We start from the raw sequence: 64073 nt of genomic DNA, 5'->3' as shown, positions 1-64073 counted from the left end.
AAATTGGTGTAATACTAGGAAGTGGGTCGATGATGTACTTCACTTCACAATTTCGTGATATCCCAAGTAAAATTTTGGAATATGATGCCAAAGATGTACGTCCTCGAAACATATTATATTACTAACCAACTCTACGACACGAACTAAAAGGTCTTCACAATTTTCTTGAAACTCAAATCACTCTAACAGCAAGATATTATCTCGTACATCGATTCTACTGTCTACTTATGGAAGTGATCGAGAGGTGGCTAGTCGAAGAGGTTTTGTTTACCTAGGTAGGTGATAATGTAAAAACAACCATGAGTTTATTGTCCTAATACAAAGCTTGTTCCTAAGCTTCCATGATTCTAGTTTATTCGGCTCAACTAGCCACTGTAAATTAGTATATCAGTAGCGTCGCTAATTAATGCGCTTAAGATATTTTAATATTGTTCGTTACCCTGAAACTGTGAACCGACATTCTGGCATAAAGGCATCACTCCCAGATACTAGCACCTATGTCCGGTATCATAAATCATGCCACCGAATGTTGGTTAACAGTCTTTGGATATCGGACAACATCATCAATTAGTAACATCATCGTAAGCTGATTACCGGTTAGAGCCCGTTCGGGTAGAAAGCATCTAGTCACTAGAAAGGAACTGGTCAAGTGAAGTAGTTTGTTGATTCTAGGAGGATTTGATCACTACTTTTGGGATTCTTATAACTCCTGAGGTATGACAACTCATACCCATGAGCTTATACTCACCCAAAAGATGAGTACAATATCGAAAAGAAAATCTAGGAATTAGCGTTTGGTTAAAAAGTTCCAGGGCTGGAAAAGACCTTGCTAAAGATCTACTTTGAAAATGACTTTATCGGGAGTCGATCTTCCTTTTGAAGATCCAGCATGAACACCAATACATTTGAAGATGTTTATACCATACTTAGGGCCTCTGTATTTAGATCTCGTATAAATACTCGAGTGACTTAAATGTAATTATGTAATAAAGGAAGGGGCAAATATGTAATAAGCGAGGAGCCCTTATTCTATAAAAGGACCCCTCACCCTCACAATTAGGGAGAGCCTCACATCCCCTCTCATATTCAGATAAGCTCATCCTCACATAAGGAAGCTCTCTCCCCTTCTCTCCCACTTCAACATCTTAGAGAAATACAATAATCAGTGTGGACGTAGCCCAAACATTGGGGTGAACCACGATACATCTTGTGTTATTTACTTAGTTGCAGATTCACGGTCGGATTTACATTGTTCCAAGACCTCCGATTTTTTGCATCAACATTTGTCGCCGTCTGTAGGAAACAACACGAAAAGCTATGTCGGTTCTCTCTCAATTTTTCACCTCCGTCGTGAATCTGCAGAAACCCAGAACCTCCCTCCTTGGGCTTTTCCAGAAAACCCCCACAAACACAAAACCACCAAATCCCACGGTTTGCAATTTTCTGCTGGAAACGAAATTCCACACCCTACCTGTAAATCTCCCTCTGCTCTCCTCCTCCTTCTTCTGTGTTTATTTAAGGGCTTGGGCTGTTCTAAAAGTCATAGAAAACCATGACTAGGCCCAAGAATTTCCTCAATAATCTCTTTAAAACTTTTGGGTTTGCACCCAGCAAAGACGAATAGACCAACAAAGACCAAAAGGATGAGCAAATGGTGGGTTCAAGGCACGGTCTGCCCTCGTGGATGACCACGACGACAGCCAGCATAGTTGATTTCGAAGGAAATGTAGATACCATGTTCAGAGAAGCCAATGAGCAGTAGAAACTGTTTTATCCGCCGTCGGCGCCGTTTTCGTCTCTGCGATTCTCGTTAACCCTTTTGACGTTGCCAAGACAAGGTCGCAAGCACAGGCTGTTGAAGTTCCTTATCAGGGGCTATATGATGTGGCTTGTGCAGAATCAAACGCGATGCTTTCAGATTTGAGATCTTCCATGCCACGGACAAGCTCAATACTTGGATCCAAAACTGTCTGCCCTCCAGAATGTAACCAGTATAAAGGAACACTAAATGTGATGTACAAAGTCATACGCCAGCTGCCAGATGATCTGACTCAAGCTTATTCTCCATTTTTTCCTCTTGTCAAACAAGAAGACGATTAGGAGATGTCAGACTGTTTGACCTGTATAGTTATTATGAGCTCCGACAGATGCAAACCCAAGAAGTGCCCCCAGGAATGCGAGAGGAGTTGTCTCGTTGTCATCACTACTTCGTAGGGAGCAATCGTAGACGGGCGGTGATGGTAGTTCTTCAGATCCAATAGCTCCAACGGTCGACCCGGATCAGCAACCAGCACCTACCGTGGCAAAGCTCAAAAAACCCAAATCCGCCGTGGCAAAGCTCCGGGTCCCCCCAGCTCCGCTCCAGTAGACCAAGACCAGTAAACCAAACCAATACCAACAGTGGATAGCCCAAAACGACGATGCATTAGATCTTGAGTATACATTCGCTATTTGCTGGACTAGCTTCGCCTTTATCCCAATTCTCAGATCTCTGTTTCTCCGCTCTCACCTCACCAGTCTAATCGATGACGTCTTTGCATATGTGATCGTCTTCAACAGTCAATTCGAACAAGGCGTACTTTTTCGGAAATGGCGGACGGCACAGCTGGCGATTTTGTGACGAGAGCATTCGAGTTTATGCTCAAGGAGTGCTCTCCTAAGAAGCAAGCAGATCTTCAGAAGGCTATTCAAGCTTATTTAGATAGTACGAAAGAGGTCAACCAGACTCCATAAATAAAAGGTGAAGTTGCAAAAAACTAATACATAACCAAGTCAGTCTCAAACTGAGGAGGCAGAGTTTGTTGCCAAGCCGACGATCACCACCATAACTATTTCAACTATCCTAACAAAGGCTGGGAACACCTTAGAAGAAGCTCAGGCAGAGCTTGTTTTGAATCCCCTACGACTTGCTTTGGAAACAAAGAACTTGAAAGTCCTAAAACATGCTCTGGATTTCCTTCATCTGAAGCCTCGTCTTCGTCAGGTCGACCGGAAACGTTGTCATCAAAAGCTGTACAAAAACCTGTAGGGCCTATCAAGCACCACCCCACGCGGTGCCAAAGTAAGCAGTGAATATACTCATCACCATTGATACGAAGGTCCTCATGGTCGGGGCAGTTGCCGACCCAGATCCCATCTCCTGCGAATACCACGGGAAAAGCAAAAATGGAGTTAAGATTATTTTCTTATTATTAATTCTATTAATCTTTCTTGTCTGCCATCTGCAAAAGGGAAAAGAAAAAGAAAAAGCAGAAAGCAAAAGAAGATAAAAAGAAGCAGACATAATTGCGGTGGTGATGGCATGCAGAAAAGGGAATTATGGGCGTGACCCATTGAACAGAGGGTCGGATTTATTTTTGAATGATGTAATTTATTTTTCTTATCTTCCAGAGACATTTGTATAACCCCATCAGAAGGTAAAAAAAAAAACCAAAAAAAAAAAACAAACGTCAAGCCTAAAATAATGGGCTGGAATGTTATGTGGAAGGCCAAGGCCCATATGCCTAAAAGAGCCAGGCCCTATAGCTCCAAAATTATTCGGCAACCTGCCACTATTATCACCAACTAGGTGATCAAAAGTACGCCCAATACTCCAAAAATTATTCGGCAACCTGCTGCTATTATCACCAACCTGGTGATCAGAAGTACGCCCAGTACTCCAAAAATTATTCGACAACCTGCCGCTATTATCACCAACCAGGTGATCAAAAGTACGTCCAGTACTCCAAAATTATACATGAGCATCACTCATGTCAATCATACATAAACATTCATGAACATCACTCATGTATGATGCATAAACATTCATGAATATCACCATGTCAATCATACATAAACATTCATGAACATCACTCATGTTAATCGTACATAAACATTCATGACCATTATTCATGCCAACATTTATGACCATCATTCATGCCAACATTTATGAGCATCACTCATGTCAACACCCATAAGCATCACTCATGTCAATCAACATAAACATTCATGAGCATCACTCATGGCAATCAGCTTCAAAAGCTTCATTTACAGAGTTCTAGCTTCAAAAGATTCATTTACAGAGCTCTAGCTTCAAAAGCTTCATTTACATAGCTCTAGCTTCGAAAGCTTCATCTACAAAGTTCTAGCTTCGAAAGCTTCATTTATAGAGCTTCAGCTTCGAAAGCTTCATTTACAGAGCTCTAGCTTCGAAAGCTTCATTTACAAAGCTCCAGCTTCAAAAGTTTCACTTACAAAGCTTCACCTACACAGTTTCAGTGCAGGGTATACAAATACCGCCTCCGAACAACCACTACTTCGACTCATACATGGATTCAATTTGAATTCTCCAGCTAATAGACTCTATTGACCGAAGACTTGGGGGATTACATTAGGTACCATATATTGGACCTCAACTGGGCCTCATGAAAAATAATGGGGGGACTTAGCCCATTATTTATGTACTGAGGAGCGAGCCCTTATTTTATAAAAGGGACTTCCTCACTTTCATTTGAGATCACCCATTATTCATGTATTCAGGAGTGAGCCCTTATTTTATAAAAGGGACTCCCTCACCTTCATTAGAGAACATCGCTGCCAGTTAAGCAACCACCTCGTTGCGAGCATCACTCATAACCCATTATTCATGTACTAAAGAGTGAGCCCTTATTCTATAAAAATGACTCCCTCATCATCATTAAAGAGCATCGCCGCCTACTGAGCAACCGCCTCGCCGCGAGCATCAACTCTAGCCCATCATTTATGTATTAAGGAGTAAGCCCTTATTCTATAAAAAGGGCTTTATCACCTTCAACGCCACAAGCCGAGCCAATCAAGGCAACATAAGCCACGAGCATAACAGCCTCGCAACTTGTGCTACTTCTAGTTGAGCATCATTTCACTTTAAGCACCGTCTCATATCAAGTATCAGTTCAAGATGACATCTAGTTACTTCGGCCCACACATGTATTAAATTTCAAGTCTCCAGCCAAAAGACTCCCTTGACTGAAGACTTGGGGGACTACTGTTTATACCATACTTAGAGCCTCTGTATTTAGATCTCGTATAAATACTCGGGGAACTTAAATGTAATTATGTAATAAAGGAAGGGGCAAATATGTAATAAGTAAGGAGCCCTTATTCTATAAAATGATCCCTTACCCTCACAATTAGGGAGAGCCTCACATCCCCTATCATATTCAGAGAAGCTCATCCTCACATAAGGAAGCTCTCTCTCCTTCTCTCCCTTTTCAACATCTTAGAGAAATACAATAATCAGTGTGGACGTAGCCCAAACATTAGGGTGAACCACGATACATCTTGTGTTATTTACTTTCTTGCAGATTCACAGTCGGATTTACGTTGTTCCAAGACCTTCGGTTTTATGCATCAACAGAAGATATTAGTGCTAAAAAGGACCAAAATGATTGCCCTTCAGACTATCTTCTGTCAAATACTACCACTTTAGCACCAGGTTGTCGTTTCAAACATTTCTAGAATCTTGACAAAGTAACTTTTACAGGGATTCTAAGAGAGATTAAACTAATAAGTGTTACCAAAGAAACAAAACCATTTATTGTTTCCTAACTCGAAGGGTTGGTAAAAATAGTGGAAGAAAAGCAATAGGATTTATCGGTAAGTCCTTAGTTATACTCATCCCTTGATGCATTAGCCTGGCTGCGAGGCTAGCAACTCGTTCTCCAAAACAGAAATTCCTTGGTAGGAAGATTCGTCGTTTAAAGTCTAGGGGCGATTTTAAAAACGATTTTCTAAAATGACGATAAGTCATCCAAAGTACCCAAATTTAAGTTTAAATTTATTTACATCCTTTTTCCACTACACTACACTTTATGGCTTCGTCGCCCTCTAGGTGTCGGCCAGCACAACTCGATTCAAAGTCCAAGTGGACATTTCGGGTTGAGATGTGTCAGTTTGTTATCAGAGCCACTCCACAGCAGGAAGTGTGCCGATGAGGGCGTCGAGCCCCTAAAGGAGGTGGATTGTAAGATCCCACATCACCCGAGGGAGAGGAGGTGATATACCTTATGTACATGCCCACCTCCCTATAGTAAGACGTGTTTTGGGTGGAAACCCAAGAACAAATCCGTGAGGGCATGGCCCAAAGCGAACAATATCTTACTATGTGGACTGGGATGTGACACAAAGTCCCTAGCATTAATGTATTAATGAATTTACATGTCAGTTACATAATTTTTTTAAATAAAAATTAGTAAGTAATTTAGGGTTTTGATACTCATACCTTTATTAAATTCCTAATTAATTTTCAGTTCAAAATTTTCCATAATCAATAAAAAAAATTAAAATAAGTTTGCACCCATTAATGTTTTATAAAAAGATTTTCAATTTTTTAATCCTAAATATACCCATTCATATAATTTTTCAATTTTTTAAATCTTAAATGTACCCATTCTTAAATGTTAATGTTTTATAAAAAGATTTTCGATTTTTTAATCTTAAATATACCCATTCATATAATTTTTCAATTTTTTAAATCTTAAATGTACCCATTCTTAAATGTTAATGTTTTATAAAAAGATTTTCGATTTTTTTAATCTTAAATGTAGACATTCATATAATTTTTCAATTTTTTTTAATCTTAAATGTACCAATTCTTAAATGTACTAATTTGTTAAATGTAAAATTTACCCATATTTTCAAAATGTAAAATGTACACACTTTATATATATATATATATATATATATATATATATATATATATATATATATATATATATATATATATATATATATAATCCATTCAATTCCTTTCTAATCCATTTTTTAAACTTATATGGGTACATTATACACACACACACACATACATACATACATACATACATACATATAGGGATAGGATCAAGGGACAAAGATTTTGACAAATATTTTTACACTCCTTTATAGCCTTTAGATCTTATAACATCTAACGGTCTTGATTAAGAGGGATTTGGAGACTTTTAAATATTAAATGACTTGGATTATGATGTGGATTACAACTAATAAGGAAAACACTACTTTAAGTTAAAAATAAATATCAAATAACAATCAAACTTTGAAATATCCACGTTAAAAAAATATAAAAAAAATAGAAAAACAAAAGCATGAAAAATCCATCTCCTTCTTTGCCGATGAGATCTGCAACTTCCAGTTGAAAACTCTTCTTTCCTTTTATCAAACGATGAACCCTAATTATAACAAAAAAAAAATTAAGTAATACCAGGCAAAGAGAACATGAGAAGGGAGAGAAAAATCCAACAAATTTCAACACATGCTTCTTTGATTCGATTGAAACAAAACTATTATAAGCTACCATTTGATCTTTTTATTAAAGGAAAAGGATCATCTCCAGATCCTCTATGTGGGGATCCGGGGGATCAATTGACACACCCCAACCGAGATCAAGGCATGTTGGCCGTCACGTGAGAGTGACGTAGCCATTTGCACAGTGCGGAAGCAATAATGATAAGAAATATAAGAATAATTAAAAAAACCGAACTACTAGAGTGCAATACTAAATAGGAAGTGTTAGGAGTAATATACAGAAGTAAACACTCCTAATTAGAGTATAGAAAGTCTAGGTGCAGTCCAATAGGACAAGTACTAGTTATACAGTACCATAAGATGTCCTACAATTATTTAGATGTGTCAGAACCGCCGAAGTCCTCGCACTTAGCAACTGCAAACTTACCTAAAACCTGGAGGGACGCAAAACAGAAACCGTGAGTAGGAAAAAACAAATGTTTTACAAAACCGTTTCATTTATCAACATATCTAACCCCTCGCTGTAAAACATGTATAATTTTTCCTAGAATCAAAATATAAGCATATACATAAATATTATGTAAATATATCAATTCAAATCATGTTTCACATAATCATATTCATATGTATGCCATGCCAAGATATAACAAAGTAAGAAATTCAGGTAAGAATAATTTCATAGAAATATAACATGTTAGCCGGAACCCCTGTGGTAATCTGTACGGTTGAATTCATAGCTTAAAATCAATCTAGCCAGAGTCACTATAATGACCTATACAGCAATATACTGCACAAGAGTCAGAACCAAAGGAAAAGGTCTGCACGACAATAATGAGTGTAATATAATCATGCTCAATACTATTCTCACATAATAGCTGGGCGATAATTCGCTAGTCACCTACGAGTCGGAACCATAAATGAGGTCTGTACGACAAGACTTTGCACCTAAATTGGATCCAATATGAGCATATGGTGCGGGAGGTGACATAATAAACAAGCCTGTTCCATAACTCTGGCTAAATCACAAACACCCTAAGTGCAGTTTTATGAGCTCAACATTATTCAATTACATATCACATCATTGATGATTCACATTACCAAACATAACTTACTTGAGCTTACCTGAACGTCCACAGCACCACAATTATATATAACGTATCATATACCAATTCATGTACAATTTATAAACTTATATGCAAGGCGTTTATGGCATACTTTCATTTAAACACATATTTTTGGGAAAATACCAAGTATATAATATATACTGAAAACCAAAAGCCCACTCACTGGTATGTCGAAGGGTCGTAGCCCCCGAGTCGCCCTTGGATACGCTCGTCCTCGGGATAAGTCTCACCTATATGTGAATTAACTATAAAAACGGTATTTTAGAGCATATAGACAAAACTAGCTAATAACTTCTCATACATAGCTCAAAATGGGTATATAAATATACCACAGTGACCTACACAACCTCAAGATCATCCCTAAATTTTTAGATTAATTTTTCATCCACCCACGCACCGGCGAGTGCACGGCAAGACGCGCCGCCACGCGCAGGGAATCCTGACAGATTCTCTAACTGTCGTTAGGAATATTCCGTTAAAACCAACTGTAACTGTTAATTCTAACTGACGGCGTTAGCATATTCTGTTAACCTTAATAGAATATGCTCATTTCTTCTCCGGTGAGTCACCGGTCACCGGTGACTGATAGGAGCATATTTATGCGACTTAATAGGCTTGTTCTCGTGCGTTTACGTTGTGTTTCCTTAGTTATTTTAGTGTTTTAAGTCATTTTCGTTTGTTTGTAGGTCTTAATAACAACCTTGGCAAGAAAAGTGCATTTTGGTGCATGTTGGATCAATATTGGGCTCAAATGGATTGCATGCATGAGGATGGACGTTTTGGGCATATGTGTGTGCAAGTGTGTGTGTGTAATTGCAAGGATAAACACATGCAAAGAAGACCACATGCAAACTCAAGGCAAGAGAGGGAGAAAACACATGCAAAGAAGCCCACATGCAAAGTGAAGACAAAACTCATGGCAAAGGTGAAGGAATTGTGTGTGTTTTGTGATTGAAATGATGAAGCATGTGTGTGTAAATGTAAAGGGGAAAACATGGCAGCAAACACATGGCAAAGAAAGCAAACACATGGCAAAGAGAAGAACATTGAAGCATACACATACAAAACTCACGGCAAAGTGGAAGGAATTGTGTGTGTTTTGTGGTTGAAATGATGAAGCATGTGTGTGTAAATGTAAAGGGAAAAACATGGCAGAAAATGTGTGTGTTTTGTGGTTGAAATGATGAAGCATGTGTGTGTAAATGTAAAGGGGAAACATGCCAACACACACCCACACAAGCTCACATGCAAAGGAAATGGAGTGGTCCTATCTCAAGCCTATAAATACCACCTTCCATATTCATCAAAGTAATAACAGATTTTCTCCTTGCTTTGGCCGAAATTTCCCACCACCATTCTCTCTAATTTCAGCCAAAAACCACCCCTAGCCACACCACCCATCAATCCTAAACCTTTCCATACCATTCCCCATCCATTCTACACCATAAAAACCACCCAAAACCGTCCAAAACCTCTAGTGCCGCAGCTTGCAAGTAAGGAAAGAGAAGGAACATCTTGTGCCGTGCCTAAGCCCAAGCCTTGGGAGTGTTGGAGCGTTTCTAGGTGTTTTCTATCTTTGATTTCAATGTCTAATTTTATGTATCTTTGTTTTGCAAGTATGAGGAACTAAACCCCCCTTGGCTAGGGGGGATTCAAAACCATGTTTATGCTTGCTATATGATTTGATTACTTCTAATTGCGTTTCATAAGTTGTGAATTCAATTTACTTATCTATGTGAATTACATTGATTTGTGTGTGTTGGTTGAGAGTGCACGCTTAATTATCATGCATAAATTGAATGCTAGGATATAAGGAAATTTCACCTAATCGTTATGGACTTACATTCACAAGTAGTAAAGGTTGATGATCTCAATCGCGTTAAGTAAATTCTTGGCATAAGTTTCATGCAATCATAGTAACAAGTGCTTCGTCAATGCTTATGGTTTTCATAGAACTTAATGATTCTTGCTTGTATCTCTATTATGCAATCATGTAGGGGACTTGTGGGGAATGCTTTGGGTTGTCGTATGCAATCATCCAATTCAATAACGTTAGGAAAATCTGAAGGTTAATTTAAGCGGACCTAATTAACTTGTGGCGTTGAGAATTCATGGTTTATTGAAAAGCAATTGGAAATCGTTTTATATGCAAGTGTGACATGTATGGAGATGAACCCCTTAGCTAGCCTTCCATCCATTCAATTCATCCCAATTCGTTTTAAAATCTGTTTTAGTTTACAAAGTTTTGTTTTGTTTTCAAATTCGTCAAAACCAAACCCCCCTTTATTTTCAAGTGTCATATTAGTTAGAAATCAATTTAGTTTGTGTTTTTAAGTGTCTTGAGTCAAGTTAAAACCAATTTTCGTCCAAATTCTTCCTTAGTGTTCAAAACTACCTAGAAAGTGTTTTTAAGACAGTTTTGAGTGTTTGTTTGCTGTTTTGAGTCTTTTGGTTTGTTGTGGTGTTTTAAAGTTTAGTTTTGCATTCTTTGAGTCTAGTTTAGTGTTTTAAACTTGTTTTTACGTATTTGAGTCAGTTTTCAAGTGATTTAGCAATCCCTCCTAATCCCCGGCCTAGAACGATCCCTACTTACATACTTTACTACATTTGATAAAAAGAGGGTTTAATTTGTCTGCTTATATTTTACGCATCAGTGACTTCGCCGGTTTCTGGGTAAAACTTCAAAACCACTATTCTTCTTCGTTTCTTCACCATTTTCTGTGAAATTTACACCAATGGAAAGCTAGAGATGAGTAGAACAACGTTATACCTGTTTTAGGAACTGTAACCCATGAATTCTTGCTAGAGAAATTTGAGAAAACCGGCCAACTTCGAAACTAGCTATCCCGATATCCAATTTCTTTAAACGAAGTACTTCAAGCTTCGTAAGGACCTTCTTAAGCTCCCTATGAGCTTGAAATTTCCTGAAACCAACATATTTACGTATGCATGAACAGTGACAAAATCGGAGCTAGGGTTTCCACATGAAATCGAAGGTTCCCTTACCTAAAAATGGTATCTTTGAACTCGTATGGTCCTCACGAACATAATGGTGATCTCAAAACCTTCGATATGTTACGTTTCAAATGGTTTTGGGTGATGTCCGTACAAAAGAGAAGAGAGAGAGAGAGTTTGCGAGAGAGAGACAGAGAGTACGGGAAGGAGAGAGAGAAAAAGTGGGTGTGTGTGTGTATGTGGTCCAAAAGTCACCAATCAAAACTAAGAGAAACACTTAGTTCTAATTGGGTCTAACAATAGAGGAATTATGCAAGTTTGAACCCCCTTAACATGCATAACACACACCACAATTCTCACGTCTAAGGGTATAACTAACATTTCACATTGTCAAAAATTAAATATTTGTAACTGGCTATGACAATCTCCCCTCCTTATAAAATTTCGTCCTCGAAATTACATACAACCAATACATCCACTAATAATCATAAAACAAGCATGAATACATCTCTCTCATCCGATCCTCTGTCTCCCAATTAGCTTTTTCCACTGAATGATTTCTCCATAATACTTTCACCAAGCGCACGGTCTTATTCCTTAGTTCTTTATCCTTCCAATTCAAAAGAGTCACAGGTTCCTCATCATAGTCAAATCCAGATTAATTTCCAAAGATTGAGGAGGAATCACATGTGAAGGATCTGAAACAGGGATGTGATCCTTAAATGTATATTCCTATCCCTACCTAACACGAGACCTTTTGGGAGCTCACTAGCTACGGGCTCTGCAGGAACTCTGAAGTTAAGCGAGAAGGAGGCCAGAACACTCCCAAGATGGGTGACCCACTGGGAAGTTGCTCGTGAGTTCCCAAAAACAAAACCGTGAGGGAATGATAAGCCCAAAACAGACAATATCATGCTACGGTGGTGGAACGGGCCCAGGATGTAGTGGCCCCAGGCTGGGATGTGACATCAATCAATCATGTCCGTTCATCGTACATCATGTAGTCAGTTTTTTTTAGGTACTATTTATATTCAATTTTAAATTTTAAATGATTTTTAACCACACGATATACGATGAACAAACATGATTGATTGATCCCCCAGATCCCTACAAAAAGGATCCTTTTCCTTTATTAAAATCAAACCTTAAATGCTAATCAACATTAGAATTTATCAAGAACTCAAAAGATTAGAAAAAGGACTAAAAGCAGTTAGCACTAGCATAGGCAAGCATTTAGCAGCATCATTAGTTTCAACCCTACATGATTTATATTTGATTGAATTTTCATCTGGATCTAGAGTTAGAGTTTGATGCAAACACAGAATGTCATTTTCCCCTTATTTGCAATCCCAAATCATTCTTCTTGAACCTAAAATTGCTACCCGCTGCTTTAACATCGCTGAGTTTGACGGTGTGAATGATAGAAAGTTGAAATGTTAAGGTTGGATAAAGCAATTACGATGGTCGTTCTTCTACACTTGCATCGAAACATGCCATTTTCATTCCTTCTTGGGGCTTTTTTTTTCAAATTAAAAAAATCCTCTTAGTTTTTGTTGATGCACAAAATCAGTGAGGACTTTGGTACAACAGAAAGTGTTAAGTTTGTGACCTTCGCTAGATTGCTCCGGTCACTAGTATGGATAAGTATGTAAATGGATAGGGATAGGGAAGCAAACACAAGGTGTACACGGTTCACCCAATTAGCTACATCCACGGAGTAGAGGAGTTCTCATTAATTGTGAAGGGTTTACATAAGTACATAGGTTCAAGCTCTCCTTTAGTGAGTACAAGTGAATGATTTAGTACAAATGACATTAGGAAATCAGTGAGGACTTTGGTACAACAGAAAGTGTTAAGTTTGTGACCTTCGCTAGATTGCTCCGGTCACTAGTATGGATAAGTATGTAAATGGATAGGGATAGGGAAGCAAACACAAGGTGTACATGGTTCACCTAGATTGGCTATGTCCACGAAGTAGAGGAGTTCTCATTAATTGTGAAGGGTTTACACAAGACATAGGTTCAAGTTCTCCTTTAGTGAGTACAAGTGAATGATTTAGTACAAATGACATTAGGAAATATTGTGAGAGAATGATCTCTATTTATAGAAGAGAGTTTCTAGTTTCATTCTGACATTGACACGTGTCGTGTTGTGATTGGCTTCTGATGTTGACACGTGTCGCGCTATGATTGGCTTCTGATGTCGACATGTGTCGCACTGTGATTGGCCTCCTGGTTGGAGGGAAACTCTTATGGGTCCTTGACGATATAACTTTGACCGGTGCTCAGTAGTTTCAAGATTGGTCAAGTATGGTACAAATAGTGCTTCCCCTAAGTTCCTGAGTGAGGGAAACTCCTCGGTTGGGGACTTGCAAGATCCAAGCCATTGAATAATCACGAAACTTCTAAGTACCGAAGTGTGGTATCATTTTCACTTGCCTTATCTGTCTCATACGTAGATGTGGCATCTTCTTTGGAAGTACTTTTCCTTCATCCAGGGGTGGTATCTTTAATCGATGAAGATGCACAATGTCATGTATCAATTTCATTTGAAGCTTACTTGTAGTTTTGAGTTTGGTCAAGTGCGATACAAAACCCTATAGTAAGAGTCCCCCAAGTCGCCGAGCTAGGAGATTTACCGAAAGAGGTAACAGACAAGGTAAGCAATCAGACTTCCAAGCAAGCAACCTGGATCGGAGGTTCAACTTCGGCTTCCGGTTGATTGTTCTCCTTCTCCTTGTGTCGTAAACAGCAACAAGGATACGGAGAAGCAAATGGAGAAGAGATGATATGAGATACTTTTGCCTTTGAAGAAGTAACTTTCCACAGGCTTATTCTTGAACTGGGCTGAAGGGTTTTCTGGTTTCCTCCAAAGTATAAGGCCGACTTAAGAATTTGAGGGTCAAAACAAGTCCATCAAATCAAGAGTGCGTTCGACCTTGATGATATGGGATACTTTTGTTGTTAACAAAGTAGTGGATGAATCGGCACGTGTTCTGTTGCGCTTGTCTCCATATGCTTCCTTGTATCATTCTCACTTGCCCTAGTTGTTCCTTAAGCAGATGTGGTATCTTTTCTGGAAGCATAAGATGTTGAAGATGAGTACTCGAGAGCAATGCCAGGTAAGTAGTAAGGCAAGGGGTTCCAGGCAGTCAGTTCCTGACTGGAAGCTTGATTCTAAGTGCTGACTGATTGTTCTCTTTCTCATTGTCTTGCAGGTAAGAACAAGGGCAAAGGAAAAGATAGGGAAAAAGCATGATATGGGATACTCTTGCTTTTGACCCTGATGATATGAGATACTCTTGCTCTGCTGTGGCTAGTTTGCATAGGTATTATTGGGGGGGAAGAAAGCTGAGTATTTCGAAAGGCTTCGTTGGGAGTGCCTTCTCAGATATGAGGAAGGGTTGAGCATTTTTGCAGGTCTGCCTGTCCGTGGAGGATGGAGGTCGACATATATAGGAGTCTCCCTAACAACAAGTAGTAATGTTATTCCTTTACCCTTCTTGGTTGTAGCAATGTAGTGGAAGTTGCAAGTTTCACGTGTTTTAACTTTGTCAGAGCACTTTGAAAAAGTGGTATACAGTATCTGGAAAGCTGATGTTGCGTGTGAAGATTGCAGACAAGCTTTATCCAAGGAAATCTGATTCTCGAAGTTCGGAGAGCGATGCCTCTTTGGTTTTCGAACAAGCAATCAAGTCGAGGATCTGGCTCTCGAGATTCAGAGAACGGTGCCTCTTCAATTTTTGAGAAAGCAATCTTGTTGGAAGTCTGGCTCTTGAGATTCGAAGAGGGGTGCCTCTTCGATTTTTTAGAAAGTAATCCTATTGGGAGTCTGGCTCTCAAGATTCGGAGGGCGGTGCCTCTTCGATTTTTGAGCAAGTAAGAATGTTATTCCTTTACCTTTCTTGGTCATAGCAATGTAGTGGGAGCTGCAAGCTTTACATGTTTTAACTTTGTCAGAGCGCTTTGAAAAAATGGTCTGTGGTATCTGGAAAGCTGATGTTACGTGTGAAGATTGTAGACAAGCTTTATCTAAGGAAATCTGGTTCTCGAAGTTCAAATTTTATTTATTGCTAGTTCTATTCCATATCATCATCCAAGTCATTTAATGTACAAAAGTTTCCACATCTCTCTTAATCAAGACCGTTGAAATTATAAAATCTAAAGGCTACAAAGAAGTGTAGAAATATTTGTCAACATGTTTGTCCCTTGATCATATCCCATATATATTGTGTGTGGTTTTGAAGAATGTACCAATGTTTTGGTACAAAATTTTTTGATTTTGATGAATTGTCATTCTTCAAAATAGCCAGCACAAACTGTGTAAGTTTATCTTAAATTGCCAATCCTAAGGTCGAATAAAGGAGGAAGGGGAGGGCGTCAAGTAGTCGATAGTCGGCACTCATAGGTTACGTCGAATCCTTATGATAATGAATTATGAACGAAATTGCGCTAAAGCTAGGGCGTCACCCTTATGTGATGCGTTGTGTGGCTCGAGTACAGTGATAAGTGAGTAAGGGTCGCTGTATCTCCATCGGTGCCCAGATGCAGTGTTAAATGAGCAAGAGGGCAATAGAAACTTATTTTTGAATGACTTCGCTCAAAGTTGTTTGGAAGCATCTGCTCCTATCAACTTTACACATGACATGCAAAAGAAGTACTTTGATCTTATTAGACGAGGGAGGGTGAAGAAGCTAGGACGGGAGGGTAAAGTTCAATTAAGAGAGTACAATGCGTTTAGGAACGTGGAATATAGGAACCTTAACGGGAAAATCTATGGAAGTAGTGGAAGTTATGGTGAGAAGAAGGATAAATATTATGTGCCTACAAGAAACTAAGTGGGTTGGTCTTAAGGCAAATGATCTAGAAAACTCAGGTTTTAAACTTTGGTATTCCGGCACAAATAGAACGAGAAATGGTGTTGGCATCATCGTGGACAAGACCTTGACACAAGATGTTGTAGGTGTCAAAAGGTTAGGAGATAGAATTATGGCAATCAAGATTGTAATAAGACAAGAACTCATCAATGTGATTAGTGCGTACACACCTCAAGTAGGGTTTGAAGGAGAAATTTTGGGAAGATATTGGAGACTTGGTGTAAGGAATCGCTTAGACGGAGAAGTTATTTATAGGAGGATATTTAAATGGACACGTGGGCAAAGAGACAGGCAACTATGGAGGTTTTCATGATGGCCATGGTTTTGGGGAGAGAAACGAGGATGGGGAAGCCATCTTGGATTTTGCAATGGCATATGAAGAGAGAATAACATGTGATCACCTACAAGAGTGGGTCGTCAAAAACACAAATAGATTTTCTTCTAATGAGGAAGGTGGATCGAATAACTTGTAAGTATTGCAAAGTTATACCGGGAGAGAGATTGGCTAATCAACATCGCTTGTTGGTGATGGATGTACATATCAAAAGAGAGAAACAAAGAACAAGACCTTGAAGTGCTCAAAGACTAGATGGTGGAATCTAAAAGGAGAAAAACAAGTCATTTTCAAAGAGAAAGTAATCACCCAATTCATGTGGGATAGAGAGGGGAAAGATAGCCAAATGTGGGATTCCATGGCTAGTTGTATCCGAAAAGTAGCAAAAGGGGTATTAGGAGAGTCCAAGGGCTTTGCTCCACACCAAAAGGAATCTTGGTGGTGGAATGAGGAGGTACAAACGAAGGTTAAGGCTAAGAAGGAATGTTGTAAAACCTTATACAAGGATAGGACCGATGAAAATGGTGAAAGATATAGAATAGTGAAGCAGGAGACAAAGAAAGCTGTGGGAGAAGCTAAGCTAGCGGCTTTTGATGATATGTATAAGCGACTAGATACCAAATAAGGAGAGTCGAATATCTATAAACTAGCTATAACAAGGGAAAAGATGGCAAGGGACCTAAACCAAATGAGGTGCATCAAGGATAAGAATGCAAAGGTTCTTGCTACAGAGAACGTGGTCAAAGACAGATGGAGAGGTTATTTTCATAATATTTTCAATGAAGGACAAGAAAGGAGGACTTCTTTGGGGGAATTGAGTAACTTAGAAGAGTGTAGAAACTACTCATTTTATCGTCGAATTAGGAAGGAAGAAGTGGTTATAGCTTTGAAAAAGATGAAGCATAGAAAAGCAGTGGGCCCATATGATATACTGATCAAAATGTGGAAAGTCTTGGGAGAGACGAGTATTGCATGGCTCACAAACCTTTTCAATAGGATTTTGAAAACGAAGAAGATGCTAAATGAGTGGCGAAAGAGCACTTTGGTGCCTATTTACAAGAATAAGGGCGACAAACAAAATTGCATGAACTATAGGGTATTAAGCTAATGAGTCATATAATGAAGCTCTATGAGAGAGTTATTGAGCATAGACTGAGGCAATAGACACGGGTCTCAGACAACCAATTTGGGTTCATGCCAGGGCGCTCAACCATGGAGGCAATCTATTTCTTACGAAGATTGATGGAAATATATAGGTATATGAAAAAGGATTTACACATGGTCTTTATAGATTTGGAAAAAGTATATGATAGGGTCCCAAGAGACATACTTTGGAGGATTTTAGAGAAGAAATGAGTACAAGTAGCATATATCCAAGCTATAAAGTATATGTATGATAAAGTAAAGACTGCCGTAAGAACTCATGAAGGACAAACCGAAAGCTTCCCCATAGCTGTAGGGTTACATCAAGGCTCATCTTTAAGCCCTTACCTTTTTGCATTGATAATGGATGAGTTAACGGGACATATTCAATATGATATTCCTTGGTGTATGCTTTTCGTAGATGATATAATGTTGATAGATGAAACTTAGGAATAGGTAAATGCAAAGCTTAACCTTTGGATAGAAATGTTGGAATCTAAAGGTCTTTGCCTAAGTCGGTCAATGACAGAATATATGGAGTGCAAGTTCAGTGCAAATGAAGGTTCAAATGAGTATGGGTGATGATCGAAGACCAGGAAGTACCAAAGAGCGACTGCTTTCGCTACCTAGGATTTGTTTTGCAAAAGAACGGAGAATTAGATGAAGACCTCAACCATATAATACAAGCTAGATTAATGAAGTGAAAGAGTGCATCCGGCGTGATGTGTGACTGTCGTATGCCACTGAAGCTTAAGGAAAAATTTTATAAGACGACAATAAGGCTAGCGATGCTATATGGCACGGAATGTTGGGCGGTAAAGCATCAACACGTACATAAAATGGGTGTAGCGGAGATGAGGGTGATTTGTTGGATGTGTAGGCATACGAGAAATGATAAGATTAAGAATGAGGATATCCGAGGTAAAGTAGGAGTAGCCGAAATTGAAGGAAATATGAGAGAAATCGGTTACAGTGCTTTAGACATGTGCAACGAAGGCCTACTGACGCTCCGGTTAGAAGATGCGACTACGAGACAGAGGTCCAGGGCCAAAGGGGTGGAGAAAGACCTAGGAAGACTTTGGAAGAAACTCTAAGAAAAGACTTAAAGTACTTAGATCTAACAGAAGACATGACACAAAACCGAGCGGAATGGCGTTCGAGGATTCATATAATCGACCCCACTTAGTGGGAAAAGGCTTTGTTGTTGTTGTTGTTGATGAAGTTTACATTCTATTAGAGAGTATAATTTATCTTTTAATATTTTTAATCCACAAGTTATAAGATTTTATCTAAAATCTCATTAATATAAACAACTACAAATTTCAATTTTAATTTAAAAATAAAATAACTTATGTAGAAATACATTATTACATTAATGTCGGAAACTTCGATAAAAAACTGAAAACCAACAAGGTTTCAGTCAAAGAACATTGAAAGTTAGTAACCTCATCCAAAGTCTTCCTTTTTCTTATGTTAAAAAATCTCATCAATCCGAATCTCGCCACTCCCATTTTATAAGAATAAATGTGCAAACATTTTAAGTTTCTAAATGAAGGACAAGAGTTTGAGTCTTGTCTTCTCTTTTTCAAACAAAAAAAAAAAAAAAAAAAAAAAAAAAAAAAGCAAACGGAAAAATTCTATACAATCTATCTGGCATTTACTAAAACTAAAGAAAAAGAAAATTTCACTAACTCAATGAGAGCTGCAAGGATTATTGTAATAGTTTGAATTTCATCATTTATTTATTTATATTTATTAAGCAAATTAATAACAAAAGATCATATGCGTGTTGTGTGGTAAGAAAGAGTTCCACGCAACTGCAATTATACGGTGGAGCGGCTACCAGTGGCAGTGCAGTGGTGGTGGAACACACTTACGCACACGCAGAAGAATCAGACCCTGCACACTGACTTTGTTCTTCCACTTGGTTGCTCAGTCGATCGTCGTTTTATTCGTCCAGTCGTTCTTTTAATTTCCAAAGGAACCCGTCGTTTACGCCTTCTTTTAATTATTAACTTGCATTGAGAAGCCTGCCCCTGCCATGCACGCAGTGATATATCGACATAGCAGCATGCAGCATGCTCATGCACGCCGAGTCTGCCTAGTATTTTATAGATTTATTCTACGGTAAGAGGTGGGGGAGTGAGCTGTGCCCCACAATGGACTAGTAATACTGTGGTTCAAATTCGTCTTTGGTGAGAATCGAACCTAAGACCTTTCACTTACAAATAAAGAGAAATACAACTAGACTATATAGTACTAAGTGACAAAACACTAAACTAATTAGCAAATGTATCAGTTAACGAGTATCTCAATTTGTGCATTATGGGGAGGTAGTTGTGATTGTAAGAAATGTAATTAGTTAGGCCTTCTTCAGTGGGAGAAGTAAATTCAACAACCTAAGATATGCATTTGACAACTTCACAATAAATTTCAATTTCAATAAATTTTGAAATAAAAACCCACATCTCACCGAAATTTGTAAAAAGAAATTATAGAGAGAGCATTTTAATTTTATTTATCGTTTTGGAAATCATCCCTAAAGTTTAGATTGGATTTGGTATACCCATGAAGCTATCGCACCATAAAAATCATCCTAATAAGAAAAGAGAAATCATAACATGATTGTACCACCCAATTCATCCAAATAAATACGACACCCATTTATCCAAATTAGAAAATCACCCTAGAGGACCTAAACCCTAATAAAAACACGCGCAATATAAAGCGTGTGGTCATTTTCACAAAAAAAAAAAAGAGACTGGTGAGCGACAAGGTCATATGACTGACCCATATCATCTCCACTTCCATTTCCCTTCCCTCCTACAGTGACAACTACTCGTACACTTTTAACAAACACTCTCGACATCCTAGTCACAAACCACGTCGTTTCGGGTTTAAAGAAGTGAAAGAATGGTTGTTGCTGATGTGGCTTAATCTTTACCTTTCAATTAGCTTGAAAATGTTTTGAATGGCAAGGAGGAAGACAGCCAACAGGATCCTCTCTGGATCCTTTTGGTGTGGATCTTTGAGATCAATTAATCGTGTTCGTTCATCGTACATTATGCAGTCAATTTTTATCAGGTACTATTTGTGTTTAATTTTAAATAAAAATATTTAAAATAATTTCTGATCGCACGATGTACAATAAACGAACACAATTTATAAATCTTCAGAATCCTCACAAAAATGATCCAGCGAGAATCCTGATTCGGAAAATAGTCAGGGAGAGAATACTGGTTTTGTACTGAAGTGCTTTTATAAAAAGTAGGTATAAAAAAAGCTAAGTTCAAAAACGTGTTTGCTAAATACTTAAAAACAATTTATTTTCATAATTTTGAACAACAAAAAGCTAAATACGTAAAGCAGTAAAAATAAACTTATTTTTAGAGTATTTTTTCAAAACACAGTAATACTAAATTAGCGTCCGAATAAGTCCGCTGATCCCACTGGTTGGAGTCCCTTCTCCTCTCTGCCGGGCGGACCCTACAGACTCTCTCTCTAGCACTCTTGTCTCTCTTTCTCTCACTCACTCATCAGCTTACTGCTAAAGTGCGCCCGGGCCGCATACAAAAAAGCAAATGCTGGGTAATTACAACCGCCATAATCACGGAGACCAGGGAGAGAGAGAGAGAGTCAGAGCTCTCTAGAGAGAGAAGCAGCTCTCTGGAGAGAGAAAAGTTAGAGAGAGAAAGCTCTTGTCGCGCTTTGGCTCTCCGAAATTGCAAAAAAGGAGAAAAGTGAAGGGAAAAACCTCGGCATGTCATTTATAGCTTTTGTTTTTGGGGAGAAAAGGAAGTGAGTGTGTGAGAGAGAGGGCTCTGTGAGAAAACCCTAAATTGGAAGCTAACCCTTACCGATTTTCGTTGTTGTTGGTCACAAGGACCTTCCGTCTTCCCCAGGCGTAAATGTTCGACTTCGTTTTGCTCTGGTGCGTTTGCCGTTTCGACTCTTCTGCGTTTGGAATTTTGAATTCTGTGTTTCAAGATCTTTCTCTATGGATTCCACATTCTCCTTCTCACTTTTTATTTTGTTTTTCTGAAAAATATTTGTTGGGTTTATTGGAAATTGATGTTTTGCTGTGTTGAACCTCTGGGTTTTTCTGTTTTTTTGGTATAATTTTCTTGTTTCTTTAATCTGTGTTTAATTTGATATTCTGGTTGAGTGAGAGTGAAGTTAGGAATTTGACAAGCCATTGATTGATTCTTGGTTTGCTTTGATCAGGTTGGGGGTTGTGGAAACTTTTGACAATTCGGGTTTCGTGGTTGAAGGGTTCTTGTGGTTTAATTCACATTCCCAAATTGTTTGCTCTATTCACATTTTATATATCAAGTTCTTTATTTTTGTGTTCATGTTGTGCTAGTTTATATCGTGTTTCGGCTTTATTGAATCTATATAAAAAGAAATTCAAACACCAGACACTTTGCGTTATTCTTTAAATGGATCTTTGTTTTTTCATTAAATATTGTCTGTATGAGTGCTTTCTGAAAAGAAGTTCACTTGCTGTTTGAATGTTGTTTCTGATAAAGATGGAATGGGATTGAAGTACTGTTTTGTGGACTGCTTACACATTAAGATCTGACTATATATGCGAAGGATTCGGGTAAGCTAAATCTTGATTTACTTTGTAGATTTTTGCTGGATGATTTTTCTATGAGATACACGGTTATTAGGCATGGAGAGGGTTTCAGAATCAAAGGTGCTTCCTAAGAAATATGATGTGGGACACGAGGTGATTTATTCATATTCGGCCTCAACGAGAGGAGTGGGTCACTTGTCAAACACACGTTCTGGTTTGGCGAGAGCAGCTGTTGCTTCTGCAAGAGACAGGGGTCAATTTTCCAATGGGCAATTGGGCTTGGTGAGAGAAGAAATTGCATTGGCAAGGCAAATGGCTGAATTGTCAAATGTGCATTCTGTTATGGTAAAAGATGGAAGATCTAATGCGCGCGAGTCTCAAGATTCAGACTCGCCTACACCTTTAAGAACAACAAAAGGAAAGATCTCTTTGCCAGAAGAGGAAGAACTTCTGTCTGACTCTCTCACATTCAAGGGAAGTATAGATTCATTTGATGAAGGGGCTCCTAGTTCTTTTGCCGGGGTTAGTCACCCTCCAGAACCTGTTGATATTGATTTAATGAAACCAGTGTATGTACCGATTGGTCAGAATAAGTCCGAGGCTGGATGCCTGATGAAGAGCCTATCTATGAAAGGCCCTTTTCTAGAAGATCTTTCCCTCCGTGTTCCTGCTAAGAAACCAAGTTCAACCGTTCTTTCCCCTGCGGAAAGCATGCTTGAAGAACCCAATGACATAGGTGCATTGTCTCCACCATTTGTGGTTCAGCGTGCGTCACAAAATACGGAAAGTTCACTCCTTCCTCCGGATTCTGAGGAGAAGGAGTGTGTTTGGGATGCTTCTTTGCCTCCAAGTGGCAATGTAAGTCCACTGAGTAGCATCGATAGTACTGGCGTTGTCACTGCTATGAGCATTGTCAATAGCTGTGGTAGTACATATAGGAGTGACGTAATCACTAGTGATGGCATGCTTAGTATCGAGAGAAACTGTGAAAGTGCCAAAGGGAGTGTTAGAAGGGAATCACTTGAGAGTCCAAAATCTAGCGTTAGTCGAGCAAGTGATAGCAGTGGCCTTAGTGATGACAGCAACTGGAGCAACCTTACTGGGAGTGCTAATAAGCCTCATAAAGGAAATGATCCTAGGTGGAAGGCTATTCTTGCTATTCGAGCTCGAGATGGGATTTTGGGTATGAGCCATTTTAGATTACTCAAACGGCTTGGTTGTGGTGATATTGGCAGTGTTTATCTTTCAGAACTAAGTGGAACCCGTTGTTATTTTGCAATGAAAGTAATGGACAAGGCATCCCTTGCAAGCAGGAAGAAGTTGACTAGGGCTCAGACAGAAAGGGAGATTTTGCAACTGCTGGACCATCCATTCCTTCCAACTTTATATACACATTTTGAGACCGACAGATTCTGCTGTTTGGTCATGGAATATTGTCCAGGTGGTGATCTGCACACTCTGAGGCAACGACAACCTGGAAAACATTTCTCAGAGTATGCTGCGAGGTATGGCTTTAATTTCTGAAGCATTTTTTCAGCTGTCTAAAGTATTTTACTGTTTCTTATTTTGATCAAGAAGGTAGCCTCTATGCATATCACTGTTAAATGGTGTATCTTTTTGTGTTTATAATGTCGCCTTTTTGAGAGTTTTCCAATATGGAAATTTTTAAATTGGCAAAGATCTAATTTTTCTGCCACGAATGTCTTTTTTGTTATGCATCTTAACGGCTTGTACATGTTTCTCATACTTTTAACAGTACTTTGCTGTATTTTTCATCAATCTCCATTCTCACCGACAGTAATAAATAAAAAATAGTTTAAGCTTCTATACCGCACAGTGACACCACTTCATTTTGCGATATGGTAGGGGTTAAGGAACTCTAGGACAGGTGTGTAATGAAATTATCTATACTTACTATCTATTAATAGAACTCTCTTTGCCAACCAACAATTCAACAAATATGGTGGTTAGTTAGAAAAGCTTTCTTTATGGGCTTCTGTCTTGAAAGAGCGCATCTCCTTTTTCTGATAAATGAATACTTCAATTTGCTGCTTTAGGACATTTTCATATTCACATGAAGGTACTTCGCACTTATTTGCTATCACCTTTGCCTATTTGGAAAACTTCACGATGTGACTTACCTCTATCACTATCACACTACTATTTGGATTCATTTCCCACTTATGGAAATGATAGAGTGCAAGTCATGTCTATTCCTAGATGTTAGTGACTTGCTATATTTATTCCCACGCTTCGTCTGTTGGCCCTCTATTGTATGCAAAGTCATATGATAGAATGCACAGTGATATGCTAGTCCTATGAGCGTCTTTTTGTGTCTTTGTTTGTCCTCTGTATTTTTACAGTTCTCTAGTTTCCCTTTTGTTGTCGACATCCTGTCCACCATTTTGTACTTGTTTCTCTTGTTAATGACGTTTTGTTTCCTATAAGTAAAAAGTATGTACTCCTCATCTACTTTGTATCTGAATCCAAATACTGTGTAAAACTTAACAAATTTTCTAGTATAAAAGCATGTAACTGGCTAAGAGGCTGAATAACATATTGAAGTATTAGTCGTTGGAGGTTTGGCTGTTTATGCTTGGATTGGAAGCCTTTTTGAAACTAAATAGTATGTAGTAGAATAATGATTAAAGCATCAACGTTTGTAATTGTAACGGAAGCAAGAAACTGAAGAAACCATCATTGAAAATATTGCTATTTATGCTTGGCTACATATTGTTGTACTACCTTGACCTATCCAATCTACAAATACATGAATGATTTGGAAGTTGGAGCTATTCATTCAATTACCTTGCCTTCCCCACCTTTGAAAGATTACTACTGTACTGGAGAAAGTCGTTCTTTGAAGCCAATGTAATCTTCTAAAACTTGTTCCCCACATTAAGAATTATATGCTTAAGAAAAGGGTGCAAGGATCCTGACCATGTATTTAAGAATTTTGTTCTGTTTTCATCTTATGCGGCACAGTGGCAAATTTGATAGAGTGTAGTTTATCATATTGCACGCAGATTGGATGCATTATAGTTTATCTTATTTGATTTTGTTCCGTTTTCATATTGTGTGACAGATTTGATGCATTCTGCTAAACTAGTTGTTCTACTAATGTGCTAAACTAAGCTGTCATTTTCTATATACAGAAAGTTGGCAGGCAGTAATATACAAGTCTATCTTTGTTCTTGTAGATTCTATGCTGCGGAGGTTCTGTTGGCACTGGAGTATCTACACATGCTTGGAGTAGTCTACAGGGACTTAAAACCTGAAAATGTGCTTGTCCGTGATGATGGCCACATAATGCTCTCAGACTTCGATCTTTCACTGAGATGTGCTGTTTCTCCGACCCTGATAAGAACTTCATATGATTCGGATCCGTCAAAACGAGCAGCAGGTGGTGCATTCTGTGTCCAGCCTGCATGTATTGAGCCCTCATCGGTATGCATTCAGCCTGCTTGTTTTATCCCAAGGTTCTTCCCTCAGAAAAGCAAGAAGAGCCGAAAGCCTCGAGCTGAGCCTGGGTTTGCCACCAATGCACTTCCAGAGCTTGTTGCAGAGCCTACTCAAGCTCGGTCTATGTCTTTTGTTGGAACGCATGAATACCTAGCCCCTGAAATTATTAAGGGAGAAGGCCATGGTAGTGCAGTTGATTGGTGGACGTTTGGTATATTCTTGCATGAATTACTGTATGGCAAAACCCCTTTTAAAGGTTCAGGAAACCGTGCTACACTGTTCAATGTGGTGGGGCAGCAACTTAGATTCCCAGATTCCCCCGCAACTAGTTATGCAAGCCGCGATCTAATTCGGGGGTTGCTGGTGAAAGAGCCACAGCACCGGCTTGGGGTGAAAAGGGGTGCAACTGAGATCAAACAGCATCCCTTCTTCGAAGGTGTAAATTGGGCTTTAATACGATGCAGCACACCACCAGAAGTACCAAGACCGATGGAAGCTGAGCTGCCAGTGAAATTTGGGGCAGTTGAGGCAGTTGGTGTCGGAAGCAACAGTAAAAGAATGGCTGGGGCAGACGTGAAGTCCGGGGGTAAATATCTAGACTTTGAGTTCTTTTAGTTCGGAGCACAAGGTTATTGTGCTATCTTGTACTCATACCCATCATTTAAATCCCAAACGAGTATGCCTGATTCACTGTGTTCTCTGCTAATGAACTTGAGATTATCTCATAGAAAGAAAATCCCCCTTTTAACGGGGAAAACTGTTTAGTAAAGTTATAGTAGTGATAGATTTTTCAAAAAATTATCGGGATCGTACCAGTTTTCGTGTTTAAACTACGTAGGGATGTCATTAGAGCTAATGCAATTGCTGTGTATTGAGATATTTTTCTGTTCCTGTTGCACACTGTTAATTAAAGTAGCACGAAATGCAAGTACAAGTGTTGCAAGGGTTGCTCCGTCTTCCTCTAACGTGTTTATGCAGCGGTAACATGCACATTAACAAAATATAAGGTTTTGTTTGGAAGTGGTTTTAAAATGATTGAAAGCACTTTTGGTGAAATTGATTAAAGTTTCTTTTGGGATAAGCACTATATATGTGCTTATTGTAGAAAGCATCTAAAATGCTTTTCTAGGATCCATTTGGATTTGTACTGAGGATTGGTTCTAAAAGCATTTTCACCAAAAGCATTTTCACTTATTTTAAAAGCATTTCCAAATCGAGCTCTTTAAGTAATCAAGTTCACCTGAAACGGAAATTAATCTGAAAGATGAAATGTTGTGACCGGTGATTCTTTATTGAATGATCGAGTTGTAAAGAATATCAGCAACTCAAGCTGCATGGGCATTTTGAAAAAAATAAAAAAAATAAACAGAATAAAAAGCAGACACGGTTGCCGTTAGCATCACGAGGCATAAATACAAGAGATACAAAAGTATCAACACTCTTAACTAATTACAAATCAACCGGAATAATTAGGCATTGTACACTAATTTTGCGGGCTTTGGTACAAAACCTTCCGAAGAAAATAACGTGAAGGAAAAAAAAGCGCCACACATTGCTACAATTTGAAACAAAATAGGAAAAAGCCAACAACATGAGACCACTTCAAAATTATCTCCCAATAAGGGTTCTCTAACAATCCCTGAATTGAACTACTTGGATACTATTATAAAAGAGCGTGAATGCCCACTGAAAAAACAGTTTGAATGAAGACTTTGAAAAAACAGTATGAATGCCCACTGGATAGATGTCTATGGAGATATGGCACTGTACCTGTTTGACAATTTGTCTGATTTGAATTATGATCTGCAAGTTCTAATTTATGTGGATCTCTTTTCGTTTCTGAGGTTACGTTTTCTGATTCAGTGGATCTTTTTTGTTTGAATGTCATAGAAACTTCGTAGAGATAGAATTGGGTCTCAAAGATTTGGATTTGGAAAGTGAGGGGCAGTGCGGTGGAGAAGATCTGGGGAAGAGAGGATTTAGTGTTTTTTTCTTTTACTTGTTATTTTATTTTAACTAATTTGGTTTAAATAAAGGATAATTTGGAAATGCAATTTCAGAGTTCAAACTGACAAACAAGATCTTGTTTTTTTATTTGATGCATTTGGTGGTTGTGAATTTTTAAATACCTGAAGAAAAAAAAAATTCCTTTTTTTTCATTTCATTAATCATTTATTTTTGGGAGACTTTGGATGCGGTCCCTAGTTATGAATAATCTTTGACTGAAACTTTGTTAGTTTTCAATTTTTGATCCAAGTCCCTAAAATTAATTGATAATTTATTTCTATGTACGTTACTATATTTTTTAAATTAAAAATTAAAATTTATAGTTGTTTATAGTAATGAGATTTTAAATAAAAAACATAATTTGTGGGATTAAAAATATTAAAATATAAATATACTATTGTGTGTGTGTGTGTGTAAACATGGGTACATTCATAAAAAATAACCAAAAAATTATTGTATCAAAACATGGGTACATTCTTCAAAATGGGTACATTTAGCAAAAATAAAAATGGGTACAAATAAATAAAAAAATATGGGTACAATACAAATAAAACTTTAAAAAATATGGGCACAAAAAGAAATTAATATATGGGTACAAATTAAAATTGAAAGGAAAATTGGTACAAATTAAAAAAGGGTTGCAAATTAAAAATGGGTACAAACTAAAAATAAAAATATATGATAAAAAATTTAGCCATAAATATAAATATACTAATTGTAACATTTTTAATATTAAATGAATATATTTAGAAATAAAAAATATTTTATTATTGAAATAATTAATGATATTATTAATACAAAGGACCTTGATCAAAAATTGAAAAGTAATAAGGTTTTAATCAATAGAGTAGTAAAAATAAGGATGAAAACCTAATTACTCCTTTATTTTTTCTTAAAAATAATAAATAATTCAAAATCCTCTTATCCGGTACAATATAAACACATTATAAATAATACAGTTATTAGTATGATGTTGCATTAAATGTCTGATTAATTTAGTCAGTATTATCCGATGATAAATTATTCTATCCAACTGAAATAATTAGTACAGTCCGGGTTGTGAAACGAAGCCCAACAATTTATATCAAAGGGTCAAAACAGTGAGTGTATTTTACAGCCGCTACCCGAACTCTTTTCCTCCTCCACCACGTTCTTGTCTTTCAGTTTAAACACCGTTAATATTACTCTCTCCAGTCTCCAGTCTCCAGTAGAAAACGTTTGTGCAAGGAAAACGCAATCACCACCAGAAACTGAAGGAAAACGCAACTTTGAATTCTGGGTATCGTACTAAAATAACTCTACTGTCTGTCTATTATATATTGCCTGATACATGTTTGATGAAATGCTTGAATGAGACTTTATCATCAATTTTGATTGTTTGAATGAGACTTCATCACCAACTGGGTTATTTAAGATAACACCAACTGGGTTAACCTAGATTTTGGAGTTATGTTAACCGTTTATTAGTTAGAGTGTGGTGGACTGGATTCATCAAAACAAATTTGGTAGCCAATTTATTTGTTTGTTATATTTGTATTGAGCATCAGAGGACTGAAATTCTAAGAGAGAGGAATGCGTTCCTCATAATTATGAGAGGGTTGGGGGGTGTGGCTGTTCTGGAGGATAATATTTGTTTTCTGCTTTGATTATTCGACATCTTTTTATTCAGTCTATGTTTCTTGCATTTCTATTAGTATTAGAAAAATGGGGATAAGAAAATCAAACGATGGTTTTCTTCCTTTGTTTATGTTGTGTCTAACATTGAGCTGTTTGATTTTCTCTTCAGAAATCAATGTGAGGTCTGTTGTTCTACAATGCTTCAATGGATTTCATGCAGTAAATACCTTTTTCATGCATGTGGTCCTTCTAGAAAAAGCCTCTCACACCCCTGGAAATGTGTGCGAAAAGACTAGTGAATGGATAGTCGCAGAGCTTAAATTACTGATGCCTGGGTAAAATGCTGAGAATATTCAATGTTATAAACCTAAATTTAAAAGGCACGAGAGCTGCCTATGGAAATGCTTCAATCAGATTAGAAAATGTAACCAGGAGCTACCGCGTAGATGCCAGGCACTATGAAGAGTTGTCTCTTCTGCTTCAAAGTTCCCAAAGTTCATTAGCATTCAAACCCAATTACCAAGTATTATGTGCCATTCTAAAATCCTGTGCTGCCCTCATAGCCATCAACTTTGGGAAGTCTCTTCATGGTTATGTTGTCAAACAGGGCCATCTTTCCTGCCAGTCTATCTCTAAAGCTCTGCTTAACATGTATGCCAAATGTGGTGTATTGGGTGACTGCAAAATGCTTTTTGGTCAAATAGGCTCCTCGGATCCTGTCATATGGAACATTATCTTATCTGGGTTTTCAGCATCCCGAAATTATGATGCTGAGGTAATAAGACTCTTTCATGAAATGTGTTTAGGTGGGAAGCCTAAGCCCACATCTGTTACCATTGCTACCATTCTTCCTGTGTGTGCTCGCATAGCAGATTTAGATGTGGGGAAGAGCGTGCACTCTTATGTGATAAAGTCTGGATTGATGACAGATGTCTTTGTTGGAAATGCTCTTATATCAATGTATTCAAAATGTGGGCTAGTTTCTGCTGATGCATACGCTGTGTTTAATAGCATTATTGACAAAGATGTTATTTCATGGAATGCAATGATTGCAGGGTTGGCTGAAAATGGATTCATACATGATGCATACAAGTTATTCAGTTGGATGCTCAAAGGACCAGTTGAACCAAATTATGCAACTATTGCAAATGTTCTGCCAATATGTTCTTCTTTAGATAAAAATACAGCGTACTGCGCTGGGAGAGAGATCCATTGTTATGTTCTGCGTCGGAATGAATTGGCAGCAGATGTTACTGTGTTCAATGCTTTGGTAAGTTTTCATTTACAACTTGGACGAATGGAACAAGCGGAATCCTTGTTCCACCGAATGAAATCAAGAGATTTGGTTTCATGGAATGCAATTATTGCAGGGTATGCTTCAAATGGTGAGTGGTCAAAAGCATTGGATCTGTTTCACAAATTACTCTCACTGCAGACAATTGGGCCAGATTCTGTTACCATTGTGAGCATTCTTCCTGCTTGTGCACAGTTACAGAACTTGGAGGTGGGGAAAAAGATCCATGGGTACATTCTTCGACATTGTAGCCTATTTGAAGCTACAACGGTTGGAAATGCCATGGTTAGTTTTTATGCAAAATGCGATAAGCTTGAAGCAGCTTTTGAGACTTTTTTGATGATTTCTAGGAGAGATTTGATATCATGGAATACCATACTTGTTGCCTTTGCAGAGATTGGGTATAGTAACAACTTTTTGAACCTATTAGACGGGATGCTAAGGGAAGGTATGAGGCCTGACCATATAACCATTTTAAGCATAATAAAATTTTGTGTTGCAATTTTGAGAGTAGATAAGGTTAAAGAAATTCATAGCTATTCAATTAGATCTGGCCTTTTGGTGGGCGATTGTGAGCCTACTATTGCAAATACGATGCTTGATGCATATGCCAAATGTGGTAACATGATGTATGCTTTCAATATTTTTCAGAGTTTATTGCAGAAAAGGAATTTGGTTACTTGCAATTCTATGATTTCAGCTTATGTGAGTTGCGGATCACTGGATGAGGCATATATGATATTTAACAGAATGTCTGAAACAGATCTCACCACTTGGAATCTAATGGTTCGAGCTTATGCTGAAAATGGTTTTTCTGCTGAAGCCCTCAGTCTGTTCCTTGAGTTACAAACTCAAGGAATGAAGCCTGATGCGATGACCATTATGAGCCTCCTTCCCGTGTCTTCTCAAATGTACTCAGTCCACCTGCTGAGACAGTGTCATGGATATGTGATGAGAGCTTGTCTTAGTGATCTGTGCTTGAAAGGAGCTCTGTTGGATATGTACGCAAAATGTGGTGCCATAGTATGTGCTTATAAGCTATTTCAGTCAAGCTTGGATAAGGATCTGGTTATGTTTACAGCTATGGTTGGCGGGTTAGCCATGCATGGAATGGGAGAGGAAGCACTGAGGGTCTTCTCTCACATGCTTGACTTGGGTGTAAAGCCAGATAATGTTGTTATTACTGCTGTTTTATCTGCTTGTAGTCATGCTGGCCTGGTGAATGAAGGGTTGAAGATATTTAATTCGATAGAAGAGGTTCATGGGGTCAAACCAACAATGGAACAGTATGCTTGTGTGGTGGATCTCCTTGCGAGAGGTGGACAAATTGAGGATGCATTTTCTTTTGTGTCCAGGATGCCTATTGAAGCTAATGCTAGCATATGGGGAACACTGCTGGGTGCTTGCAGGACTCATCGTAAGGTGGAATTGGGCCGTGTTGCGGCAGATCATCTTTTTAAAAATGAAGCTAATAATACTGGGAACTACGTGGTGATGTCAAATCTATATGCAGCAGAAGCTAGATGGGATGGGGTCATGGAGATAAGAAAGCTGATGAAAACACGAGATCTAACGAAGCCAGCAGGATGCAGCTGGATAGAGGTGGAGAGGAGGAAGAATCTTTTTATAGCTGGAGACTGGTCTCATCCAGAAAGAAGTGTTATTTACAGCACATTAAGTGCATTGGACCAACAAATAAAAGAGCCAGTTTAAACATGAGTTTGTCAATGCCTAATTTTCTGAATGCAGAATCATTCTGTCACTTCGCATTTAGGTTTGGCATTCCAGTGAGCCGCTCCATACATACTCTTGTTAAGCAACCAAACCTAATTTTTTTTTAACGCCAAAGTTCATGATAGCACATGGGATGCTTAGCTGCTGCTTCAGAAAAATCTCGAATCTTGGATAAGTTTGTTACATGCCCCTTCATCAAGTTAACTGATGTAATGAAGATGTGAAGGAAGTTCAGTGGTTTGGTAACCTGGTGGAAATCTCTCTAAGAGTTTCCGGCAACTCTCATGTCTGGAACGTTGGAATGATTCTTACATGTTTCACCTGCGTACATTCTTCCCACGGTTCCACCATTTCCATTGGCAAAGCATAGGGTATACCTCTTGGAAGTCGCCAGTAATTCTCGTCGTGCCAAGAACATTACAGATAGCAGGCACACGTTTAAGGATTCTCAGACACGCAGTTAAGGGACTCGCACTGTGGGAGACTACACACTGCACACTAAGCAAGCTCAAGTTCCTACTACAGACATGCTACCTTGTACGGACCTATACCTTAGAGCGGAATGTCCTTACCATAGCAAATATGTTCCTTGGGAGACATTACTAAAGTCCGGTGCCACCATGGAAGTGCCAGGTGCTAGTACAGAGTAATGGACCTATACCTTAGAGCGGAAGGTCCTTACCATAGCAAATATGATCCTTGGGAGAAATTACTAAAGTCATGTGCCACCATGGAAGTGCCAGGTAGGGATGGGCAAATACCCATTGGTTATGGATAACCGCGGTTATGGGTAACCGCGGTTATCCAACCATTTAAATTTCACGGTTACGGTTATGGGTAACCGTTTAGATAAATAAACGACTATGGGTATAACCGTTTACTCGTGAAATTTAAATAGGTGGTTATGGGTATTAACCGTGGTTATAAACGGATAACTATTTACCTGTTTATTTTATATATGTAAAATTAACACAAATTGTGTTCCCACAAAACTTAAATCAATGCTATTGACTATAATGCATGGTTTCTATAGTTAATATAATATAGACTCAGCACAGTTTGAGGGACTTGTAGCCGTTTGATCAAATTTCAAGAGTTCGGATCTCCAGATCCTTAGGACTTGGTGGGGGAGATTCGGCTGGAATCTCTATCCCAGTTTGAGAATATATCATCTCACTGCATGTGTCCGGATATATGCTAGTGCAGTGCAATTCAGTTGTTCAAATTTTGGTGACAATTAATATATGATGCAGATGGGTATAATCCATTAGATCCATATGCCAACATAATAATCAGATAAGATTTTCTGCAGCAAAGTGGAACAAATATAAACATATTATATTTGTGTTTAAAAAATATGTAGACTCCTCGATTGTCAAATGACAAATTTTTCTTTTTTAATTTTCAAGTTGTTAAAAAACACATATAAACGGATGTGACAAGTGCATATTTTATCATCTATTGTACTCTGAAAACTACAATTTCTTAGATGCAATTTCAGATTTAAATGAAAGAAATGACATGTTTTGGTGTTTTTAAGATTAGATTAATGATATGGAAAATTATGCTATGTTTCTGTGATTTTCATGTTAGTTTGGTGGTCTCTAATCATGTTTGGTAAAATGGTGTTTAGACAACTATTTGTATTTATTATTTGTTAGTCTACTTTGACTTATCCAGTTGGGTCCCTGTGTAGACTCATTTCCTATTATTCAAATTTTAATTAGGTTCCTTATTGCACTATAGAAGGATGACCATCACGTGACTGCTTCAAGAAAACAAATGCCCTTATCCTCATATTTGCACCGACATAAGAAAGGATTGTTTTTCTCTCCCAATTTTCAGAAGCAAGCCGGTGCACTGCAGCTTATCAAAATTGAAGAGGGATGAAAATCCATATTTCTATTCCACTCTCCAGTTTGTTGGGTTTGCGGTGGAAGCATGAATTGGGCATTTTTTTATCTTTAATTCTCATCAATTGCAATGGAGATTTGGGTACTTTCAAACTTGGTTGATATATCACTTTGGAGATGAAATTCCCAGTTGGAATCTAGCAGGGTAGAAAAGGACAATATGGAGGCCTCGCTGCAACAAGTAGACCAACTTGATTGTGATTTAGGCATTCTGTTCTTTCAAGCTTTGATCAATTTTCACAAAGTGTCTGGCAAGGAGTTAAAAGGTTTCTTCCGTTTCTTTTCTTCTAATGTTTTCAATAAATGGGCTTTTAAGCCGTCGTCCGTTACGAAAAAAAAGGGAAATGAAAACAGAAGCAGCAGAGACAAACAGAGGTTAGGGATTTGGCAGGAAGAAAGGCTACAGCAGAGCAGAGGAGTTTACAGTGTTTTTCTAAACCCAATTTTCTTCTCATTTTTATTATGAATTCAATAATATTTTCGATTATGTTTATACCATACTTAGGGCCTTTGTATTTAGACCTCGTATAAATACTCGGGGAACTCAAATGTAATTATGTAATAAAGAAAAGGGCAAATATGTAAAAAGGGGAAGAGCCCTTATTCTATAAAAGGGCCTCCTCACCCTCACAAACCCTAAGCCTCAAAGGCCTCACATCCCCTCTCATATTCAGAGAAGCTCATCCTCACATAAGGAAGCTCTCCCTCTCTCTCCCTTTTCAACATCTCAGAGAAATCCAATATCAGTGTGGACGTAGCCCAAAACTTGGGGTGAACCACGATACATCTTGTGTTATTTACTTTCTTGCAGATTCACGGTCGGACTTACGTTGTTCCAAGACCACTCCAGTTTTGTGCATCAACATTTGGCGCCGTCTGTGGGAATCGACACAAAAAGCTATGTCGGTTCTCTTTCATTTTTTTCACCTCCACCGTGAATCTGCAGAAACCCAAGAACCAACAACCCAACACCCACACTCAGAGACACACCCATTCAATCTACGGAGAGAGAGAAAGATGGCCAGTTCAAGCTTGTATATTCAAATCTGTGCATTTACCTTGTTTACAAGCCTTCTGGATATCACAACCCAAGCTAGCCATGGCTAATGTGGCCTTCCAAATAAGGATACACATGCAGTACCCCTTTTTTGTATTTGGGGATTCCATATTTGATGCTGGAAACAACAACTACTTCAGCACTGTTTTTCAGGGAAACTACTGGCCATATGGTGAAATCTACAAAAAGGGTCATCCTACCAGAGCTAGTGCTTTGATTGAAACTCGCCAAGGCTTAGGGAGAGATCTTCATTGTCAACTATCATATTTCAAGAACGTTGGGAAGTCGTTGAGGCAGAAACTAGGGGATGAAGAAGCCAAATCTCTACTGTCTCGAGTTGTCTACTTGTCCAACATCGGAAGCAACGATTACCTTTTCCCATTCAATACAGATTCCAGCATGCTGAGATCCTCATCCCGTGAGGAATTTGTTGGCCTGATGATCGGCAACATAACTGCAGTTATTAAAGTATGCATCACCTGTGCTATGTAGGAGAGCTCCGAACCGACGCATCGGCGCTGGCGACATCAGCACCGTCTACCTCTGCACACTCTCGCTCTTTCTTCCTCTGCTTCATCTTCTTTATCTCGCGCCAAAGAAAAAACCCAGCACAACACAATGATGACAGCCTCGTCAACGTCGCTAATTCAGCGCGTTTGTGCCGTTCCTCTCGCACGCACTGCCTGCACTCCCGCTATGGCAGCGGCGATCATGAACTTGTCCACCACCACCACCGCCCCCAAAAGCACTGACCCCCAAGTCCTCCTCGGCTTGTCTGAACCGGAGCTCCAACAGCTAGCTATCGACTTCAGTCAGTAAGGTTACAGAGGGAAGCAACTCCATCATCTTATTTACAAAAGAAAGATTAAAGATATTCAGGATTTCAATCAGGTGCCTCTGGCATTCAGAAATGAGCTTGAGGAAGTTGGATGGATTATTGGTAGGTCACCTATTTACCAAAGTGTCACTGTTGCTGATGGTACCGTCAAGGTATTGATAAAGTTGGAGGATAACAGATTGATTGAAACTGTTGGCATACCAGTTAAAGACGAGAAAGGTATGATGCGCCTTACAGCATGTATCTCATCACAGGTGGGATGCCCTCTTCGTTGCTCATTTTTTACAGTTGGAATACACCAGTTTGTGTTCAAACAGCAGAAAAAGAAAAAGGATGAGGCATATATACCAAAGCTGCTTATGTCGGTGCAGATCTTGTCGACAAGGTTGAAAGAAATATTCCCGAGGATGACCCAAGAAACCCAACTATGATAGCTAATAATTGCCTGCGCACTTCCTCAACCAATACGGAAGTGTTGTCTGCCATCTGCCAAAAGGGAAAAGAGGCAGAAAGTAAAAGAGAAAGCAAAAGCAGAAAGCAAAAGAGAAAGCAAAAGCAAGGAATAAACACCCCACTAGAATGATGTGATTTACTTTTCTTAGCAAATGTATGATGTGATTTATTTTTCTTATCTTTCAGAGACATTTGTATAAACCCCATCAGAGGGTAATTAGAAAAAAAAACGGCAAAGCCCAAAATAAATGGGCTGGAATGTTGTGTGGAGGGCGAAGGCCCATAAGCCCAAAATAGCTTTAACCAGGCGATCAAAAGTACGCCCAGTACTCCAAAATTATTCAGCAACCCGTTGCTATTACCACCAACCAGGTGATCAAAAGTACGCCAGTACTCCAAAATTATTCGACAACTTGCCTCTATTATCACCAACCAGGTGACCAAAAGTACGCCCAGTACTCCAAAATTATTCGGCAACCTGCCGCTATTACCACCAACCAGGTGATGAAATGTACAACCCGTACTCTAATATCATTTGGTAACTAGCCATTCATGCCACCAACCAGGTGATGAAATGTACAACCCGTACTCTCCTTTATGCCACCAACCAGGTGATTAAAAGTACGCCCAGTACTCCAAATTATACATGAGCATTACTCATGTCATTCATACATAAACATTCATGAGCATCACTCATGACAATTATACATAAACATTCATGACCATCATTCATGTCAACATTCATGAGCAGCACTCATGTTAACATTCATGAGCATCACTTATGACAACATCCATGAGCATCACTCACGACAATCAACATAAACATTCATAAGCATCACTCATGTCAATCAGCTCCAAAAGCTTCATTTACAGAGCTCTAGCTTCAAAAGCTTCATTTACAAAAGCTCCAGCTTCGAAAGCTTCATTTACAAAAGCTCCAGCTTCGAAAGCTTGAAAAGCCTCATTTACAGAGCTCTAGCTTCAAAAGCTTCATTTACAAAGGCTCTAGCTTCAAAAGCCTCATTTACAGAGCTCTAGCTTCAAAAGCTTCATTTACAAAAGCTCTAGCTTCAAAAGCTTCATTTACAAAGCTCTAGCTTCAAAAAGCTTCATTTACAGAGCTCTAGCTTCAAAGCTTCACTTACAAAGCTTTACCTACAAAGCTTCAGTGCAGGGTATACAAATAATGCCTCCAAACAACCGCCACTTTGGCCCATACATGGATTCAATTTGAAGTCTCTAGCTAACATATTCTATTGACCGAAGACTTGGGGGACTACATTATGTACCATATATTGGGCCTCAACTGGGCCTCATGAAAAATACTTGGGGGACTTAGCCCATTATTCATGTACTGAGGAACGAGCCCTTATTCTATAAAAGGGACTCCCTCACCTTCATTAGAGAGCAACGCCGCCGACTAAGCAACCGCCTCGCCGCGAGCATCACTCCTAACCCATCACTTATGTATTGAGGAGCGAGCCCTTATTCTATAAAAGCGACTCCCTCACCACCATTAGAGAGCATCAAACTCTAGCCCATCATTTATGTATTGAGAAGCGAGCCCTTATTCTATAAAAGGGACCCCCTCACCTTCAAGCACCACAAGCCGAGCCAACCAAAGCAACATAAGCCACAAGCCGAGCAGTCTCGCAACATGTGCTACTTATAGTTGAGCATCATTTCACTTTGAGCACCGCCTCATATCAAGTATCAGTTCAAGACGACATCTAGTTACTTCGGCCCACACATGGACTGAATTTCAAGTTTTCAGCCAAAAGACTCTCTTGACTGAAGACTTGGGGGACTACTGTTTATACCATACTTAGGGCCTTCGTATTTATACTTCATATAAATACTCGGGGGACTCAAATGTAATTATGTAATAAAGGAATGGGCAAATATGTAAAAAGAGAAGGAGCCCTTATTCTATAAAAGGGCCTCCTCACCCTCACAAACCCTAAGCCTCAAAGGCCTCGCATCCCCTCTCATATTCAGAGAAGCTCATCCTCACATAAGGAAGCTCTCTTTCTCCCTCTTTAACATCTCAGAGAAATATAATATCAGTGTGGACGTAGCCCAAACCTTGAGGTGAACCACGATACATCTTGTGTTATTTACTTTCTTGCAGATTCACGGTCGGACTTACGTTGTTCCAAGACCCCTCCGGTTTTGTGCATCAACAGATTATGTTTCGGAACTAATTTTCCTTAGCTAGGGCTACGATGTAGCCATGACTATGAATGCTTATATTCTCAAGTGAATTATTTCAAGTTTTCAGTTTCATTGAGTATCGTTTGCTATGCTTATATGCTTGGTTTTAGTCTTTGTGATTAGCTACCATCTTGACTTTTACTTGGTAAATTTGATGCAAGTTGTGCAGATGCCATGTTTTCAACTTGAGTGATAGCTTTTTGCAAATAGATAGCATAAATTACCTATTAGTAGATGCCATACTCTGGGATTTGTGTAGTCTTTATATAAATTTCCACTGATCATAATGAGTTTCATGATGTTAAACTATTCCAGATGCCATGGATGGTTGCAAATTGCGATATACGTAATAGTTTAGATGCCATAGATATTACATTAATTAGGAAAATTTGACTATCAATGAGATTGAGTACTTGTTAATAATTTGTGGCAGGAAATAAGTAGGATTGGTTATGGTGAATCGGACGCTCTAGCATTTTACTCGATTGAATTACAACTTGTTTTTCTTGGCTGCCACTTTGTGCATTGTGATCAAACTTTCTTACTTTCATTTGTTTTTTATTATTAATTTCAATTCTCAAGTCCATCTTTCATCAATCTTTACTAATTTTACTTCGTGCAATTGGATTTAAGTTAGTTGATAAGAATTAAATCATTTTCTGAGGGACGATGTTAAGTGCTTGCTTTCTATACTATTGAACGATTTGTACACTTGCGAGCATAAAATTTGGAACTAAGTTGGACTAATTTTGGTTAGTTTAAATTTTGCAGCAGGATGAAAAATAGGTAAATGGTAAAAAAGAAAGGATAAATGGGTTAAAAAGAGTAAATGGGTAAGCGGATACTAAACAATTACGGTTAAATGGGTACGCGGTTATGGGTATGGTTAACCGTTTATAAACGGTACGGTTATGGGTATGAGTATAACCGTTTAGGCAAATACCCAACGGGTAAGTGGTTATGCGGGTATGAGCATAAATAGTTATAGATAAATAACCGCGATTACCCGCTCGCCATAACCATTGCTCATCCCTAGTGCCAGGTGCTAGTACAGAGTAATGGTAAAAGGACTCGTCCACAGCAGTTACCAAAGGGAGAGAATTAACATTTTGGGTAAAACTAACGTTAACATTCAGTTAAGTTCCACTACGTCAAGTCCAGTTCATATTCCTGATTTTCATTTACTGTTCCCTCCCTCTTTCTCAGCGTTGGAAGAACCTTAACTGAACAAAGCTGTCTTCCATTGAAGCTTTTTGGTGATCTGAAGTAGGAATGCAGCGGGGTGATTTCGTTTTTTCTACTAAGCCTTAGAAACTTTATGAGGTACTTCAAATTTGAAAATGTAGACTCCCCCCATTCATTTTGTAAGATTTCTTCTTTTAATCCTTCTTTGGCTTTTCTTTTTGCAGGTTTCAAATTTCTGGGCGTCGGCATTGGTTTAGCACCTTGCTGCTTCGGCATTATTATTTTTTTTTCTATTGATTTATTCCAGGTACTTTCGTTTCTTTCATTTTTTAGAGGAATCTGAATCTTACTACAATTTTTCGGTCGAATTTTCTTTCATCTGTTTGGCATGGAGTTTGCTTAAACTCTGGGGTTTGGTTTTGGTTTGATAGATGCTTACGCAAGCTAATGTGCAGCAACATGGTAAAGAAACAATAGGATTTTGGTGCCGGGAAAAATCCTCCACTGGGTGAACAAACCGGGGTTTGAGTTAGCTGATCAAGCTGTGAAAACCCATTAATCACAACCGAAAACTTGTACGGTTTTAGCTTGCTCAATCACCTAGCTCCTCTAAGTGGCAGCAATAGCTAGTATGAATATGGATCTTCCTCGACGATGGATAATCATTTCCGAGATCGTCAAGCTTCCTCAATCAATCCTGAACAAGACAGCAGAAATGATATGCAGTATGGATGAACTGGAAGCATGAACAGCTACCTGAGTTCACTCAAGGCATATGCAGTGTTCAAGCTCAACCGATTCGGTGAGGCATTGAATGAAGCAAACACTCCAGAAACTACTGTACGTCTGTCTAATTTGAGTAAGAAGCACTCATAATTCAAATAAAGATGAATCAGTCGATACAGATTAACCAAATGTATTCGATAAGAAAAAATAAGTATGGAAGGATTCAATCTCTTATATGTAAACAAGTAAGAAATGTGGAGATGTTGATGAAAAAGAAGGCTAATTGCAGTTTCAGTCAGCTACTCATGGTTTAATTGGCTTTATGCAATTCCACGAAAACCTTAACACAAGCCTTCGACCTTTGGTTGCAATATTTATTCTTCGGAAACCATTTGTGAACAAGTGATATTATTTACGTTAAGAGGAGGGGGTGGGTTAAGCCTCACAATGTGTTAACAATAATGTGGTAGGCTAAGCCACACAATAGGCTAGTAATAATGTGGTTCAAATTCGGCTTTAACGAGAATCGAACTTACAACCTTTCACTTATAAGTGAAGAGGAATACCACCCAGATCATAGTACTAAGTGGCTTCTCCAGAACCTTTTTTCCATCAAAAAATGATAAAAACCCCAATAAGGAAGGGATGAGGACCATCTTTGTGGGGATCTTAGGGACCAATTCATCTTAGTTGCTCATCGTATATCATGCAGTCACCTTTCATTAGGTATTGTTTGTTTATAATTTTAAATAAAAAATTGAAAATAATTTCTAGCTGACTAATGAACGGATAAAATGAACTAATCCCTAGGATCTTCACAAAGAGGATCCATATAGGATCCTGTTCCATAAGGAAGTAAGCCGAGTTGGAGTTTAGGCGTATTCCTTCTATGCTTCTAAATTTAATCATGTTGTTATTTAAGTTTAACATGAACTAAATCTCTTCTTTTTTATTTTTGGCTAGGTTTACGATGTAACTTAACTATGAACACTCGAATTTTTTTATTTATTCAATTAATCTTTGCTTGTTGAATTAGTGCTTGTTACCATCAAAATGCTTGCTACTAATTGTTTGATTAGAATGATTAGGCTGAGATAGGAAGGAGATATCTAATAGCTTCTTGTAACAAATGCCATAAATTACATAGTGGACTCATAAGATTAGATTATGTTTTGTGTAGTTTTGGTATTTTTCATTGAACGTAACTAAGGGGTTCCATAACTAGGAATAGAGTTGGTTGTTGTTGAGGAATACAACTCGTATAACTCGCAAGAGAGTAGTGGTGAAATTCTCTAATAAACAAAAAAATGTGGGAGGGCCTAGGTCAATACTTTGAGCTGGTGAGTCTGCTTAATCCTGGCCATAAGCAGGGTGAAAAGGCTTGGAAGGGATGGATAACCGCGATTTGCTACTACTTGTTCCCCTTTAAAAAAAAAAAAGAAAAAGAAAAGATTAAGGAAAATTACTGTCAACATGTTAGGTGAATGAGAGTTAATAAGCTAGGTGGGATTTAGTTAGGCTTAATCGGTGTCCTAGTGCTTTATCAAATTTTATAGTATTAATTGTTTATTTGTTGGAAATCAGTATTATTATTTTTTGTTATTTTAATTGTTTTGTTGTAGGCCAAGGATTAAGATTTTTTGCTCGTTAAATTTATGATTTCTTGTCTCTTAGGGATTAGGGTTGATTTAGTTTTCTCTATAAATAGAATGCTTTATAACTCATAGAATTTTAAGTTACTCATAATGTAGTCCTTTGGTTTGTAGCCATCATGTTCCGGGTAAGAAAATTATATATCAAGAATAACAACTTGGCTAACAAACTAAAGAACAAGCCGATAAGAAACGAATATAATTTTAATAACTAAAAAGAAAGTTTGCGATGAAGGCTACAAGCTAGAGGACTATTTTGTGAGTAACTTAAAATTCTAGAAGTTAAAAAGCATAATATTTATAGAGAAAACGAAACCAAAAATTGTGATTCTTTTCTAATAATTTTTTTATGTCTATTATATTTATGACTTTATATCAATCTATTTATATAAAGCTTGACATAAGAGACAAGCATTTTGAAACGAGTCAAATAACAACTAAGGTGTATTTCACTAAGTGGGGTTAATTGTATGAATTTTAAAATACCACCGCGCTCGGTTTTACATGAAATCTTTCGTGAGCTCCAAATACTCCATATCATGTCTTATGTCTCTTCCAAAGTCTTCATAGGTCTTCTCTTACTCCTTTTGTGATGAGCCTCATAATCGCATCTTCTAACCGGAGCATCTGTAGGTCTTCGTTTCACATGTGCAAACCATCTTAACCGATTTTCTCTCACCTTGTCTTCAATTGTGGACACTCCTACCTCGCATATCATTGTTCTTAATCCTGTCATTTCTTGTGTGCCCACACATCTAACGAAGCATTCTTATCTCTGCTATACTTATTTTTTTGCACATGTTGCTTTTTGACCGCCCAACATTCCCTGCATAAAGCATCGCTAGCTTTATTGTCATCCTATAAAAAATTTCTTTGAGCTTTAATGGCATATGACAATCACACAATACACTCGATGCACTCTTTCACTTCATCCATCTAACTTGTATTCCATGTTTGAGATCTCCATATAATTCTCCTTTATTTGCAAGATAGGTCCAAGATAACAAAAACTTTCAAGTTTTGGTACTTTCTGATCTCCAAACCTCACCTATATGATATCTCATTTGAGCCCATATTCTCACCGAAATTGCACCACATATAATATGTCTTTGACCTACTTAGGTAAAGATCTTTAAATTTCAACACTTCCCGCCAAAAATGAGAGAAATGGCATTTCAAGTATTAAAACTAAAAAATGAGAAGAAATTTCAAATATAAATATAATCGAGACTGCCCTTAATCATAAATGGATGATTTGGTGTAGTGGTTATGATTGTGCATGTTTACCTTGTGGATGAAGATTCAAATTTCCACTCGTCACATTATTCTATTTTTGGTGGTGGTTGGCCAGAGCTTGGCCGCCGGTGGTGGTCGTCGAAGGAGAATCTCACCGGAGTTGTTAGTTATTGCTTAATTGGCAAATGGGGAAATAAAATTTAATTTTAGTAGGAGTTATGATTGTATGCAAATACAACAGGGGAATGAGATCTTAAATTACAAAATATAATGATTGTGAACTGAGCTATATGATGAGAGATGATGTCAGGATCCTAATTTGCAGCCGGCGCTACTACTACGGTAAATTGGTAATTCCTCTTCACATATAAGTCGGACGATTTAAGTTCAACTCCTGCAGGGACGATCTCGGGTTACAACAATCTTAAGCGCATCCCTGTACATGCATATTTTTCCTCCCTCCAAAACAAAAGGATTTGCAAACCAAAAAATTCCACATATTTACATGTTGTAAACCCCCCAAAAGAATACTACCAACAATATGAGACCCCTGACAAAAAAATTCCAGCTCTACTAGACTCCGACTAACGGGAAACCCCACAAGCACCAAAATCACGTTCCCATCTATTTAATGGCGTAGGAACGGGTACAAACCGACTCTAGTGCCTCCGTAAATAGGCCAGAAAAACTGGTCAGTGCCTGAAAAACTCCTGGCAAGCCTGTTTGAAGATTGTTTAGTGTCATGGCTCTTGTCACCTCCACCGCCTTTGTATGCCTCATCATCTCATCTTCAACCCGCCTCTGGCAGGTTGTAAGTTCAGATTTCTTCTCAGCAAGCGGGTCTCGCGCATCCAAAACCTGCCCGTTTTCAGGCCCTGAGTCAGGAAGCCCGATGCCAACCATGGAGTAGGAGTTGTAGAATTTCTTTTCAATGTTTCGGAGAGAAGAAGCCTTTTTCTCAAGCTCCTTCGATGCAGCTTCAGTGCGTTTTTTTATCTTGAGCTCTTCGCTCTGTTTCACAGAGATTACGTGGACAACATTGATAAAGCTCTTGATAGCCTCGGAAGCTACTGTGTCAGGGACACGCTCAAGTGCAAGCTTCCACTCATCACAGAAGGAATCTACATCAGAAGATTCGTTGTGCACATTGAAGGTCATGTCGTTGTTTACAGGAAGGACGGTGAGCTTGAACCAACTATGAACAGACCGAATAAAGTCCCGTTTGAACTTTATTAAGCGGCAGAAACTGGAATGCCAGGCAGAGACAGCCGATTCAAGGTCACGAGTTGCCTGCCGGTGCAGTTCCGAAGTTGAGTCACCCTTTGCTGACCGGTTCACAAGTCCCTTAACCTGTTGTACAATGTTGTTCTGGACTTCATGGTACTGGTGCATTGATTTCCACATGTACATGAACCTGCACTCGGTATATCACACATAAATATTGACATTTTGAATTAAGGTCACCGTTAAGATAAACCCTACTCACACGACAATCAGATCTACGCATTATTCAATAAAGCAGGGTCATCAGAATAATTTAACTACCGTATTCTACAGTTCCGTGTATGACGGGCGATAAATCGACTTTTTTAATCAATATTACAGAAAATCCTATTCAAATCTGAGCTTTAACAGAGAACCTGACACACAAAAGTTACCCTCCATTTCATTCACTCCTTTCAGACCAATATATGTCCACCTCAAGAAAGAAAAGTTAATTGTCATAGGACCTTTTGGTAATCAATGTTAGTAATTATGCTTCTTAAAAATGGATCCCACAAACACGGTGATGAATAAGTTTTCACTTCTCATAACAACAAGAGATTCTCTCTTGCAACCAATTCATAATCCCAATGGCACCACCCGGCCAATCAATACTCACCAAATGTTAAAAAATTGAAGCACCCGCCAATAAGAGCTTGCGATGTGGTGAATTGGTGACGAGAGTCACTTCACAATAATGACACCGATTTATAAACCATACGAATTTGAAAAATCAATGATGTTACTGACTTGTTAGTTAATCAAACCTGGAAGTGGATCCAGAAACAGACAACGGTGGGACATATCATAGTTAAAGTCCAATCCACCTAACTTTCCATCTATAATAACTGTTACCAAAAGGGTTTGCAGACAAGAGGAAACATAGCCACCCCACCTGAGAAGCAGTTTTGGGATTACGGTCTAGTTTTAATAGGTGGCCAGAGATTGGATGGATTGGAGTGGATTGCATTGGACTGGACAATCCAGGACAAGAGGGAACATGTAGTTCCAGAGGAGGGAATAAGCAAGTGGCACATCAGAGGAGTAATTTCATAGTGCTTTCAACTACCAGCCACTCAGCCAGTGACCTACCCTTGTATTTTCCACATGTGCTAAATTTAAGTTACCAACCGAAATTTCATATCGAACGAAATACCCCAATATATTTTTCACCGTAAAGAAAATAAATCTTATTCAGTTAATGAAAAGAGATGAGACTTACCCATGGCACAGTTCAACAAGCTGAGGCACGAGATCAGAGTCTCTAAGATCAATGATTGCAGTGGAGGTGGTTGAGACAGCTTGAGATGTGACAATAATTAGTGATTGCAGCCTCTTTATGGACGCCTTGGTCTTGTCTACCTTGGTTTCATCCTCGCCCTTGTACTCCTGATGTTGCAGTGCCGACAGCTTCTTCTCGTGGTCAATCTTGACACCTTCTCTCGCCTGAAATTCAATAACAATATGTTGCCTGCATAAGCACTTTCCGGTTGGAACGACATGGCTTCCACATAAATACAACAATAGAAACTTATTTCCTGATACAGCCGAATTTGGGCACATGACCGTCAAGCCAATCATTTCTGCGACTCCGATCCTTGGTCTCATCTGGGAAATTTCTATGTTTCCACAATATGACAACTACGACATGATTCCCTTCTATTTGAAGTAAAAGGCATGAATAATTGAAACCATTCAAACGTACCAAAAAGAAAAAGTAAATCCATACGAAGTGAAGTTTAACAAATTTTGAACAAGAGAACAACAGAATGCGTGCATTTTTTTCCTGTGCAAACCCTCCTCTAACCAAGAAAGACGGGCGGAAAGAGTACTTGAGGAAAAGTAAAAGGCAATTTATATACGACTATGAATGTAGTAAAAACATTATACACAAACATGGAAAGAGACTCCACGAAGCTATGCTCGTTAAGATGTCGATATTTGCCAACCAAAAACGCAGTAAAGTTTCCTTTTAGGCGCTACAGGCTGCATCCACTTTATCAAAGTAGTCTGGTTAATAGGCTACAAACCCAGATTACAGGACAAAGGCAGGTTGTCCTTGTCAATTTCACAGGCTGTCAAGGGCATATCGGTCATTTTAACCAGCATTCCAAAAGACAGCTACTATTGGGGGGAAAATCAACCGTCCAAATCACAAAAAGAAGCCCTCGGGAAAAAAACACTTTTTGAAATTCAATCAAGATACTCATTTTTTCCTTATACTTTTCCTATATTACCCTTTGAATATCCCATACAGGACACCCGGTTTAATCTAGTAACGCCGCTTCAACAACAACAATCTACGATACGTTGATTTCCCATGAAAATTACAATTGGGTGAAAAACTATGAGTAAAAAGTTGATGGATGAACAATGGGAGGAAAAAGAATACCTTGACTTCCTCATAGAGCTTCTTCTCCCAGGCCAAGAGCCGTTCAAAGGTGGAGCAGAGGCTCTTTGAACCGCCCGGCTCGCTCATCAGCGAGCCGGCATCCAGCCGGTACTTGACTTCAAGCGGCGGTTTTGAACTCCAAGTGGAGCTCAAACTGCTCAGCAAACTGCTGGAGTGGTACAATGTCTCTGCAAGAAAGAATTGGGACAAAATATAAGTTAATTCCAATTGAAACCGAAAGATTTTATTTTATTTTCCCACACATTTTCCCGGGAACCAAACACCCCCAACTCCAAGTTAAAGAAAGACATACTCTTGAGTTCCCGGAAGCTCCGATCCAGCTGCGCCCGGCTGGTCTCGAGCATCTCGGAAACCTGGTCGCCGGCGGCGGCGGCCCTGTCGAAATTCTCCTCAATCGCCTCCACAATCTCCTTCAAATTCCTGTGCCGCACCACCATCTTCATATTGGAGATCTCACCGCTCCGGTAAGTACTCCCTCCCTCCGACCCCTCCGACCTCTCAGACTTGCTCGTGCTCGGCGCATACCTTGGCATCGCCTGAGCCGCCGGAACACCGCCCGAACCGGCCACCGACTCTGCCCGAACAGACTCCGGCTCGAAATTCGACCGGGTACCCATCTCGGATCTCGACTCCCTCTCGTCGTCCCCTTCTTCGTCGGAGCTCGTCGTGCTGTAGTGGTCGTGGTCGTCCCACTCACTGCACTCCACCTCCTCCCTCTCCGATGGAGCGTATTTCTCGGACTGGGCGTATTTCTGCGACGGCGCGTACTTCTCCGACTGAGCGTACTTTTCGGACTGAGCATACTCGTGTCTTTTCTGGTGATGGGCGTTCTGGGCATTTGGGTTTCGGTGGTTGAGGAAGAAATCGTACTTCGATCTCTCGGTTTCGGTCTCGGGCGGCTCCGTCTCTGTATCGTTTTCGTCCGAATGTTCGGGGTCGAGATGGTGGGGCGATTTTTGGTGTTGGCGGGATTGGGATTGAGTTTTTTGGCGTTGGTCGAAGAACTCGGAATCCGGCGGCGACGGAGGGTAGAAATTTTCCCAGTTCCACATGGAGGAGGCCTGCGACGGCGTGGTCGAGTAGTTCGACTCCGCCTGGAAAGCCGACGGAAACCCATAAGGATTGCCGAAATTCGACTTCTGACTTCCAGGAGAAGACGGAAGACTCGATTCCGACAGTATGTGTGGGAGCTTCGGGGGCGGCTGGCGGCGGCGACGGTGTTGGTGAGAGGCGGGGGCGGAGGAGGAAGAGAGGATGTGGGGAAGGTTGGAGCTGTTGATGGTGGGAGAGAGAGGCGGAGGAGGTGGGGGCGGGTGGAGGGAGGAGGGAGCTGGGGAAGGGGCACGTGGAGGGATGTGGTTGGTGGTGGGAGGGGGGACTTGGTGGAGGAAGACGGCGGGGGTTTGGTGGGAGATGGAGAGGGGTTCGAAGGCGGCGAAGGAGATGAGGGCGGAGCCAGTGAGGCGGAGGGAACGGCAGTAGTCGGCGTGGGCGGCGGCCAAGTGGTGGCGAGCGTAGACGGCGTCTTTCATGAGGCGGCGGCGCTCCTTGCACCGCCTGACAGTGTCCTCGTTGTCCAATTTCGACGCTGTGCACCCCATAAAGGTAAAATAATAATATAATAAGTACCAAAGTGGGAGTGAAGAAGCCTCTGGCTCGAGCTCAGAGCAAGGAAGGAGAAGGGAAGTTATAGTTGTTAGGCTTTGTACTGTTGCCTTGCCTGTTCGGGTAGTTTTTGTTTTCTTATTTTTTTTATTTTATTTTTTTTATTTGTTTACTTTCTATGGAAAGAGTAAAGTGAGTTTTTTTTGTTTTTTTTTATATTTATTTTTTTTAATTATTTTAAAATAGAAGTATAAAATAGATTGAAAAGGGTTGGCAATAAAATCTTTCGAAAATGTTTCTTTGTCGGGACTTATTAATTTACTTTCATCATGTATTGTTTGGGTTTGTTTCTCTATGTACAAAAGAGTAAGTGGCTAAGTAATGTCATGTTAAGAGGGGGAGGAAGATAACTAGTTTGGTGATTGTGGAGTGAAAAATAATACATAACATCTTGTAGCTAACGCGTGAAATTTACAGGAGGCGAGAATGTCCTTATTAAATAGGGGGATGTTCACATTCGTTCCACACACAATACGACTCTAGAGTTGCTAACAATTACTTCTCCAAGTTCTTATGTCCATGCCAAAGAAAAAAAGTTGAAAGCATTAAAGATACGATTAATAACCAAATTTTGTCTTTAAAGCTTTCCTTATTGAAGACCAACTCCATCAAGTAAAGAATCACCATCAAATCCAATTAGGAATTCCACGAGATAGTTACAAAGATATTATTAATTAAATAATATATTTGGGATTATTGCTCAAGTATCTTTATGATATCACAACATTTTAATGACATCTTACTGCATCCAATGGATGACGCATCTTGGCAAACTGGACGTTGACACAAGGCATGACAAACCCTTCACATGTGGCCAGGTATCTCCTTATAAATACATCATCCCATCCAATTTCTAATAAGCTTTTGCTACGTAATTAAGCCATAAACTCTCTTTTCAAAGAAACTGAATTTGGTATCAGGGATGCATTGGCCAAGCTTTCGCTAGTTCATAGGTGTGTAGATTTGGTCTTTAACTATTTGTAGGTCCACATTTATCAAAATTGAAGACGACGGATTTTTGCTACTATAGTGAAGTTATGGTATTAAAGTGTAAATTTGAAACATTTTTCATCTTATGTAGAATTTTGTTTAGATATTAGGCGTTGACATTAGGCACTAAATTAAAGTAGGGTAAATACCCATGACATAATTAAAATTAACGACTTTGGTTCAGTTTTAAGGTAAGAAAATAACGTATATACTGGCAAGCGTGCCACAACCTAATTCATTATTTAAACGTATTTAATTAAATCAAGTGTTTAGTTATAAGATGTGAATTTTTTTTCTTTCCCTTTTGTGTAAAACTCTAGCCTAAATCTAATCATGGGGTGTGATATCCACACACCTCATTTTACTTCTCACATACCTTTTTAATTTTCGGCCGTCAGATCGGATGAATTGAAGAATATCAACGACATAAATTATCAAGGGGTGTGTGAGAAGTAAAATGGGGTGTGTGGATAGCATACCCCTCTAATTATTTTGTTGTTGCAAGAAAAGTTAACTAGACTAAACCTTTTTTCTGTTCCTTTTTTTTATTTTTTTATTTCATGCATATAAAGTATAAATTAAAATTCTAGTTTGGTAATGTTTGCTTAGTTTAGTTGATTAATTAGAGACATATTCAATTAGGATTTTGAGGTATTTTAATAAATTTATAAATCTATTGATCTTAATGGAGTTTAATTGATTACTAAATATTACATATGAAATTTTGAGTTAATAACCTCACATTTTTCGAGAGGTGAAATTTGAGAATGCTTAAAATCACCATTCTAAAAATCCCTGCCTAGAGCCGCCTAGCCCTAAACTTCTAGGCGCTAGGCAGTTGGCCACCGCCCCTCTAAATGCCTAGACGTTTGAAAATTAAGAAAAGGCGCCTAGACCTACTGAGGCACCTGCCTAGACCGCCTAAGCACCTGCCTAGCCTGTACAGACCTGCCTAAACACCCGCCTAGGTTGTGACTCACTTAGACTGAAAATAGATAACTTTCATTTTGCATTTTACTTGTTTAATAAATTGTAAGAGACTTGTTGAATACTTAAAGGAACACACATTATATACTTGTTCCCCATGTTTTTATTATGTTCCAATAGATCAGAATATATATGTCATTCCATTTTGTAGTTTATGATGAAAATATATATTTTAAGTATAAACAGACACTTATTTACACGAAATATAATATATTTAATTAAATCCGCCTAATCCACCTAGACCCCGCCTAGGTGCCTAGGCACTTGGCCCCAACCCACCGCCCGACTAACGCCTAGCGTCTTTTAGAACCTTGCTTAAAATACACTACGATATATCTCCAATTCCCCAACTTTTTGAAATCCTTTAAAATCAATTTTTAATTAAATACACCTAAAATATTATAAACTCAAAGTCTTAATTAAATAAACCTAGACTTTCAGAAAATGACACACCCAGACCGAGATCGAGGCATGCTGGCCGTCACGTGAGGGTGACGTAGCCATGTGCATAGTGCAGAAGCGATAAGGATAAGAAATATACGAATAAATAAAAACCGAAAGCTACTAATGTGCACTAATAAACAGGAAGTGCTAGGAGTGAGATACAAGTGTAAATACTCCTAATCAAAGCATAGAAAGTCTAGGTGCAGTCCAGTAGGACAAGTACTAGTTATACAATACCAGAAGATGTCCTACAAATATTTTATTCTATCAGAACCGTCGAGATCCTCAATGCCATCAACAGCAAGTCTACCTAAAACCTGGAGGGGCGCAAAACAGAAAATGTGAGTGGGCAAAAACAAAGGTTTTGAAAACACATTTAACTTTCAAATGCTCTAATCCCTCACTGTAAAACAAGTATAATTTTTCCCAGATATAGTGTCACAGCCCGTCCCGAGATTTTATTCATCGAGGACATGAAAAGGCGAATTTACCCTTAGCGGGTATTAAGGTACGTGGGTGTGACGTTATTTGGATTAATTTTATAAGTTTGGATTAAATTTGGATTGTATTTTGTGTGGGTAGGGATTAAATTTGGCATGTATGGTTGTGGTTGGACCACACACTCGCTCAAGACCTCCCTCCTTCCCCCGTGCCTTCTCTCTCTCTCCTCCCTCACTACTCTCTCAGTTTCTCACTCTCTCCCTCTCAAATTGTACGGACCTCACCACAAAACCCTGAAACTTCACGGATCGAAGGTGCCAAGGGCACCATTGTGCTCGTGAAGACTCTACGAACTCAAAGACACCATTTTCAGGTAAGGAATCCTTCGTTTTCACGTTGAAAACTCGAGGTCCGAGTTTGGCACTATTCATGAACTTTTTGTTGGTTGATTTTTAGGACAATCCAAGCTCATAGTGAGCTTAGTGAGGTCCCAAGGAATCTCGGAGTGCTTCGTTGGAAGGATTTGGACGTCGGGATCACGAGGGTTAAGTTTGGCCGGTTTTGCTTGGATTTTTCCGATGAGCTTTAGTTGTTTTTGAAGCTTAAAAGTAGTATATTGTGATTCTACATGTTTAGGGCTTTAAATTGATATATTATACGAAAAAAATGGTTGAGAAACGAAGGAGAACGAAGCATTTGAAAATTCCCCAGTTTTCCGGCCACCGGAAAAACCAGTCCGGCGAACTCGCGAGGAAGAAGGTGCGCGTGGGCGAGCGTGGACCCGTGCCTTCCTGGGCGCGTGGGGGCTCGTGCCACAGTAAAAAATTATTTTAAAAATTTTTCGACGTCCGTGACGTCGAGTAGGTCAATGTGGTATATTCATATACCCAAATTGAGCACCGTATGAGAAGTTATTAAGGATTGTTGGTTAGGTGTTTAAATAACGTTTTATAGTTTTCGTATTTAGGTAAAAATGTGAATTGATGATCCGACCGTTGGATCATCACCAAACTTTGATACGTTGTAATACGTAATATTTGAGGATTATAGGAACTTACGGATTGGGAATCCGATTTACGGATCTTCCGAAATTGGAGTTGTAAGTCCATAATATAGAATGTTAACCGTCACTTAGTTTTGTTAATTGACGGAGATCCGACCGTTGGATGGTAATGAAATTTTAGGATGTTATCCTAGAGATATATTGTGGACTTCTGGAAGTTATGGATTTAAAATATGAGTGGCGGATCTTCCGGATCGAACTACGTAGTGACGTATTTTATACAAGTTATATATTCTCTCGATATGAATTCTGAGGTTGGATTTGATTATTGTTTTAGGCACCGATCGTCATGACGCCTTGGCGTATTGTGCTAGAGAGTTGTAGGGGGAACTCCAGGTGAGTGGGCAGTTTTGATTTCGTATTTACCTATATACAACTGTTTTTCCCAGAAAATACGTTTATGTGAAAATTATGAATCTAATTGCCATGCATGAAACTGTTGAGATATTTAGTTTGATAATTGATATATATATATATATATGTGAAATGACGCGGTGGACGCTCAGGTGAGTTTATTTATTTTCAGCTGAGTTATTTATCATGGATTGCATTGAAAGCTCATGACCTGCACCTAGGTGATAGTGCTTATATTGTTATTCACCACACCGCACGCTCGTCTTGGATCCAAGTAGGTGGATGTCGTACAGACCATGTGAGGGTTCCGACATGCTAGTCGTACAGATCACTAGATGTGATTCCGACTAGTGGGTGACCTTAGTTATGCCCGCTGATGATTGATGAGAAAAGCACTAGAGCGTATTTATACACCTATCATCGTACAGACTACTATATGTAGTTCCGAGTGACGTGCAGAGTTGAACCGTACAGGTCACCGAGGTGACTCCGGTTGGATTGGATGTTGAGCTTTAGAATCAACCGTACAGGACCACTTCAGGGTCTCCGGTTGATTTATTTTCACCTGATTTATATTGATGCATCTATATTATGTTTTTGGACACTTGGCATGACATATTTTTCTGAAAAGTGTTAAAGGATAGTGATTTGAGATATTTGCTTATATATATGTTTATATATACTATTTTCTGGGAAAGTATACAGGTTTTACGGAGAGGGGTTAGAATTATTTTTGGCGAAATGTTTTTGAAAAGCTTTGGTTTTACTGATCCACTCAATTTTGTTTTTTCGCCCCTCCAGGTTTAAGTTAGTAGAGCTTTGGTGGCCACGAGGAACCCAACGGCGTTCTGACAGAATTCACAAAAGTAGGACTCACCCTCGGGGGTTTCCATTTAGTAATTGTATTTTAAGAGCTTCCGAACTGTGTAAATGGTTACGTCACTCTCACGTGACGGCCAACACGCCCTCATTCGGGACGGGGTGTGTCATATAGAATATAAACATATGCATAAATATATATAAATATCTCAATTCAAATCATGCTTCACATAACCATATTCATAAGTATGCCATGCCAAAACATGAAAATAGAATATAACTCAGGTGAGAATAAATTCATGGAAACTAACATATTAGTCGGAACCCCTTCATAAGTCTGTACGGCTGAATTCATAGCTTATTAGTCAATCTAGTCAGAGTCACTGCAAGTGACCTATACGGCGCTACACTGCACACGAGTCGGAACCACTGGAAGGGTTTGTACGACAAGACTGGGTGTAATATAATTATGCTTAATACTACGCTCTCATGATATCTGAGTGATAAATCACTAGTCACCTACGAGTCGGAACCACCTATAATGGTCTGTACGACAAGATTGTGTACCTAAATTGGATCCAATGTGAGTATAGGGTGCGGGATGTGACATTATATACAGGCCTGTGCCAATCTCTGGCTAATCACTAACACCGGTGTGCAGGTTTATGAGCTCTATGTTTCTCAATTAGTCACAAACGTTATTCACATTCACAATTCATAACCTCACCTGGACTTACCTAAGTGTTCACAGCACCACAATTATATATTATGCATCATATACAAATTCATATGCAGAATATAAATTTATATGCATGGCATTTTAAAGCATACTTTCATTTAAACGCATTTTCTGGGAAAATATCAAGTATATAAGTATATACTAAAAATCAAAAGCCCACTCACTGGTATGTCGAAGGGTCGTAGCCCCCGAGTTGCCCTTGACTGTGCTCGTCCTTGGGATAAGTCTCTCCTATATGCGAAACAACTATAAAAAGGTTAATTTAAAGCACATAACCAATACTAGCTAATAACTTCTCATACAATGCTCAAATGGGGTGTTTAAATATACCAACGTGATCTACACAACCTCACGAACATCCCCATATTTTTAGAAAAAATTTCTAACCACCCACGTGCCGGCCAAGGCACGGCCAGACGAGCCGCCCACGCATGGGCACTTGCCAGGCACATTGACGGTGGCAGTTAACGCCATCAGGGATATTCCGTCAAAAAATAAGCATATACCGTTAATTATTAACGGCCTCATCTAACGCTGTTAGCATATTCCGTCAAAATTGACGGAATATGCCCTCATATTCTCCGACGAGTTGCCGGATTTTGGATTTTGTTTCAAAATCTTATATCTTCTTCATTTCTTAACCAAATTCTATGAAACTTGACCCATTTTGAAGATCTCACCAAGACGAACAAAACCAGACTTAAGTCGAGCCTTGAAACCATCAGAAACCCGTAGCAAAAAGCCTCGATATTCTGGTAAATCTTAAAACTCGTCGTTCTCGATAATCCGACGTCCAAATTCTTCCAACGAACCACTCCGAGCCTCGTGAGGACCTCCTTAAGCTACCTATAAACTTGAAATCCCCAAAACACACGATTTTACGATTGCATGAATAGTGACATAAATCAAGTTAAGGTTTTCACTAGTTTTCGAAGAAGTTCTTACCTAAAAATGGTACCATTCAACTCGTATGAACCTCAGGAACATGATGGTGTCCTTTAAACCCTCGATCTGCAAACTTTCCACTAGTTTTGTTGTTAATCCGTGATAGGAGCATATTTATGCGACTTAGTTAGCTTGTTTCTTGCATCTTCATAATTAGTTTGTGCTTATTTTAGTGTTTTAAGCTATTTTCGTGTGTTTGCAGGTCCAAATGACAAAGTTGGCAAGAAAGTGTAAATTTGGTCATTTTGAAGCAGTTTTGGGCACCAAATGGATAGCTTATGAATGGAGCAAGATGGATGGACGAATTTGAAGTTCAAGATGCTAGGAATGTGCTAAAAAGATGAAGAAAATAAATTCAAGACAAAGAAGATAAGGAATCAGCTCAAAAGAAGGAATATTATCCAAAACCTTATCCAACCTTATCTTAACCAAACAAACCTTATCTTATCTTATCCTAATCCTATCCTACCTTAATTCCAGTTGCAAACGGGGATTATTTTCAGATTTGGACACATAAAAATATGATTCTAGAGGCCTTATCTCATCTCCTAGGCCTATATACACACACATCTATGCGCCTATTTCATAACCACCACCCTCTACCACAATTCACATAACCATTCACCACAAATTCGTCCACACACAAGAGCCTTAAGTTAGAAAATCCCCATTGTGCCGCAGCTGTGCAAGGAAGGAGAAGAAGGAGCTACCTGGAGCCGTGCTTGCCATTCAAGACGTTGGATTGTTAGATTGTTTCTAGGTGTATTCTATCTTTATTTTCAATGTTTAAATTTAATTGTCTTTGTTTAATTGCGAACATGCGGAACTAATTTCTTCATAGTTGGAGGTGAATTCGAAGCCATGATGATTATATGTCTTATATGAATTGATTACATCCAGTTATTGTTTCTTGAGTCTTGAATGTGATTTGCTTATCTGAGTTATCAAAACTTATTTATGTATGTAGACTACGGGTCGACACTTAATTTGCATGCATAAATTTGATGCTAGAGTATAAGGGAGTTTCACCTAATCGTTATGACCTTATATTCACAAGTAGTAAAAGTCACTAGTCATGATTGTGTTAATTGAATCCTAGGCAGGAGTATCATGCTTTTCATAGTTACGAGTGCCTCGTCAACGCTTATGGTTTTCAAAGAACTTAATGACCTTTGATATGTTTTCTATCATGCTTTTCATAGTTAGGGAACTTGAGAAGGATAATTTGGTTATGATGCGTATCCCGTCCAATTCAACGAAATAGGGAAAATCTGATGGTTAATTTGTGTTGTCACGGTTAACTTGGGGAGTTGTCATTCATGGTTTAAAGGAACAATACTGGAACTTGGTTCGTATGCATATGTCATGTGTGGAGAAGGACCCTCTAACTAGCCTTTCACCCTTTTCAATTCACCAAATTCGTTTTCTTAAAGTGTTTTATGCAAAGTTTCTGTTTTAAGTTTTGAATTCGTCAAAAACATTCCCCCTTTCATTAAGTCTTGTTAGTTGTGTTGATGCACAAAACCGGATGGTCTTGGTACAACGTAAATCCGACCGTGAATCTGCATGAAATGTAAATGACACAAGATGTATCGTGGTTCACCCCAAGGTTTGGGCTACGTCCACACTGATTGTATTGTATTTCTCTGTTGAAGAAGGAGAGAGAGAGCTTAGAGCTTAGGGGTGTGAGGAAGCTTTGAGAGGGATGAGGAGAGACCCTAGGAATTGGCCTCTCAGAGTGAGAGTGAGGCCCTTCCCAATTGTGAGGGTGAGGGGTCATTTTATAGAATAAGGACTCCTCACCTATTACATATTTGCCCCTTCCTTTATCCCATAATTACATTTAAGTCCCCTGAGTATTTGTACGAGATCTAAATACGAGGCCCTAAATATGGTATAAACAGTAGTCCCCCAAGTCTTCAGTCAAGAGAGTCTTTTGGCTGGAGACTTGAAATTCAGTCCATGTGTGGGCCGAAGTAACTAGATGTCGTCTAGAACTAATGCTTGATATGAGGCGGTGCCCAATCTGAAATGATGCTCAACTAGAAGTAGCACATGTTGCGAGGCCGCTTTGCTTGTAGCTTGTGTTGCCTTGGTTGGCTCGGCTTGTGGCGTTTGAAGGTGAGGGAGTCCCTTTTATAGAATAAGGGCTCGCTCCTCAATACATAAGTGATGGGCTAAAAGTTGATGCTTGTGGTGAGGCGGTTACTCAGCTGGCGGCGATACTCTTCTAATGATGGTGAGGGGGTCCCTTTTATAGAATAAGGGCTCGCTCCTCAATACATGAATAATGTGTTAGAGTTGATGCTCGCGGCGAGATGGTTGCTCAGCTGGTGGAGTTGCTCTCTAATGAAGGTGAGGGAGTCTCTTTTATAAAATAAGGGCTCGCTCCTTAATACATAAATAATGGGCTAGAGTCCCCCAAGTATTTTTCATGAGGCCCAGTTGAGGCCCAATATATAGTACATAATGTAGTCCCCCAAGTCTTCGGTCAATAGAGTCTATTGGCTGGAGACTTCAAATTGAATTCATGTATGGGCCGAAGTGGCGGTTGTTCGGAGGCGGTATTTGTATACCCTGCACTGAAGCTTTGTAGGTGAAGCTTTGCAAGTGAAGCTTTTGAAGCTAGAGCTCTGTAAATGAAGCTTTCGAAGCTGGAGCTTTTGTAAATGAAGCTTTTGAAGCTGATTGACATGAGTGATGCTCATGAATGTTTATGTTGATTGACATGAGTGATGCTCATGGATGTTGTCATGAGTGATGCTCATGAATGTTAACATGAGTTATGCTCATGAATGTTGACATGAATGATGGTCATGAATGTTTATGCATGATTGTCATGAGTGATGCTCATGAATGTTTATGTATGAATGACATGAGTAGTGCTCATGTATAATTTGGAGTACTAGGTGTACTTTTGATCACCTGGTTGGTGGTAGTAGCGGCAGGTTGCCGAATAATTTTGGAGTACTGGGTGTACTTTTGATCACCTGGTTGGTGGTAGTAGCGGCAGGGTGCCGAATAATTTTTGTAGGACTGGATGTAATTTTAGTCACCGGGTTGGTGCTATTGTGGGCTTATTGGCCTTTGCCCTCCATGCAACATTCCAGTCCATTTATTTTGGGCTTTGCCTGTTTTTTTTTTTTTTTTTTTTTTTTTTTTTTTTTTTTTTTTTTACCCTCTGATGGGGTTTATACATATTTTCTCTGATGGGGTTTATACATATTTTCTCTGATGGGGTTTATACAAATGTCTCCGAAAGATAAAATAAATTACATCATTCTGGTGGGGTGTTTATTCCTTGCTTTTGCTTTCTTTTTGCTTTCTCTTTTCTGCTTTGTTCCCCATTGCTTTTCTGCTTTTCTTGATCTCCGCACCTTTGTTGATTTTGACTTGCTTGAACCGACAAATATGACTTATTGGTGACAGCTTGCACCTCTTTTGCTTTTGTCTTTCTTTTTTGCTTTTGTTTCATGGATCCTAGCTTGGATTTCTTTGGATTTCTTTGGTGTAGATCCATCATTGAGTTCACCAGGCTTGCAGGTCCACACACCACACTTTGTCCGCATTAAACATTATGTGGTTCCACACTTTTGGATTACTCCAACCATAGACAGATGATTGAGCACCGCAGCGAACAAGACGCGGAGAGAGATAATCATCTGACACAAAATAATAAATAAATGAGAACCAGAGAGAGAGATTTGGTTTCTTCTCTTTCGCGGCGAAACACTCCATCGACGACTGGAACTTGTGGTTGCTGCTACGGCCTTCACTCTTACTCCGGTGAAGAAACTCCTTCAGAAAAACCCACATTCCTCTGCACCGATGACGACCGTGATGACGAAGCTGAAACCGAAGGAGTAGTACTGGTCAACGTTTTTCATAGTGATGGTCCTGGACGATAATCAGGTGGTAAGGCTCGAAGTACGGCCGCCACATCTCCAAGAAGTCCAGATTTCGAATCGTAGGGATCACGATGTCGAGCTCGTCTGGGAAGTTTCTGCAAAAGTCCCTATCTTGAAGGTCTGATCCTCGCTGAAAGGCTTGGTCGGTGTGGGGTCCGTGTGGGGCCCGTGCAAACCCTGGTCCGTGTGGAGTGAGACAGGGAAGGTAAGCCAGCCATATTGCTCTGGAATCTTGACGATCCCTTTCGTAATCTCCCTCCACGACTTGCAAACCGAAACGCAAGCAATCATATCCCTCCGAGCAGGCCAAGAAGTCTCACTAGCTTCAACGCGTTGGACTATGTCGAGAATCAACTCCGGGGGCAAGTTTGCCCACTTGGTTTGCTCAACTGATGCAGGTGATGACAATATATGTTTCTGGGCAATGTGACATTTCGCACGGCGACGCGTGTGCTTCCTCTCTTCCCCTCCTCTTCTTGATTTATTCCTCTTGTCATCTCTCATCTCGAATAGCTCGTTAAACATGTTTCTTGATTTATTCCTCTTGTCATCTCTCATCTCAAATGTCGTAGATGATACTTTTCGTGATTTCGCAAATCCCGGATGAGGAATGGAGAGAGATGTTTTTTCTGCCCTTCCTCCTATTTCACCCATCTGCAACTGGTGAGTCTGCTTCTTCAACTGCCACATCGGTTCCTTCGCCGTAAACGGAGATATTCTCGCCGGGAAAACTAGAGTCGCGACAGAGCTCGCAGTTTCAATTTTTCAGGAAACAGGGGCTGTATGTGGTTTTGTTGGGAGGTTCGATGAGAACTTGAGCTACTGGTTTGAACTGGAGAAGTAGAGCTCAGTGAGGACCATGACTCGGGTTTGGGAGTCAACGGGGACCGAGCCGTGGCGCGACCAAACTGAGCCGAGCTGAGAAAGAACTCGGAACTGTTGAGTCAGAGGGTTGCTGAGGACGAGTAACTGGGTTGACTTGGGCTAGTCGTCGGCGAGCTGGGTCGAGGAGACCTTTTCGAACGAGATGCTGAGGCAGAGCTCCGGAGCCTTGAATTGCAATTAGGGCGAATAGGCGTAGCTGTTCACTCCATTGGCCAGTGAGGGACTGAGTTTCACTCTGAGAGAAAGAAAGAGAAAGACATGGCCTTGATGCCTACTGAGAGATCTTGATCTCTACATAAATCACAGAGAGAGATCTGGCTCTTGATGTTTACAGAGGACCAAAACTGAGTGATGGAGAGAGAGAGAGAGATGAGTGATTTTGAGATCTGGATCTTTTCTGTTTCTGGGTTTTTGCAAATTTTTGCAGATTCACGGTGGTGAGATTTGATGAAAAAATGAAAGAGAAACCGACATGATTTTTTGTGTCGTTTCCCACAGACGGCGCCAAATGTTGATGCACAAAACCGGATGGTCTTGGTACAACGTAAATCCGACCGTGAATCTGCATGAAATGTAAATGACACAAGATGTATCGTGGTTCACCCCAAGGTTTGGGCTACGTCCACACTGATTGTATTGTATTTCTCTGTTGAAGAAAGAGAGAGAGAGCTTAGAGCTTAGGGGTGTGAGGAAGCTTTGAGAGGGATGAGGAGAGACCCTAGGAATTGGCCTCTCAGAGTGAGAGTGAGGCCCTTCCCAATTGTGAGGGTGAGGGGTCCTTTTATAGAATAAGGACTCCTCACCTATTACATATTTGCCCCTTCCTTTATCCCATAATTACATTTAAGTCCCCTGAGTATTTGTACGAGATCTAAATACGAGGCCCTAAATATGGTATAAACAAGTTGAGTCATAATCTGTTTTCTTTTAGTATTTTGAGTCAAGTTAAGTTTTATTTTCGTCCAATTCACTTGTTAGGTCTAGAATTGAGTCTTTTTGATTGTTTGTTGTTGTTTTGAGTGTTTTGAGTTAGTTTTGAGTCATTAGAGTTTAGTTTAGTGTTTTTGAGTCTTATTTGTGTTGATTAGCATCCCTAGTTAATCCCCGGTCTAGAACGATCCCTATTTACATCTTTACTACAATTGTCATCAATAGAGTTTAATTTGTGTGTCAATAGAGTTTAATTTGTGTGTCAAGTTAATTTTCACATCAATCCGTACGGGAGAAAGGAGAGAGAGTGAATCCGAGGGAGAGAGCACGGGAGAGAAGAGAGAGAAAGGTACTTTTGTGTGTGTGTGTGTGGTCCACGTGGGTCACCAACCAACCAAAGAAAACATTTCAAGTCCTAAGTATTCCAAAACTTAGGAAAAATCTTAGAATTTGTCCAAATAAAACTTCACCCACATAACCACACAAAACGTCCAAGGGTAAATAAGTAATCTCACGCCGTCGAAATTATATATCTCGGGACGGGTTGTGACAATCTACCCACCTTATAAAAAATTTCGTCCTCAAAATTTATACAATCATACAATCGAATAATAATCATAAAACAAGCGTGGATAAATCTCTTTCATCCGATCCTCTGTCTCCCAAGTAGCCTCTTCCACTGAGTGATTTCTCCATAATACTTTCACCAAACGCACTGTCTTATTCCTCAGCTCTTTATCTTTCCAATCCAAAATAATCACTGGCTCCTCGTCGTAAGTCAAATCCGGATTAATTTCTAAAGGTTGAGGAGGAATCACATGTGAAGGATCTGAGATATAATGTCGAAGCATCGAAACATGAAACACATCGTGTACCTTAGACAACTCTGAAGGCAGCTTAAGTCTATAAGCAACTTCACCAACTCTTTCAGTGATCAAATATGGCCCGATATACCTAGGACTTAACTTGCCTTTCTTTCCAAACTTCACAACATCTTTCCATGGTGATAGCTTCAGAAATACCTAATCACCTACATTATACCTCTGGTTTGTGGCATGCTTGTCTGCTAAGGTCTTTTGTCGATCCTGGGCTGCTTTCAGGTTAGACTTAATTACTTGAATATTCTGAGTAGTTTCATCCAAAATCTCCGGGCCCACCAAAACTCTTTCACCAACTTCTGACTAGCATAATGGCGTTCGACAAGACTTACCATAGAGTGCCTCAAATGGTGCCATACCAATACTCGAATGGTAACTGTTGTTGTAGGCGAACTCCATCAAATCCAAACTATCATGCCAACCATCGCCAAACTGCAGCACTGAATATCTCAGCATATCTTCTAATGTCTGAATAGTCCTCTCGGATTGTCCATCTGTTTGAGGATGATATGCCATACTATAAAGTAATCTCGTACCAAGGGCTTCCTGGAATGCTATCCAGAACTTGGAAGTAAATCTAGGATCTTGATCCGAGATAATATCAATTGGAATACCATGGTACTTCACAATCTTCGATATGAATAACTTAGCTAATCGACTTAATGGATATTTTTCCCTAACTAGAATAAAGTGTGCTGACTTAGTAAGCCGATCAACTATCACCTAAATGCCGTCATAACCATTCTGTATACGAGGAAGTTTGTACATGAAATCCATAGTAATATTCTCCCATTTCCACTGTGGAATGGGAAGCGGCTGTATCAACCCAAATGGTTTCTTCCTTTCAGCTTTAACCTGTTGGCAAATGGCACAACTACTCATATATTCGGCTATTTCCCTTTTCATACTCGGCCAATAATAAAATGGGCGAATGGTCGAATGGTATGATACATCTTGGTACCTCCTGGATGCATTGTATATGCCGAAATATGCACTTCATCAAGGATTTCTTTCTTTAGCTTTGCATTAATTGGCACATACATTCTACTCTCTTGCATAAGCATACCATCAGTTTCTCGAACTCTGAAATCTTTCTTCTTCCCCTGATTCCTTGCTTGAATTATTTCCTGGGTCTCTTCATCATTCACCTGGGCCTCGAGTAGACGATCAATTAAGATTGGCCTAACTTGAAAATTAGCAAGCAAGGCTTCCTCTCGATCTTCCACTCCTAACTCCACTCCAGTGGACCTCAAATCTGCAAGAATAGGAACATGACAATCATAGATGACATTAAGTCTAGCAGGAGTCTTCCTACTAAGTGCATTCGCCACTGCATTTGCACGATAGGATGATACTCAATCATGCAATCATAATCACTAAGTAACTCAATCCACCTCCGCTGCTGAAGATTGAGATCTCTCTGAGTAAAACGATACTGAAGACTCTTATGATCTATGAAGATCTTACATTTCTCACCATAAAGATAATGTCTCCAAATCTTCAAAGCAAAGATGATAGCCGCTAACTCCAGATCATGAGTAGGGTAATTCTTCTCATAGGGTTTCAATTGTCTCGAAGCATAAGCAATCACCCTACCATGTTGCATCAATACACAACCCAGACCATTTAAAGAAGCATCACTGTAGACCTCAAAATTACCACTATCATCTAGGAGTGCTAAAACAGGTGCATG

General features: G+C 39.3%; 4 protein-coding genes across 7 annotated transcripts; 3 read left to right on the top strand and 1 right to left on the bottom strand.

Annotated features, from left to right (window-relative positions):
- The first annotated feature begins 21118 nt into the window (after positions 1-21118).
- Positions 21119-26528, top strand: LOC103407309 (serine/threonine-protein kinase D6PK-like). 4 transcript variants are annotated; one of them, XM_008346249.4, is made up of 3 exons: positions 21119-21620; positions 22321-23773; positions 25469-26528. In XM_008346249.4, exons 2-3 carry the CDS (start codon positions 22365-22367, stop codon positions 26343-26345), a joined length of 2286 nt encoding a protein of 761 aa, XP_008344471.1. In that variant the 5' UTR covers positions 21119-21620; positions 22321-22364; the 3' UTR covers positions 26346-26528. The 4 variants fall into 4 exon arrangements, with proteins under 4 accessions (XP_008344471.1, XP_070673177.1, XP_070673186.1 ...); XM_070817076.1 differs by having other exon boundaries at positions 21250-21620; positions 25424-26528; XM_070817085.1 differs by having other exon boundaries at positions 21291-21620; positions 21914-23773.
- A 2293-nt stretch (positions 26529-28821) lies between these two features.
- Positions 28822-33424, top strand: LOC103407323 (putative pentatricopeptide repeat-containing protein At5g08490). Its single transcript, XM_008346257.4, has 2 exons — positions 28822-29016; positions 29524-33424. Exon 2 carries the CDS (start codon positions 29695-29697, stop codon positions 32359-32361), a length of 2667 nt encoding a protein of 888 aa, XP_008344479.3. The 5' UTR covers positions 28822-29016; positions 29524-29694; the 3' UTR covers positions 32362-33424.
- Positions 33425-35394: 1970 nt separating this feature from the next.
- Positions 35395-35844, top strand: LOC108170123 (GDSL esterase/lipase 3-like). Its single transcript, XM_017324676.2, has one exon. The coding sequence runs from the start codon at positions 35395-35397 to the stop codon at positions 35842-35844; it is 450 nt and encodes a 149-aa protein (XP_017180165.2).
- An 8158-nt stretch (positions 35845-44002) lies between these two features.
- Positions 44003-49254, bottom strand: LOC103407257 (nitrate regulatory gene2 protein-like). The gene is made up of 4 exons (XM_008346200.4): positions 47625-49254; positions 47312-47499; positions 46142-46365; positions 44003-45070 (listed from the first exon to the last, which is right to left on the bottom strand). The coding sequence occupies exons 1-4, from the start codon at positions 48931-48933 to the stop codon at positions 44281-44283; spliced, it is 2511 nt and encodes an 836-aa protein (XP_008344422.2). The 5' UTR covers positions 48934-49254; the 3' UTR covers positions 44003-44280.
- Between the last annotated feature and the right edge of the window lie 14819 nt (positions 49255-64073).

Source organism: Malus domestica, chromosome 02 (assembly GCF_042453785.1).
Source record: "Malus domestica chromosome 02, GDT2T_hap1".
NCBI lineage: Eukaryota > Viridiplantae > Streptophyta > Magnoliopsida > Rosales > Rosaceae > Malus > Malus domestica.
Note: the sequence above shows the minus strand (reverse complement) of the source record. Positions and strands in the feature narration are given on the sequence as shown.

Excerpts from the sequence above, each read along its gene's own strand:
- LOC108170123 (XM_017324676.2), top strand. The coding sequence starts at position 35,395 with ATGGCTAATGTGGCCTTCCAAATAAGGATACACATGCAGTACCCCTTT.
- LOC103407309 (XM_070817076.1), top strand. The coding sequence starts at position 22,365 with ATGGAGAGGGTTTCAGAATCAAAGGTGCTTCCTAAGAAATATGATGTG. Across the intron at positions 23,774-25,423 it reads TTCTCAGAGTATGCTGCGAG|AAAGTTGGCAGGCAGTAATA; the intron begins GTATGGCTTTAA and ends TTCTATATACAG.
- LOC103407323 (XM_008346257.4), top strand. The coding sequence starts at position 29,695 with ATGCTGAGAATATTCAATGTTATAAACCTAAATTTAAAAGGCACGAGA.
- LOC103407257 (XM_008346200.4), bottom strand. The coding sequence starts at position 48,933 with ATGGGGTGCACAGCGTCGAAATTGGACAACGAGGACACTGTCAGGCGG. Across the intron at positions 47,500-47,624 it reads GAGCTTCCGGGAACTCAAGA|AGACATTGTACCACTCCAGC; the intron begins GTATGTCTTTCT and ends TCTTTCTTGCAG. Across the intron at positions 45,071-46,141 it reads CTTGTTGAACTGTGCCATGG|GTTCATGTACATGTGGAAAT; the intron begins GTAAGTCTCATC and ends TACCGAGTGCAG.